This window comes from Rhizophagus irregularis, chromosome 18, assembly GCF_026210795.1.
Source record: "Rhizophagus irregularis chromosome 18, complete sequence".
In the NCBI taxonomy this organism is placed as follows: Eukaryota; Fungi; Glomeromycota; class Glomeromycetes; order Glomerales; family Glomeraceae; genus Rhizophagus; species Rhizophagus irregularis.
In genome coordinates, this window is record NC_089446.1 from 2,454,370 (window position 1) to 2,508,380 (window position 54,011).

General features: G+C 23.9%; 5 protein-coding genes across 5 annotated transcripts; 1 reads left to right on the forward strand and 4 right to left on the reverse strand.

The window, feature by feature from the left end:
• Positions 1-248: 248 nt before the first annotated feature.
• On the reverse strand, positions 249-554 carry OCT59_010183 (uncharacterized protein; the record flags this gene model as incomplete). The annotated part of the gene is made up of 1 exon (XM_025324777.1): positions 249-554. The coding sequence occupies one exon, from the start codon at positions 552-554 to the stop codon at positions 249-251; it is 306 nt and encodes a 101-aa protein (XP_025184403.1).
• A 2,337-nt stretch (positions 555-2,891) lies between these two features.
• On the forward strand, positions 2,892-3,249 carry OCT59_010184 (uncharacterized protein; the record flags this gene model as incomplete). The annotated part of the gene is made up of 2 exons (XM_066132861.1): positions 2,892-3,113; positions 3,202-3,249. 2 exons carry the CDS (start codon positions 2,892-2,894, stop codon positions 3,247-3,249), a joined length of 270 nt encoding a protein of 89 aa, XP_066000467.1.
• Positions 3,250-19,179: 15,930 nt separating this feature from the next.
• OCT59_010185 (uncharacterized protein) lies at positions 19,180-19,481 on the reverse strand (the record flags this gene model as incomplete). Its single annotated transcript, XM_025324776.1, has 2 exons — positions 19,180-19,357; positions 19,444-19,481. 2 exons carry the CDS (start codon positions 19,479-19,481, stop codon positions 19,180-19,182), a joined length of 216 nt encoding a protein of 71 aa, XP_025184402.1.
• A 2,892-nt stretch (positions 19,482-22,373) lies between these two features.
• Positions 22,374-23,760, reverse strand: OCT59_010186 (uncharacterized protein; the record flags this gene model as incomplete). Its single annotated transcript, XM_066132862.1, has 5 exons — positions 22,374-22,655; positions 22,950-23,102; positions 23,161-23,331; positions 23,389-23,561; positions 23,643-23,760. 5 exons carry the CDS (start codon positions 23,758-23,760, stop codon positions 22,374-22,376), a joined length of 897 nt encoding a protein of 298 aa, XP_066000468.1.
• Positions 23,761-40,887: 17,127 nt separating this feature from the next.
• OCT59_010187 (uncharacterized protein) lies at positions 40,888-42,583 on the reverse strand. The gene has a single exon (XM_066132863.1). It carries the CDS (start codon positions 42,421-42,423, stop codon positions 41,521-41,523), a length of 903 nt encoding a protein of 300 aa, XP_066000469.1. The 5' UTR covers positions 42,424-42,583; the 3' UTR covers positions 40,888-41,520.
• Positions 42,584-54,011: the final 11,428 nt, after the last annotated feature.

Sequence of the window (54,011 nt, forward strand, 5' to 3'; positions counted from 1 at the left end):
ATCACTGAATGCGGAGTTCGTTAACTTTGAATTTTAATATTATTGTTTACCATAAAATCATATAATTATAATGTAATTTTGATCATTTTGACTTTTGGAGAGGTCCAAGTCAAAATCATTTTGACCATTTTGACCATTTTGAAGGTTAAAATTAACCAATTTCAGTTTCATGTATAGTCAAAATATAGTTTACTTTTTTAAATGAAATTGTAAAATTATTATCTATGGTTAGTAATAAATTATGCATATTAAAATTCACCATTTTCTTGTAACCATGATATTCCCAAGGTTAAATCAGAAAAATTATCAGGCCAATCTGGTCCAACAACTATGAATTCACTAGGTATACTTTTATGCTTCTTGCCATCATTAAAAGTAATATACAGATTAACTTTTCCTAATGTGAAATAAGATCCATTTACTTTAGAATTACTATCATCTTTTTTGTATACCATTTTCATACCATCAATACTTTTTTCACTAATACAATTTACATTAGTGCTTGTATCAAGTACTGTCTGATTTTCTTTAACTGCACAATTTATGAGGATCATTTTATTATGGCATATAATATTTAAATATAAAAAATAGATATCTATTCACTGCTCCAGATTAGCTAGAACCACCATTCTGTTTGATCAGCTAGTATTCTATCACCAGCTCTCTCGACATTAAGGTGAAAATAATACCTTAAGTCAGAGATTGTCTAACTATAAATTTACTGGGTTTAAGTTGCTGACTCCACTGATCTAGCTTTGATAAGACTTAAATGTCAGCTTAATTCTTGCTCTAATTAAGTTCAAATTAAATTTTCTCAACTAATATATGAAATTTTACTGAAAGATTTCATCATCTACTGAAATATCTCATTTTGCGATCCTGGCTTCCTAGAGCAGTTTCCTAGCCTTATTAAGTTTCCATATTTACCAAAATGTCTTAAAATCGGAATCCTACTAATATAATCAGTGTTACTTATGAAATTCTCGATATGAATATTTGGATTAAGTGAAATGAGCTGATCAACAAGATATTTTAAATTAAGACATAGTCTAACAATTTCTTTGATAGTTATATCAGTAATTTCACAAAGGCTAAGGTTAAGATGCTAGAACCTTGGGTAAGAACGAATAACATTACAACTCGATATTTCAGAAAACTCTGTGCACTTAGAAATACTGTATTTAGATATTCTAATGTACGGCACAATTCTGCAAATGTACATAGAGCTTTATCAGTTATTTGACGAACAATAAGGCTACTGCATAAATTGAGATACTTCAGATTTGGATATGATTCCGCTATAAGAATTAGTCCTTCGTCGGTAAAACCTGTAGTACCATCAAAATCCAAATGAATTATATTTGGGAATAAGCGCACAATACCTTTGATTTTTTTATTCGTAAGTGAATGGTAGTGTGAAATTTTAAGGTGAGTTAGTTTCGAGCTATAATAAAGTAATATATTTAATTCGAGTCCGGAATACTGATCATCAACCCGGAGTCGGAAGATTTTTTTGCTGGGCCACAATGCATGTACTCCTGTCAATCCCGTGCGACAAAGTAACAGACAGGTCGACATATCAATTTCGCAATATAAGTTGTGTATACTAGTCTTTAGTCTTTTTTCCCAAACAAACATGAAGAAAAATGTGAAAGAGTGCCTAGTTGCAACACAGGGCCTACCTTATAAGTTAATAATGACAAAACCACATGTTATGAAGGGCTGAGAACTTTGCAATTTCGAGATCGCTAGGCTTTAGTCGATCCCCATGTGAAAAGTATGAAGATTCCGTACTCATATGCTTTCATAGAATTCTTGGCATCATACGACAATGCTAATCACTCTTCTTATCTCCTTATCTTTTTCCCAGCAAGATAAGTGCATATTCCGGAAGAAAAAGAAGGTGGTAGGAAAGCCATCGAGAAGTACGCCTTTTTCATGTCAAGGTTGTCTGATTGCAACAACATCGAAAAGTTGTGAGTAAATTTTTTTCTTTTTGGTTTTGAGACATACTAGTTTGTCTCCGCGCCGTGACACGTGTTCAAAATCTTTTATTAAGTGTTCTACGGTTATACTAGTTATGGACTCTTCTCATTAATTATACACTTTACGTTGTTACGGAATGGACAGAAGAGGGAGATCTCGAGGATTTTCTCCGAAACGATCGAGAACTTTTGTGGCCTCTTAGACTTAAGATAGCGGAACAGATTGCAAACGCCCTCGAGTTCATTAATCGTGTCGAAATTTATACATCGCCACTCTGCGCTGGTGATGAAAACGTCACGTGATTTTTCGACATTTTTTTCGTCTAGGATAGTAGGACAAGCACCTAGTCCCTGTTCGCATGATGGCGTGAACTCTATTATTAGAGAACGTTTTCGGAAATTATTTTTTTCAGTTCCTTATTAAAGAGCGGTATATGCTTCGCTTCGGATAATGATTAAAAAATGTGATAATTTACAATCGGGTGAACCTGGAGATTTGTTAGAAAAATTCTAACATAAATGACGAGGAAAAAGTGTCTGATGTTGACGGCTCAAGTGACAAAAGGGACGAAGATGCCGCAAAAATTCCGGATTTTTTCTCCAGGGCTGTTGGAGAGTTGATAGATTCTGACGGCAATGATCTGAGTGAATATCTTACCAATCTATTTAAATTAATTGAGAAGGACGAGACAGTTTCTGAGGACAAGAAATCGCTCTTATCGACTTATATGAGAAGCAGACGGAAATAATTCTTACGGGAACCCGACTGAAATCTGTCAAAGATATAAACAGGAAACTTATTCAAAAAAATGAAAATTGTATGCGGAATCTTCTGAAAGTAAATTTTGATAATTGGTCGAGCGGGCATGAAGTCTTTGACAAACTTATTCGGCGAATCTCAATTAAATGCCCCGACGCCATCGAATGGATCCCTTTCAAATCCATCAAGATTCAAGAATGTTGAGTATATTGCGCGAGGAGGGCACTATATATAAGGCCGTTTGGAACGATGGCTTGATCGTAGACTGGGATGACAACGTGCAAGAATACGTTCGAAGTAAATCACATACAATTGCGCTGAAGTGCATAGATAAAAACGAGAATATGAGTGACGCATATCTACAAGAGGTAAAATAAAGTGAATTGGTTTTACTGAAGTTATGTTGTGCACGGGTAATGTTTTAAATATCTCTTACTTTTATTCACCGGTCGTTAGGCGAAAACGCTCTTCAGCTTCAGAGTGCACGAAAGTTTCAAGCCTTAGCTGAATTGCAGGAGAATCATATTCTGACTTAATTAGTCGAACACAATGAAATCTCCTTTGCGCAGGTATCTATTGATGGTCTATTAATGACCATCGATTCATTCTTCATATCATTGGTAAATTAGCCATCCAGTGACCGCTGGAATGGTTCACTGGGATTTACATAGCGGGAACGTTTTTTTACGACGGAATTAGAGGTGATTTGGATTTTGCGGTTCGATTGAGCAGGTGGATTCTAATCGAATCGTTGGAGTGTTAGAATATCTCGCTCCGGAATTTCTCCGTCGTCGCCCGTATACGTCGAAATCAGATATATACAGTTTTGGAATGCTCATGTAGGAAGTTTTCAGTAGACATAACCTTGCACTCGAGTCTGCCGTGATCTACGACCTAAAATCGTTCGCAAAATCCCAACCGAGTTAAAGATTTTATGTTAAAATGTTAGGATGCATATCCCGAAAATCGACCAACTGCAGAGGAAGAGTTCAAAGCATATATGCTAAGGCGAAAATATATGTGAAAGAATTTGAAGAACAAGAACGGGATCTGCCAGAGCTAAGCCTATCAGTAAAATTACGAATGTGCACGGCTTGCCTGAACCGTGCAATGTCACAGGTACGTTTTCGATTATCCATGTGTAACGATACCAGCCAAACCGATTGTTTGATGAAGAAACGAACAAATCGTAGTTTCTGAGGATTACCTTTAATTGAAGCCAGGTATTGTTGATGTGTGGGGTGTTTAATAATTGTTTGACCACGTAATCTTTGTTACAAATAAGTGGCTATTTTTAAGAAAAGAACTGGAGTAAAAATTGCATTGCTAGTTATTGAGAAATCATGATAATAAAATGCATCAAAAAAGTAATGGCGTATCCAATGCATAATGTCATGCTCCATCATTGACAATGCGACTACACACAAATTATAATTTTACAGAAAGAGGTATTAAAATTGTTCCTCAAGACTTAGCACCATGTGGCTTTTTTCTTTTCCGAAAATCAAAAAAGAATTGGAGGGAAGACATTTTAACAGCATTGAAAACTTGGCATGAGCTATTCAGGATATAGTAGAAATATTCCAAGATGAAAACCGAAATCCGCAGTGAATTTGTACATACTTGAACTACACCATTGTCATTATATGATTATTAGAGGATATATTAATAAACTGGCCAATAAAAGATGTGTAATATTCGTCACATTTTTTATAAAAAAATTATCCCTATGATTCGTATGTCGTACATGATGTAAAGTAGAACGAATCAAAAAAACATATCCGTTTTTGAATATTGATACAAAAAATGGCGCGGATCAAATCTATTTCATCTTAAATCTAGGATTATGTAATTGCCGAAATCTTAAAGTAAAAGGTTTGATATAAATATACTTTGCTATTTCTTCTGCGCAATTTGATGAGCCAATTCTGGCCAAAATTTTCTTTTTTGGTACTTGAGTAACGTTGTATAATCCAAAATGCTGATAAAATTGATATGGGATGAAATTTTATCAATTTCAGATTTATGGGTTCTACCTCAAAACAATTCCTATTTAACATATGTTGACTTCATTAAAGGTTTTATTCCTTTATCACTTTCTTGATATCTTACTTCATTACGGCTTAAAAATTAGGTTGTTAATAATATAATACTAGAATTACATGATTTCATTTATAAAGAAATTATAAATAAAATATGGAAATCTAGATGTGAAGTTCAGATTGCACTTGAAAAAAGACTTTCCATTAACAAAAAGACAAAAAGAGAATATTGTTCTAATAATAGAAATAATTTTAATTTTACTAATAATCTTTTTTTTTTATCTAATTTTGATTATATAAAAAATAATTTAAAATCTTTATATAATAAAATATATTTTGGTAATAATATTTTGGATTTTATATAGAGATTGGATCTGTCTAAAAAAAATTCTATCCAGGTCACCTGGCAGATGGACCTGCAGGTTATCTGAATGAAAGTTAGGTCAATCCAACCCATCAATCCATCTACTACCCACCTATAATTCATATAAAAATTACTATTTATTTTAAAACTTGTAAAACATTTATATTATATATTGATTTCTTTTGTTATATAATAGCTTTATTATGATCAAAAAAGGCAAATTTATTATATTTCAAATATTATTATTAACTCCAAGCTTTATAATATAAACTATTTTTTTTAACAAATAACAATTGGCTAACTACTTTAAGTTAAATATCATATTTTGAAGATAAATGTAACTTCATCATTTTACTAATTTATTAATAATTAATATTAAACAGGAACTTTTAAATAATTTACATTGATCAATAAAAAAATTTAATTAACAACAGGCGATTAAACAGATAATCTGATAATTTGCCAGATTGACTAATGGATTGACTTATCTGCCTCCATCCAGATAGAAATTATTACCATCCAGATACCTATCCATCTACAGGTAACCTAGATAGTTCAACCCAGATTTAATCCCTAGTTTTATACTACATATTAACCATATATCTTTTATTAACTTTTATTTTCTTTCTAAATTATTCTTTTAATAAGTAGACTTATTAGCAAAAGTTAGTCTATAAATTAGTTTAGTTGGTTTTAGGTAATGTATTTTATTTTAAATTTATCATGTATTACTTTTTATTTATAATTAGTATATTGAATTTAATAAAGTTTAATAAATAAGATATAGCTTTAATTTAAAGCCTTTTTACCATAAAAAAAAAATAATAAATTTTTAATATAATTTCAGCTATTAAATAAATTGTTTAATATAATGAATTTCAGATTATATATATATATTTGGCAAAATATAACTTTATTATAAAATCAATTTTAAGGCTATTTATAGTTTGAATCTAAAGTAAAAGGTAAAATTTCCTATTAAACTGATATTAAATATATATATTACTACTCTAATATTTAAAAATAAACTTAAATTACAGGATCTAACACAAGTAGAAATACTAAAAATCAGCAAAAAAATAGCACGAAAAGCAGTGGCTATTCTTGGCTATTCTTGACTGTTTTTGGCTATTTGCAAATTAACCTATATTATTTGTAAATAGTTTATACAAATTTGTGAATATTTTATGCAATTTATGCCATTTTTTTTGCCTGTTTTTGGTCATTTGATATGTGTAAAAAGGTATATTTAAATTTTAAAGAATATATATTTAAAAATTTACACTACAGTTATTAATAATTTAAAAAAGAAATTTAATGATTGTTATATCATTTAAACAAAAATAATGGACCCTTTATTTTAAAAATTATATAATAATAATACTTGAAATTTTAATATGTAATAATATAAACTTTAAAGAATATAAAGTTAAATTTTCATACTTTTAATTTTCATACAGCTGTATTTATTAAAAAAATTTTAAATTTTTAATGATTGATTAAAAAAAAGTGAATAATTTTTATTTTTTAAAATACTAATTGTTAATTTTAAAAATAAAATATAAAAATTCATATAATATTTATTCTTCAGAACTGTAACTTTTAAATAATATATAAATTATATAAATTAAAGTATTTTATTATGTAAAATTTTAAAATGTAAAAATACAGTATTGTTATTTTAAAAATTAAATTTTTTTCTTAATTTTTTATATTAAAATTTCTATTATTATTATTATATATAATTTTAAATAAATAAGCAATAATAAACTATTTATTTAATTTTATAGATAATTATTAATATTTCCTTTTATAAGATTTTTTAATTCATAATTACATAAAAGCTAAAACTATGAAATTTTAAATATATATAAAATAAATAAAATTTATGATAAAACTTCTTTATTGAATCATCATGTAATTTTAATTTAGTTTTCTTTTCCCTATAAAAAATATATATACGGTTAGTATACTGTATTTTCGTATTTTGCGAACAGTATATTTATAGTATTATTACCGTATGATTACAGTATTTTCACATACTGTATATATTTGGTATTCTGCACACCGTATCATATATACGGTTTGCGTACAGTATATTTTTCCAGTTTTACCCGTATGTTTTATACTTGTAAACAGTATATTGTTTTATATTTTATATTGCGAACAGTATACTTTTCCAGGATAAACCGTATATTTTATACTGATAAGCAGTACTTTTTTCCAGTTTAAACTGCATATTTTGTACTGATAAATAGTATATATTATTCAATTAAATCGTATATTTTATATTTGCAAACAGAATTTAAAATGCATTTATAATCAATAAAATTTTTATTAAATAATATTAAATATACAAATATTTTTTATAAATAATATAAATAAAAAACTAGTATAAAATAATATACTATTTGTAAAAAAAATAATATTAGCAAAATATAAACAAAAAAAAAAGAAATTTAATTAGTAATATTATCATTATTTTAAATATAAAAAAGGAATAATAAAAGGTTAGTAAAAAAAAGAAACTTAATTAGTAATATTATCATTATTTTAAATATAAAAAAGAAATAATAAAAAGTTAGTAATATTATTAATATATTAGTTAGATATAAAAAAGTAATAAAACGATAGTAGTAATGTTAGTAATATATTAAAAAAATTAAATAAAATACATAAAAGTAAAAAAAAATATAATTAATATATGTTAACATATAATATTAATATAAAAATAAAAACATAAAAAGGTGTACATATAGTTGTTTAATTAATATTGTTAAAATTCACCATTACAATTCCAGAGAGATATTAGCGAAAGTAATTGTTAATTGATATACGTGCGTATCACTTTTTGTATAATTAGTAGTTTAAGTACAAATATATATATTGTATATTATCAAAATAAGTTTTTTATTTAATTTTTATTATTATATGTTAAAATAGTTTTGGTATTCATTTTTATTGTCTTTTTTTTTCTAAAAAAAAAGAAGAGAAAAGAATATTTTTGAAAAAATAAACAAAAAATAAACAATAACGTGTTATTAATGCATGTGATCAGGTGATCAGCTGAATTTTAATTGGTTAAATATAGAAATGCGAAAATTAAAAAGCAGAAGTATTTTTTTAAAATTTAAATCATACAGATTGTTTTTAAAGTTCAATTAGTAATTTAAAAGTTCTTTTTTTTAATAAGAAAATTTGTAAAAATTTTTTTTAATACTGCTTAATTTTTAAATTAAAGCCTTAATACTAAATTAGTTAAATTAGAATTAAGAAAAATTTGTAAGAATTTTCTTTGATACTGCTTAATTTTTAAATTAAAGCCTTAATATTAAATTAGTTAAATTAGAATTAAGCAGTATTAAGAAAAATTCGCAAGAATTTTCCTTAATACTGCTTAATAGTTAAATTAGAATTAGGGAGCTTACACATATTATGTAATTATTATAGGGGGGGAGGGGTAGTTAAAATTTTACGTTACACTTATTTAAATCATATGATTTATAAATATTATAATTTGATTGGTTATGAAATCTAACAGGAGGGGGGGGTAACGTTTATAATAAAATGAATATTACGTGATATGTGTAACTCCCCTTAACATATGGGCTGATTTATGGAATTAAGTTTTTATATTCAAAAAACTAACTTTATTAAGCAAATGCAAATACAAGTTACATGAAAATGATAGATTCACACCAGCTGACATAAATAAAATTGATTTGATTATATTATTTTTTGATTTTTTTTAATAATATCATTAAAATTAAAAAATTTAAATATAATTGTCATGACAAAATATTGAATAACTTAACGTGTATCTGTGCTAGATGAATGAATTTATATTCATTAGAAAGAGGTAATCAAGAGCTATCTATAAACCAAATATCACATGAATTGAATCACAAGTTGCTGAATAATTACGTTCAATGTATTTGTTTTTAACTTTTGACTTTGATCGTTAATATCTTCACATCTAGTAATTCAATTTGAATGATCTTTTTTCGTTCAGGTAGTTTAGGTTCTGGCCTTTCATATGAATATAAATATATGTGTTTAGCATGTATTTACGCTGATATATTAACGATTTTGTTAATTGAATAAAACTCTGATACAAAAATTTTTAAAATTATAATTCTTACCAAAAGATGATCTTTACAGGTATTATTGAGCTCTTTTTACTTTACTTAATAAGGTTTTATTTGCTATTTCTGTTTTAAATTGAATAAATTAATAAAATCAATTTTAAAAAGTAATTAACAAGTAGAATAAAATCAGTATAGTAAAAAACAAAAAAAAACATCTCAAAAACTCTAAAGCATAACTCACATTTTTATTTTGTATATTTTTACTAAAAAAAAGAAGGAACTAAGGTTAAAAATAAATGAAAAAAGATTTTTCTTATTAATATAAATTATTAATATTTGTTTTCTTAATTATTGATTAAAAAAAACCTGCTATATATGCCTATAAACTTTTCTAAGTCACCTAACAAAAATCTGATTGAAAAGTGATTGAAAAGTGATTGAAAAGTGATTAAAAAAGAAAGTAGTTGACATTGTTATTTTTGAATAAACGTTAAAAAATTTTTTTTTATTTTTTGATAGATTTAGATCATCTGATTATGTAACACATATAATTTAAGCTTGTGAAACATAATTCTTGTTAAAATGTGCAAATCTTTATGAAAATCTTAATTTTGGCTAATTCCACAAATTGGCGAATATAAGCAGTATTAAGAAAAATTCGCAAGAATTTTCCTTGATACTGCTTAATTTTTAAACTAAAGCCTTAATACTACTAAATTAGTTAAATTAGAATTAAGCAGTATTAAGAAAAATTCGCAAGAATTTTCCTCGATACTGCTTAATTTTTAAATTAAAGCTTTAATACTAAATTAGTTAAATTAGAATTAAGCAGTATTAAGAAAAATTCGCAAGAATTTTCCTTGATACTGCTTAATTTTTAAATTAAAGCTTTAATACTAAATTAGTTAAATTAGAATTAAGCAGTATTAAGAAAAATTCGCAAGAATTTTCCTTGATACTGCTTAATTTTTAAATTAAAGCTTTAATACTAAATTAGTTAAATTAGAATTAAAATCTTAATACTAATTTATAAAAATGATTTATAATTGAGTTTTAAATTTAGTATTATCAATCAGACTTTGAACTTAAAAATTAAACAGTATTAACAAAAATTCTTGCGAATTTTTAATAATTGTGATTTTACATCAGTGAGTTTTTGGGTAGTATATATTAGTGGATACTAGTATTGTTTGATGCTTTAAAGTGTAGAAAAACTTACGTCAAATAAATAAAAACTGGCAAAAAAATCAAATAGCCAATTTTTGGCTATATTTGTCCGATTTGTAACTTTTTGTAGCTGATTTTTTAGTACGAATTGACAAAAATTGAATATGCCAATTTTTAAATTGCATATTCAAATCGGATTGCTGATTTTAGCTATATTTGTCTGATTTGTGACTTTTTACAGCCGTATTACCAATTCTTAACTACATTTTTCAGTTTTTTCACTATACAAAAAAATTGTATATACTGTACATTATGAAATATATATTTTTATAAAAAATTATATTGTAATATTGAATTAAATTTTAAAAAATATTTTATTAAGCAATATTAAATAAAAAACTAATCTTAAATAATTAAATTTTAAACAAAATACATTTAAGAATATAAATTTACTTGTAATTCAATGTAATATGCACAATTATAAAAATTAATAATTCCACAAATATTAACTGTACCTTCATTAAAATAAATATTCAAGTAGATTCTAAGCTGCTGAACAATTTTCAATTAATAAATGAAGTCGATTTGCTTTGGCTAAAGTGCTCAAAATACGCTCTGAAGTGACAAAACGGAAAAAAATAAAATTCGTGAATGAGTACCGTTGTGAAAATCGCGAATAACTCATCGCATTAACTGTACCTTTTCGTGAAAATTAATATTCAAGTAGATTTTGACATGCTGAACAATATTCAATTAATAAATGAAGTCGATTTGCTTTGGCCAGTGCTCAAAATACGCTCTGAATTGACAAAATGGAAAAAATAAAATTCGTTAATGAGTACCGTGAAATCGTTAATAACTCATCGCATTAACTGTACCTTCGTAAAAATTAATATCCAAGTAGATTTTGATATGCTGAACAACTTTCAATTAATATAAGAAGTCGATTTATTTTGCCAAAGTGCTCAAAATACGTCTTGAAGTGACAAAATTCAAAAAAAATAAAATTCGTGAATTAGGCACTGCTAGAAAATCGCGAATAACTCATCAAGTATTAACTGTACCTTCGTGAAAATTAATATTCAAGTAGATTTTGACATGCTGAACAATATTCAATTAATAAATGAAGTCGATTTGCTTTGGCTAAAGTGCTCAAAATACGCTCTGAATTGACAAAATTAAAAAATAAAATTGCGACCAGTACCGTCAGAAAATCGCAATTAGCACGTTGTGAAAATCGTGAATAACTCATCAAGTATTAACTGCAACTCTCTCAAAAAAATTAATATCCAAGTAGATTTTGATATGCTGAACAACTTTCAATTAATATATGAAGAAGTCGATTTACTTGCCAAAGTGCTCAAAATACGCCCGCTGACAAAACGAAAATAAAATTCGTGAATGAGTACCGTTGTAAAAATCGTGAATAACTCATCAAGTATTAACTGCACTTTCGTGAAAATTAATATTCAAGTAGATTTTGACATGCTGAACAATATTCAATTAATAAATGAAGTCGATTTGCTTTGGCTAAAGTGCTCAAATATGCTCTGAATTGACAAAATGGAAAAATAAAATTCGGCAACGAGTACCGCGTAAAACGTAACACCTATCAAGTATTAACTGTACCTTCGTGAAAATTAATATCCAAGTAGATTTTGATATGCTGAACAACTTTCAATTAATATAAGAAGTCGATTTACTTTCGGCTAAAGTGCTCAAAATACGCTCTGAAGTGAGCACCAAAAAATAAAATTCGGACGAGTACCGCTGTGAAAATCGTGAATAACTCATCAAGTATTAAATCAATTTCGTGAAAATTAATATTCAAGTGGATTTTGGACATGCTGAACAATATTCAATTAATAAATGAAGTCGATTTGCTTTGGCTAAAGTGCTCAAAATACGCTCTGAATTGACAAAATGGAAAAAATAAAATTCGAATGAGCACCGTTGTGAAAATCGTGAATAACTCATCAAGTATTAACTGTATCTTCGTAAAAATTAATATCCAAGTAGATTTTGGATACGCTGAACAACTTTCAATTAATATAAGAAGTCGATTTATTTTGGCTAAAGTGCTCAAAATACGCTCTGAAGTGACAAAACGGAAAAAAATTCGCGGAATGAAAATTTTGTGAAAATCGAATAACTCACTGGCATTAACTGTACCGTGAAAATTAATATTCAAGTAGATTTTCACATGTCAACATTGTCATTCAATTAATAAATTCGTCGATTTGAGCGGCTAAAGTGCTCAAAAATATTTCCCTAATTGACAAAATTTAAAAAAAATAAAATTCGGCAATTTAAAGACGCGAAATCGCTAATGAGTACCGTTGTGAAAATCGCGGACAACTCATCAAGTATTAACTGTACCTTCGTAAAAATTAATATCCAAGTAGATTTTGATATTACTAACAACTTTCAATTAATATAAATTAAGTCGATTGTATTTTGGCTAAAGTGCTCAAAATACGCTCTGAAGACAAAAACTAAAAAATGTACTCGTGAATGAGTAACAAGCGTGAAATCTAATAACTCACTGCGTATTAACTGTACCTTCGTGAAAATTAATATTCAAGTAGATTTTACATTTAACAATATTCAATTAATAAATGAAGTCGATTTGCTTTGGCTAAAGTGCTCAAAATACGCTCTGAATTGACAAAATCGAAAAATAAAATTGGCCAGGAATGAGTACTGCTAGAAAAATCGTGAATAACTCATCAAGTATTAACTGTACCTTCGTAAAAATTAATATCCAAGTAGATTTTGGATATAAGAACAACTTTCAATTAATATAAGAAGTCGATTTACTTTGGCTAAAGTGCTCAAAATACGCTCTGAAGTGACAAAACGGAAAATAAAATTCGCACGAGTACCGTTGTGAAATCGTGAATAACTCATCAAGTATTAACTGTACCTTCGTGAAAATTAATATTCAAGTAGATTTTGATGCTGAACAATATTCAATTAATAAATGAAGTCGATTTGCTTTGGCTAAAGTGCTCAAAATACGCTCTGAATTGACAAATGAAAATAAAATTGAATGAGTACCGTTGTGAAAATCGTGAATAACTCATCAAGTATTAACTGTACCTTCGTAAAAATTAATATCCAAGCAGATTTTGATATGCTGAACAACTTTCAATTAATATAAGAAGTCGATTTACTTTGGCTAAAGTGCTCAAAATACGCTCTGAAGTGACAAAACGGAAAAATAAAATTCGTGAATGAGTACCGTTGTGAAAATCGTGAATAACTCATCAAGTATTAACTGTACCTTCGTGAAAATTAATATTCAAGTAGATTTTGACATGCTGAACAATATTCAATTAATAAATGAAGTCGATTTGCTTTGGCTAAAGTGCTCAAAATACGCTCTGAATTGACAAAATGGAAAAAATAAAATTCGTGAATGAGTACCGTTGTGAAAATCGTGAATAACTCATCAAGTATTAACTGTACCTTCGTAAAAATTAATATCCAAGTAGATTTTGATATGCTGAACAACTTTCAATTAATATAAGAAGTCGATTTACTTTGGCTAAAGTGCTCAAAATACGCTCTGAAGTGACAAAACGGAAAAAAATAAAATTCGTGGAATGAGAAAACGTTGTGAAAATCGTGAATAACTCATCAAGTATTAACTGTACCTTCGTAAAAATTAATATCCAAGTAGATTTTGACATGATGAACAATATTCAATTAATAAATGAAGTCGATTTGCTTTGGCGAAAGTGCTCAAAATACGCTCTGAATTGACAAAATGGAAAAAATAAAATTCGTGAATGAGTACCGTTGTGAAAATCGTGAATAACTCATCAAGTATTAACTGTACCTTCGTAAAAATTAATATCCAAGTAGATTTTGACATTCTGAACAACTTTCAATTAATATAAGAAGTCGATTTACTTTGGCTAAAGTGCTCAAAATACGCTCTGAAGTGACAAAATAGAAAAAATAAAATTCGTGAATGAGTACCGTTGTGAAAATCGTGAATAACTCATCAAGTATTAACTGTACCTTCGTAAAAATTAATATCCAAGTGAATTTTGACATGATGAACAACTTTCAATTAATATAAGAAGTCGATTTACTTTGGCTAAAGTGCTCAAAATACGCTCTGAAGTGACAATACGGAAAAAAATAAAATTTGTGAATGAGTACCGTTGTGAAAATCGTGAATAACTCATCAAGTATTAACTGTACCTTCGTAAAAATTAATATTCAAGTAGATTTTGACATGCTGAACAACATTCTATTAATATAAAAAGTTAGTTTACTTTGGATAAAGTGCTCAAAATACGCTCTGAAGTGACAAAACGGAAAAAAATAAAATTCGTGAATGAGTACCGTTGTGAAAATCGTGAATAACTCATCAAGTATTAACTGTACCTTCGTGAAAATTAATATTCAAGTAGATTTTGACATGCTAAACAACTTACAATTAATATAAGAAGTTGATTTACTTTGGCTAAAGATCTCAAAATACGTTCTGAAGGTAAAAAAATTTGTAACTTAATACTACTGTATTATATAAAAAATGTAAATAATTCCAAAAATATTAACTGTACTTTTATGAAGATTAATATCTTAACAGTTTTAAACTTACTGAACTACTTTTAATTAAAAGAATAAGATTTACTTTAACCAAAATGCTCAAACCATACTTTGAAATATGTGTAAAAAAAATATAATATTTGTTTATATTTTAAATTATGAGTTATTTAATTTAAATGTGTTTATATTTAAGAAAAAAAATATTTTAATTCTATTTTATAAAGTATTTAAAAAGTATTTTAGTAAAGTTTTTGAGGCAAAAAAATAATTATAACTGAAATAAAAAAAAAAATCAAAGTTAATAAATAAATATTAAACCGTAATACATAATCACATGTTATATAATTAAAATTAGAAATTTTTATATTAAAATCGAAAAATCCTACTACAAATAGCCAAAAATCGGCAATTTCATGTTAAAAATCAGAAATATTATATTAAAATCAAAAATATTTATTAAAATCGGAAATATTATATTAAAATTGCCAAAAAATCAGATAGCCATATTAAAAAGGGCAAAAATCTGATTTTTATTTATTTGACCTGTATATATTTGTAGAAAATACGTTATAAACGTATGAATTTTAATATACTGTAGAATAATACGTATACCGTATCCTTCATTTACAATATTTTTGTGAACCGTATACAAAATACTGATATACAGTAGAAATGGTATACGTTATAGACGTATGAATTTAATATACCGTATCACACAGTATGTTTACCGTATACTTTATTGTATTTTTTACTAAACACATTTTGCAAACAGTATATATTATACTAATATGCCGTATGTAAAAATGCGAACTGTATCAAAAATACGTATATACAGTGTAAAAACCGTATACATATTTTTTATAGGGTTTTAATATTTTCAATAATATAATAAATACATAACAAATGCTATGCTTGAAGATAAATAACACAATAACAGCAATTACTGCAGAATCACCATTTGTAAAAATTACTTTAGGTAAAACATTATCAACTGATTCTAACATATATTGAAAAATCCATTTATAAGCAACTTGAGTTTCATATTTAATTAAGGTTTGTTTAACAATTCTCGTTTTGAAATTATTATTAATACAGTCAACTCTGGATATAACGAATCCTTCATTCTAAGAGGTTTAGTTCAGTATATAGTGAATTCGTTATATAATATATAAAACTAGTTTTCTTTATAGGTAATTTAGGCCAAATTTGTAATGCTGGCCAAAATTATAATTTCTTTTAACATAAATTTTCAAAAAAATTACTAGTAATTCTAGCCAGCACTATAAAATTGGCCTGGACTACTATATAGTCACATGACTGTTCGTTATAGAAAGTATAAAGTTATTATATAGCTGATATATAGGGGCTGGTTAAGTTTAGTTTGGATGCGTTATATAGTGTTTTATTATAAAAGTTCGTTATATCCAGTGAAATTATTTATAAAAAATCAGTTTTGAAAATTATAATTCAGTATAGCGAGGTTTCAGTACAAACAGGTTCGTTATAATATAACCAGAGTCGACTGTACAAACAAATAAATTTAATACTATATCATAACAATTTGTCTTTACTGTATTATCATAAATAATCACATTATGATATTTTAGCTATAAATCATTATGTTACTTGTTAGCTAGTTATCTAGAAAAGGCCTGTAGTTCATTATTTGGACCTTCTAAACATGATATAACTATATAATTTTGATCTTTATCATACTACTTCAAAAAATATGATAACATTTCAGCAGCATCAAATTCATTATAGATTCATATATCTTTAAACTTACTAATTGCATTATATAAATTCTTCTTTTTAATATGATATTCTGAAAATTTTTTAGTTAGAAAATCATATTGCTGATCAGCTTCTAAATGACCAGAAACAGTATAATGCTCAATCTTACTCAAGATAACTTGTAAAAGTTTTAAATTTTTTGGGGCTAAGTCAATAATTTCTGAATTACATTGATGATTATGATTATCTGAAAGTTGGGTAAGTTTTATAATATATACTCATTTTCTAAAATAAAAATTAACATGCCATAGATAATTTGTTTCGACTGAAACAGTATCACGATGAGTATTAATGTCTTTAACTTTCTTAGTTTAATTTATTCCAAATTTTCAACAGACATATTCTTGGTGTTGAATAATGAACTTATCAATAGAATCAAGATTCTTGCGATATTTATTAGTGATAAAATCCTGCTATTTTGCATATGCTTCAACTGCAATATAAACAGAATTCTAATCATTAAATAAATTACTAACCTGAAGTTTTATTTCATATATATTATCTTGTTTAGTATTATTTAAAATAATTTCACTATTTATAATTTATATATTATGAGTTAAATTTAGAAAAAACAAAAAAAAAACAAATGAGTGTAATTATAATGTTACATGAAAAAAAAAGAGAGGAAAGATGGTTAAAAAGTTTAATGAAAGCTTAATTTATTATCAATATTATATCAGTATTATATCATATCATATAATTCTGCAGCTATATGTGATACTGCGTATCAATTTTATTAAATTAAAATTAGATTATAAAATAATTATTTTTAACTTTTTATTTTATTTTATTTTTTTTAAAAAATAATTATAACAAAATGAATTTATTTAATATATTTCAGAAAGAAATTTCAATTGTAAAAAGATTGTAAAATTTTTATAAATAATTATACTAAATAATAAAATTTTAGATTATTAAAAAGATTGTTGATAACTTTCTCTCTAGATGAAGATCATCTAGGATGATTTTATTTAGGTAATTTCATTTACAATTAATTTATTAAATTTATTAAATTTAATTAGTATAAATTTTAATATTTCTCATTTTGTAATTTGCATATAAATCCTCTGTAAATTTTTTAAACTTTTTTAATATTTTTGCATTAAAAATTTATTAATTATCTGAAGCGAAGCGAAGGACAATATATGTCTACGCACTATGAAAAAAAAATTAATCACATGAGTTTCTCTGTCTGCCACGTGATTGTCATCTAATGAAATCGGCAAATTTTAGTTTTTTGTTCCAGACTTACAATGGTTTCTGTTTCCTAGTTTTTAATAGATTACATAAATCATTGATTGAAAAAAAATAAACTTATACTATCCAAAATACTAAATTTTTTGATAGAAATAACAAAAAAAATAAGCTACAATGATAAAGAAAAGAGAATATGTATCAATTTAAATATAAAACTGCTAATGAATAATTATTTTTCGATTTTTTCTAATAAAAATTAAACTTTTCAATAATTAAACTGTTTTATGCTTGATAAAAATCTTTATGAAATTGAACAAAATTTGATTTAAAAATACTTTTTAATTTCTTTTGAATATTTTGAACAATATGATAAATACAAATAAAATACACTATTATATCAAAAACATTCTTAATAACTCGAAACATAGCAGATTTTCCATCAGTATATATTGAATATAGCATAATATTTCTAGTAGCAATTTTAATATTTTCATAAATCCATTTAAATGTTGTCTCAGTTTCATCATCAACTAGAGTATATACAACCAATCTAATATAATTATCATAGTTAATACAAATAATAATATTTAAGGTCAAATTATAGCAATTTTTTTAATATGTTGAATCATTAATTACAACATTATGATAACATAACTAGAATTGTTTTTATGTTGAAGACATCTAAAATATTGAAGTAAGTTTTTCATTTGTTTCATCAAAACAAGTTTGATAATACCATTCTGGATTTTAGTTTGATATTCTTTTAATAAATTAAGCAAATTTGTTACATTATATTGTAATACAATAGGTGTTAAAGTTTGCATTTTTGAATAAAATTATAAAGTGTTTCAAAATATATATACTGTTGTGAATTCTTTACTTGCAGCAAATTTTAAATAATTTTAGTACTAATTAAAGATTCACTATATGTTATATATAAAATTTTATATCAGCCTTTATTTCTTCAGAAAACTATCAGTATTTTGTTAAAGTTTTATATATTAATAAATTCAATGAATAATTATAATCATTATTATATGAAGTTACATAAATTGCAGAAGATATTTTATTTCAATTTAAACTAACTTTTTAGAGACATCTAATTGAATTTAAAGTATATTGACATTACTTTGATAAATTAGTCACTTTATTTGTTTATAATTATCTGAAAAAATACATAAATAAGTTCTTTTAATAAGGCATTATAAACTATTCTTTAAAGTAATATAATCTTCTCTGCATTTTCTATAGCAAAACTTTTTGATAGTGTATATTTATTAAAAAATCTATTAACTTTTTTCCATAAATCAAATTCTTTACTAATATTCAATACTTGTTTCTCATTTTCATTTTCTAATCCACTTTTATAATTTTCATAATTGTTATTACCAGAGCTATATATAATAAAAAAAACTTAAAACAATATATATATATAAATAAAATTTTCAGTTAGTATAATAATTGATAGTTATTTTCTAACCTTAATCTTAACCTTAATCCTAATCTTAATCTTAACATTAATTTTTTATTCTAACTTTAACTAACCCTAATTTTAACCTTAATTCTAACCTTAACCCTAATCTTAATTTATCCTAACTTTAATTAATTAAAACCAAAAAAAAATCTCTAAAATTAAACAAATAAGAAGCATATTTATATCAAATTTCTGATTAAATATTAAAGGATAGTAGTATAAAAATGAATAAAATAAGTAAAAAAAGTGTATTATATATTCTTTTTCATGTAATTTTATAAGAGTAAATAAAATAAATAAATCAATAATAAAAATAAATAAGTAATAGAATAAATGTGATAAATGAAATGGAAAATGTAAATGAAACAAATAAAATGAAAGAAAAAAAGTATGAGAAAGGTATGAGAAAAAGATTTTAAAAGCTAATATATTATAAAAATAATCTAAATATATGACATGTAATCATATTACATAAATTTTATTAAACAGATGATTATAATAACTAATGGTTAATTATAGTTATTACCTTTTTTAATACATATTCGCTGATTCACAGAATTTACCGATCATTAGTTATGTGGTGCAGTACCGATTAAAATCGATCAAAATCTGTTCTTACATAAGAAAAAATGTCAAAAAATATATAAAAAAACTTTTAAGACCTTTCCCAAAATATTTACCTCTTTAACCTGAAGCTAGTAAAAGAAGTTTCTAGAAAAAAAAGGAAAAAATATTATAAAGTTAGTTTATTAAAAAAATAAAAAGAAAAACTTTACAAAATTCAGAATATTTAATAATTTAACGAAAAAAAATTAACTGAAAAATAATTAATAATAAATATCAAATAAATTTTAATTAAACAACTAATCAATACATAATCTAAATTTGCTAAAATATTGTTATTAATATTTGAGTTATTTATTTATTAAAAGATTTTTTTTGAATAATTTTGCTTTCTAAATAAATTTTTTCTATAAACTATAAAAAAAAAATAAAAAACAGCTCTAAGTTATATCTAATATAATATAATTACTAATATACTTGCAAAAATTCTTAACTTACTTGATGTAAAAACTGGTTGAAAAGTTGATAGGGAAGTTGATGGGGAGTTTAATAGAAAGTTTACAAAAGAAAAAAATTTTTTAACGCTACTTTTTGTTGAAGTAATTTCTTGATATTTGTCATATGATCATGTAATACAAGTGTGATCATTTTTGCAAAACTTAATTTATCTAATTTTTATTAAATTATTGTCAAATTCCTTAATTTAGACAAATTTTCATCAGGAAATTATATAGTGCGAAAAGTTGTGCAAGTTTACACATCATAATATTTCGTAAGCTTCCAGACCCGCTGCAAGTTTGCATAAGCGTAATATTTTGTAACTTTTTAAAATATTTCGAAATATTACGATATGCAAAGCTTCATAATTTTACGATTTGTAATATTCTGTAATTTTGCAGTTCGCAATATTTCGTAATTTTACATAATATTTTGTAAGTTTTCAGACCCGCCGCAAGTTTGCGTAAGCGTAATATTTTGTAACTTTTTAAAATATTTCGAAATATTACTGTATGCAAAGCTTCATAATTTTACGATTCATAATATTCTGTAATTTTACTGCGTAATACTTCGCAACTTTTTAAAATATTTCGAAATTCTATGATGCGTAATGCTCCATAATTTGACGATTCGTAATATTCTGTGATTTTACACAACTTAATATTTTGTAATATTTCAAAATATTTTGATAAATAATACTTCATTTTCTGTACTATAAGTTTATATAATGTATGTTTTATTAGATATAATTTTATTAAACCATAAAAAATTACAAGTATTTATTAATATATACAGAATACATAAAAGTAAAAAAAAGAAAGAGTAGAGTAACAATATTATTAGACGTAAAAAGAAGAGAAACAGCTATAGTAACGTTAGTATTAGATATAAAAATAAAAGAAATATTGTTATTATTGTTAGTATTAAGGTAAAAAGAGTTAAAGAAACAGTAAAAGGAGTAAAAGAAACATGGATATTATCGTTAGTATTAAAGTACAAGTAAAAAGAAATAAAGGAAACGTAGATAGTATTGTTAGTATTACGACATAAAGTAACAAAGAGGTAAAAAAAAAAACGCGTTAATATTAAAATAATTAGTATTAATAAATAAATATTTCTATACCTGCAAAGTAATTGAACAAAGGAATAAAGAAATAAAGAGAAAGGAAAAAATAAACATGTTGTTAGTATTGTTAGTATCGTTAGTATTAAAGTACAAGTAAAAAGGAATAAAGGAAACATGGATATTATTGTTAGTATTACGATACAAAATAACAAAGAGGTAAAAAAAAATGAAAATAATTAGTATTAATAAACAAATATTTCTATACCTGCAAAGCAATAAATTATGAAATATATGTAAATATATTGTATATAATTAAAGAAATAATAGAAAGAAGAGACAAAAAAATTAAAAATATTGAACAAAAGAATAAAGAAATAAGAAACAAAAATAAATAAGACAAAAACGTGTGCATGATTAAATGATTAAATGATTAAATCACATGCAAGGATCAGCCTAATTTTGATTGGCCAGAAAATACGATATCGTAAAATTATGGAAATCCGCATTTTAAAAAATCACAGAAATTGTATATGCACAATTACTAAATATCATCTCCTCGTGATAAATTAAAAATTATCAACACAAATTCAACACAAATTTAACAAATTTAACGAAATTTGGCCAAAATTAACAAATTTTTACCAGAATTATCAACACAAATTGAACACAAATTGAACACAAATTTCAGCCACGATTTATTTATGTCACACCCGTGTTGTTAAGAATTAATAACCATTTTATTTATTAAAACTATATTAATTATGATAAAAAAAATGCTATTACGTGTGATATATATAAAAAATAATATTTATTTCTTATGCAACCCATAATTCTCTAATAAACTATTTACATACCGACCTTCCTCCTCCGTGTTATAAGAGTCAATAGAAAGTATATCATCGTCAGCTATGCAATCGTTAGCCGCACTATCGTTGGCCGCACCATCGTTAGGCCTACCATCGTTAGTCGCACCATCGTCAGCCGCACCTGCTCCATCGTCAGCTGCTCCATCACCACCATCATCTACATTATTACCATCATGAGAATCGTCATCCAAATGTGTAAATTTATCCCTATTTTCCAACTTTTGCTAAAAATCAATAAATAAATAAATAACTGTAATTCAAATAATTCACATTTTGCAAATTGTAAATTAAAAACTTACTAAGTTGTTGATTATCTTCGACTTCATTATACTTTCGCTCATTTGAATGTTTTAATTATTAGGATTTAAGTACGTTTCACATATGCTAATCGCATACGCTATTTGTGTTTTTGAGGGATTTTTATTTTCTTTTCGCAACTTATCAATTATCAGCGACATATATATCGTAGATTACCCATCTTTAACCTTTTTAAATAGGTTGTTGTAACATCTTTTCACCTCCGCTTTACTCTTCCATTCCTGAATCTTTGACGGACTAGCCTGAGTGTTAATAGACGGTAATTTATGCCCAGTCACTTCGAAAACAGAATACATAACGTCTTTGACTCTAGACGTGAACGTCCCTCGTATGCTTCTATGTTGTTGTACTAACTATTAAAAAAAAATGTTAGTATGAAATTTAATAAAATTCATAATTGCTTTAACTTACAGTCGGGGCAATTTTTTTTTCAAAAAAAATAATCCATTGATTTTTTTTGAACTGGCGCATAAATTCCAGATTTTCGTCTTTTAAATATTTTTCGGTAGCGAGTTTGTACTCGTCTTGCGAAGGATAAACAAAATTTTCAAATAAAATTTTCGACACCTTCTTAACGAGCTCCTAATCAAACGAGGTTAGCATTTCAGGTTTACATTAAATAATATTCATCTTTATTACCTTTACATACTCCGGATCTATTGTATTATTATTATTTTTGTTATTATCGTTGAGCTTTTTTTCTATGCTTGAGAGACGGGTTTCGAGATTTTTTTGTTTAGTGATAAGAACTTCAAGCTTAGAAATTATCTGCGAATTGGTTCTTAATAGTTTTTCTATTGCTTTTTTATTAACTTTAACAATAAAATATAATTTAACTATATATTATATAATTTCTTTTATAAAGAATATGATACATATCATGTCATATATACCATCAACGCTATCATCGGATATTCTCACTCGCTTCTCAGCTTCGCTACCCTCAGTACTATGTTTTGAAAATCTTTCATTATCGTCAATTCTTCGTTTCTCACCACGCTTTGTAGCCATTATGATAATAAATTTGAAATGAAAATATGAGAAACTGAAAAGGAGGAAATATATGAGAAAAAGGAGGAAATATATGAGAAAAAAGAGGAAATATATGAGAAAAAGGTGAACTAGAAAATTTGAAAAGGATGAGAAAAAAGGGGAAATACATGAATCAGAAATTCAGAAAAAGGAGGCAAGCTGTCATATAGTAATTTCCGCCATTCTATACTAAAAAAAAAAAACTTGCGAAATATTGCAAAAAATGGATGAACTAATGCGAAATATTACGAAAAATGAATGTACTAATGCAAAAATTTTGCATCGTGATATTACGAAAAAATATTGTAACACTTTCATAAGAGAACTTTAAAAAAAAACTCTCGTAAAAGCACATAGTACAATCGAAATATTAATCAAATCCAATTTATAAAAAAATAACATGTTACACATGTTGGGGCTTTTATGCATGGAAAAAAAAAGTTGCAGCCAGTGAACTCATTTGGCTGATCAGATTGATAGTGATCTTGAGCGCTTATAACTTGATTATCGCATAAATTTGTGGCTGATCATCCGTCCATTATTGTAAAAGTGATTTGCCGTGTTAAGCCAATAAATTTGCGGCTGATTATCAGATGATTAGCCGATTAAATAAGCCATCCGAATTCTTACAGCCCGTTACAGCAAATTCAAAATATGCGAAACACTCAGCACTTTAACTGTCAGATTCACTTGGCAGGTTGCCGGCAAATTGAAATAGTAAATAAAATAATAAACAATATTTATATGGTACATCATAGACTTGTTACATTTATTTTTAGATTTGCCAACCCACGAACTCGGCAAGTTCCTGACAGCAAAATTGCTGAGTGTTTCGCATATTTTAAATTTTGCTATAATGCGTAAAATTGCGAATGATTCCACGATATTAGCCACCAGATTCTTACAGCCAGTTCCATTCATTAATGCGTAAATTTGCGTAGTCGTGTTTATTCAAATAACTCAATCAATTGTAATCCATTCAATTAATTCATTAAATTTTTACAATGAATTTGCAATATAATTTTATTAGCACACATAATCTCATATAAATTAAATAGTGAATTGATACTTTTCAACAAATTTGACGCGTTAATTTAGTAACATGAGTTTCAAATGCCCCCTTTGTATGTGAATATTCAGTCAACGCTTTGCATATACTCAACACGCCCAAAAATGCTTAAAAAATGTAGAAGTAGAAGTAGAAGATGATGATGATAATAATGATAGTGAAAAATATAGCAGTAAAATGGATACAAGAAGTGATCTAAGTAGTGAATATGAAAATGATAAAGTTGAGGTAATTATGTTATTCCAGATTATTCTTTTTAAAGAAAAAGCTCAATAATTATGTTATTCCAGATTATTCTTTTTAAAGAAAAAGCTCAAATTATACTAACTCATTTTGGTTTATAATTTTAGGTGGATGATGATAATAATGTACAAAATATGTCATTTGACAGTATTGGAAGTGCAATATCAGTGATGAGCCTTGAAAATAGTAACTTTGAAAATATATTAGATTCATCTGAAGACCCTGAAATTTTTGAAGAACCCAAAAATCTCAATACCAAAACTTGCACAGAATTTCCTAATGATGCTTATAAAGATCTAATGTTATTAGTAACGAAATATAAAATAAACAATAAAGGTGGTAATGAAATAATACGTTTTTTTAATAAACATTCAAATCTTACAGAATCACCATTACCAAAAAATATTGAACAGGGACGAGCATTTATGAATAATATGAAGTTTTCTAATTTAGAATTTAGTAAAGTTCTTATAACAAAACATAAGGATAAAGATTATTTTCTTTATTATCAAAACTTAATACAGTGCATCAAAAATATCTTAACTGTTCCTGACATAACACAAAATTTTGCGCTATCTTACGAAAACTATGAGGTAAATAGTAAATATTAGTTAATTCAATAATTTAAATAATATTTATTTTAATTTATTTATATTATTTTATAGTATAATAGAGAAAGTATTTACAGTGAACAAAACACTGGAAAATGGTAGAAAACTACGCAAGAATCCTTACCTACTGGTTCCAAATTATTATCAATTATTTTATATTCAGATGCAACAACTACAGATACATTAGGAAAAAGTCAATTGCATCCAATATATATTTCATTAGGCAATAACCCAATATGGCGTCGTAATAAACAGGATGCAAAGCAACTTTTGGGATATTTACCAATTTTAGAAGCTGCAAATAAAGATCTGATTCGTAATACCTTTCATAAATCTTTACGTCATTTACTAGAACCAATTATTTTATTAAAAAATGGTATAGACCTTTTTATAAATAATGAAAATACCTGGTTTTATCCTAGAGTTTCAACTATTATTGCAGATTGGCCAGAAGCCGCAAGTTTTTGTTTAGTTTATAAATCCTCCAATTCAAGCCTTCCATGTCACTCCTGTTTAATTAAAAGGGACAATCTTGCAAATATAAACTTATCGGTTAATGATGTAATACTAAGAACTCATGATGAAATGCGTAAATATTTTGAAAATGATACACAAAAATCTGTTTGCATAGAATTTGTACCTAATTTTTTTTGGGATTTGCCGTAAGTATGCAAAAGTAGAAATAATTATAATAACATATATATATATTAATTATAAATATTTATATTATCAAGGAATATAAATATCTACTTGGCTACTGTTCCTGACAGAATGCATCATTTAGATTTGGGTTTATTTCGTTATCAAATTATCTTCACGTGCGATATCTTAAAATTGCAACATGTTAATGGTAATAAATTAGTTGAAGAAGTAGATCGCTGTCTAGCAGCAATTCCACGTTTTCCCGCCATTAAAATTTTTTCCAATGGATTGCAGTCAATTGCAAGATTAACTGCTAATGAATATCGAAGTTTGATGAAAGTCATGATATTTGTTATTGATAATTTATATGATGAAAATAATAACGAAGTAGATAATTTTGTAAATAATAATGATCTTGCGAAATTGTACGAATATTGGAATGAAATGTATATTTTAAGTAGATATGAAGAATTTAGTGAAAGTGACTTGGAGAAATTTAATGTATGTATTAAAATTTTAGTAAAATCGAAAATTTAAATTAAATAAATTAAATTAACATTTAAATTTTAGGATGCAATACATAGATGGGCGCGGATATTTGTCAAGGCTTTTAAATTTGTTTCTCCTTCCAATTTGAAGTTGCCTAAATTGCATTCATGAGTTTATCACATTATTGACTCAATACGATCTTATGGCGCAATAAATGGCTATACCACAGAAACTTACGAAAGTCTTCACAAATATTTCGTTAAAATACCCTACCGAATTAGCAATAAAAAAGATGTCGAACCTCAGCTTTTACGAACTGTAAGTATTTGGAAATTTATTTATTGTATATATTTATTATATAACTTAAGATGGAAATTAAATTAATAGATAAAACGTCAAGCAATATCTATTAGAATGTCTCAACATTCCGTGAATCCGGCAAAAATACCTCGCACTTGTAAATTTTCTGCAAAACTCTTTGATTTCTCTTTACAAGATGCAAATACATTTTTTAATGAAAAAAAAGATTCCGTAGACAATAAAATGCAGACCGGTTTTGCTAGATTTATAAGTTGTCTGGATTCATATCTAGATTTACTTGATGGTTTCACAATTATTGGTGAAACCCGAATAAACATATACGGATCGGTAATACTGGAAAATGGTGCCATAATGCATGCCACAAACAGGTATCATAATAAAGTATGGTTTAGCGACATAGCTATTTCAATGGATTCTGAAGAATCAAATGATTATATATCAGACAAAGGACTTTGTTATGGACAGGTATTTTTCCAATTTATGTAATAATTTATTATAAAGTATTAATAAATATTTATTATTTATAGGCCTTATTGTTAGCAGAAGTATTAACAGACCCACCGCTAAATCTCGCATTAATTCAATGGTACGATTTTAAATCTAAAAGGAACCCATATTTATATGGATGTCTACTCACTTAAAATTGATAGAATTATATAACTTTGTAGCTATAGAGTCTATACATGGTGTCGTTCACATAGTACCCCGATTTGATAAACAAAATGAATATTTCGTAAATAAATATATTTTTTAGTCACTTGATATAGGAGTTTTGATTTATTTTAATAAAATTATATCCTTAAAGAATTTATGGTCACGTTTCCCATATCATAAATAAAATGCAGATTTATTTATTTAATTATTAACAACACGGGTGTGATATAAATAAATCGTGACTGAAATTTGTGTTCAATTTGTGTTCAATTTGTGTTGATAATTCTGGTAAAAAATTATTAATTTTAGCCAAATTTCGTTAAATTTGTTAAATTTGTGTTGAGTTTGTGTTGAATTTGTGTTGCGTAATTTTTTATTTATCACAAGGGGATGATATTTAGTAATTGCATGTATAACGTACAAGATTTTTTTTTATGATTTTTTTAAGAAATGTATGCAAAATATTTAATCAGAATATAATTGTTTTATTTTTAAATATGATATATTGATGATTTTTTTTAAAAAAAAAATTGATTTTTTTAAAATTCAATAGAATGTGCTAATAATAAATTGGTTTATTTTTAAATATAATATATTGATATTTATATTTAAATAACCAAAACATGTACATGATTTTTAATTATTTTTAATTGAAATCAAACTAAGATTTTTTTTTAAAAAAAAATTAAAATAAATTAAGTGATTTATATTTATATTTAGAATCATGATATTTATATTTAGATAATCCATATCCGCATGAGATTTAATTAATATGTTTAATGATGAAAAGTCTAATAAATTAAATTTTAATTGAAACGAGAAATAAAATCAAACCAAAGAGGTATTGTTCAAATTTTATTTAAAGTGACATTTTACGACTTTCTTTCAAATTTTTACTCATCCCAAAATCAAATTATAAAAATCAAATCTAATCTAATAATGCCTCGCCACACACGTCGTCATTCCCACTATAACGTCCATTGGAACTGGGCTATGATGGACGAACTTGTTGACATACGCGAGACAGAAACCGCGCCTATCACAATATTAATGGTAGAAGCCGCCAAGATTTTTGGAACTCTGTTGCCAATAGGTTTATATAACTAATATCTATAATTTCTTTAAGAAAGAATTTAAATTCAAATTAACCAATCCATTTAATTGAATCAGAATAAATAGAATATTTCGAACGAGGGTTTCCGGGTAACAGTGCAGCCAAAGTGGAGGAACCTCGTCAGGGATTACCATGTAAGTAAATAAATAAAATTACATTCATATAAATTAAATGTATTTACCGAATATTCAAACTGATTTTGATATTTAGAACTATGTCCTTTATCGTAATGGTAACCCTGGGCGGCGGCTGTGAACGCGTACTGGCGCAAGATATTATCGCGAATTTAGAACGAGATTTTGGGAAAGGCCGGGTAATTATACTATAATAAAATTTATAATTAATATTTACGTTCATGTTTTAAATTTGATAAATTTGATCAATTTTAGTTACGCGTGATGATTGTAGGGCAAGGAGAAACTTACCTACGTATCGTAGAAGAAGATAATTATTTTTATTTTTTTATTATTTATTAAATGAGTAGCTAGGCCCAGTCCGTACCAAATATCGGCTGGAGACTCACGTTTTTTTGGGCTGTGACTGATACTGACGTCCACGCCGTACAGCCTGGGTACTATTTTATAAAATAGTAGCGAACAAGTATCAAATGTGTATTTTTTTATTAAGTTATAATAAAAATTAGAATTTACTTTAATTTTTAACATAAAAATTGTAAATAATAAAAAATTCGTAAATAAAAATAAATTTGCTTTCTCAAACTTAAAAAAAAAGGTGTTTATATAAAAGAAAAGGTGTTTATATTATTTTTGATTATTCAATAGTATCACATACCCCTTGTATACGTTCTACTGCATATGCAGTTTACAATCTCATAAATTTTCGAAATATTTCAACCGTAATATTACGCAGGTTTACAGTTTTGTAAATTTTCGAAATATTTTAACCGTAATATTACGCAGGTTTACAGTTTTGTAAATTTTCGAAATATTTCAACCGTAATATTACGCAGGTTTACAGTTTTGTAAATTTTCGAAATATTTCAACCGTAATATTACGCAGGTTTACAGTTTTGTAAATTTTCGAAATATTTCAACCGTAATATTACGCAGGTTTACAGTTTTGTAAATTTTCGAAATATTTCAACCGTAATATTACGCAGGTTTACAGTTTCGTAAATTTTTGAAATATTTCAACCGTAATATTATGCAGGTTTACAGTTTCGTAAATTTTCGAAATATTTCAACCATAATATTACGCAGGTTTACAGTTTCGTAAATTTGCAGAATATTTTGACCGTAATATTGCATAAATCTTACGATATTGAAAACTTACGTAATATTTTAACCGTAATATCACATAAATCTTACGAAATTGTAAGCTTGAGTAATATTTTGAAATTTTTCGAAATATTATGCCATAAACTTTTGTAAACTTACAAAATCGTAAACTTACGCAATTTTTCGCGCTATAAAATTTCCTGATGTTGTTAATTTCACAGATCGGTGGATATGATATTATTTTTAACTTTTAAATTTAATAAAAGGGTTTTATTTTTTATTATATTTATTTACAATATATTGCATCTTTATATAAAAGTCAAAAACAGCAATTTAATTCTTTTTTAATATATTAAGTAAATTGTAAAATGTAAAGTAAATATATATATATACAGTCAACTCTTTTTATAGTCACACATTTGGGACAGTCCATATTTGGTGATTATAAAGAAATGTGACTATATAAAAAATTTCTTATATTAGTATATCATAATTCCGGCCAAAAATTAACATAATTTTGGTCAAATTATACTCAAAACTTTATTGTATTGTAACTCCGCCAATATTAATCGTAGAGAGATGATCTTACCGCCATTCGATTCGTCTCGATGAGACGGTTCTAATGGTATAAAATACATCGAAATCCAATCACTAGATTAATTTCCGAAATTAAAAAATATTAATGGTTTTTGTGTAATAACTCTGCCAATATTGATCCTAGAGAGACAATCTTACTACCATTCGATTCGTCTTGATGCGACAAATCTAATGGTATAAAATACATCGAAATCCAATCACTAAATCAATTTCCGAAATTAAAAAATATTAAATAGTTTTTAAGTGGTAACTCCCGTCAATACGATCCATGGTAGATGAGCTTACCACCATTCGATTCGTCTTGATGAGGCGATTCTACCGAGCTATTAATCGTCTTTTTACAATCACTAGGTACTGAGAAATTTAGTAAAATGTTAAACGGCGCAGTAAATGTAAATCAAGAAATATAATAATGCCAATGCTTACCGTTTTGTTGAATAACTCATCAGCCAGTGATTGTAAAAGGATAAAACTACTACCATTTGATTCATCTCAGTGAGACGATTCTAACAAGCTATGGTACATCTTTGTACAATTATTAGATGCCAAGTTATTTAATATATTCTTTATATAACTGTGATTATAAACGGTTTTTTTTAATATAAGATTTTTGAGGATAGGTGTGATAGTGACTATAGATAGATTGTAACTATATAGGATAGATTTTAATAATAAAGTGTTTTGAACATTCGACTAGTATGACTATATAGTAGAATGTGACTATAACAGGAGTAACTATAAAAGGAGTTGACTGTATATAATATATAATTTTAAAAGCAATATAATATATATATATAAATTTACATAAATAATGTGAAAAAAATAGAAAATTAAAAAATTTAGCAAAAATCAGAAAAGGTTAGCATATTTATTATATAAAAAATCTCAAAAAAAGAAAAAGCAATATATCACATATAAAAAATTATTAAGTCTTTAATAAATAATATTATTTTTTAATTAATAATATATTAGTTTATATTATTTCAATTATATTAAATAAATTCAAGTCAAATTAAATAATATAAATATAAAATTTCTTTTATAAATGAATTTATTTTTTATTTTAAGTGAAATTTGATATTTTTTATGTTCAAGTTATAAATTATTTTAAATAGAGTGAATTTATTCCTCATCTTAGATGAAATTCTATATTTCATTTTCAAGTTATAAACTGTTAAAAATATCAAAAATGGTATTTATAACTTTTCTTATTAAAGTATTAAATAAATTTGTAAAATAGACAAAATTACTTACAAATTTTAATTTTAAAGATTATACAAAACTTATATTAAATTTTTTTTTTGAAAAAATTATATTGTTTTTTTTTTTGGAAATGATTAGTAAATAATTGGTATAACATTATTTTTATATATTAAATCTAAGAGTAAAAAATTATCTAAATGAAAAATAAATTTTTTTTTTAAATATATTAAAAATAATATTTATAACTTTTTTTTAAGATATTAAGTAAATTTGTAAAGTAAGTAAAATTACTTGTAAATTATAATTTTAAAAGTTATATAAGTTTATATTAGATTTATTCTAATAGATTAATAGTATTAATACAAATAGATAATACAATATGCATAATTTATTAAGTTAACATAATATTAGTTGCCTTTTTAAAAATAGTAAAATTTCTTTAAATTTATATTTAAATTATCATATAATATTAAAAATGAAATATATAGTTAGACTTTTCAATATAAAAGTAAATTATATATTAAAACTAAAATTAAATAGATACAATTAAAGATTATATTCAAAGATTTTTAATATTTTTAATAAGATTTAGAATCTTTATCAATTAAATTTATTTACCAATTATACTAATACTTAATTACCTTATTATTTTTTTTGGAACTTAAATTTATAGCTTATTAGAAACATTTGTTGGTTGAACAAGTATTTTAGAAGTTAATGTTTATAATTACATAAAAAAATAAAAAAAGAAACTTAAATTTATTAGTAAAAAAAAACTATTTTTTTTTACTAAAAATTACATTATTTTTTTTTAAAAAATAATTAGTAAAATAATCTGTATAATATTTATTATTCAAAAAAAATGAAAAATTACTTGAACAAAAAATAAAATTTTCAGTTTTTTGATTTTAACTTTATATAAATAAAATATAGAGTATTGCTAATCTTAACTGGGAAAATAATTCCTCCTCCCCTTAAAAATTTAAAAAAAATAAACTTTTTTTATGAAATATATAAAATAAATATAATTGGATATTAATCGCATAAAAATTTAGCAATTCTTGGTTTTAAAAAGAATTTTTATCATGAAAAATACAATTTAACTATAAAATCAAAATTATGTATTTTTCTCAAAAACCATCTGAACAACTACCTTTTTTAATTTAATAAAACCTTTTCTTCTCATAAATTTACATATAATTTTATTTTTAGATTACTATGCAAGTCAATATTTTAATTAAAAATTGAAATAAAGGGAGAGGGGAGGAAAATTCCTTCAGGTTAAGTTTAGTAATTCTCTAAAATATATATATTATTTAAAGGAATATGTTTTTTTTCGCACCTGCGATATGTCGCATCTCCCTTTTTTGGTAATTTTTATATATTAATTATGTCGATCATTTTTATCACATGACTTCATTAAGATTTCCCATTTTTTAAAAAATCCTTGCATGAGATCTTATACACTTACTATGTACTATAAGAAACCTTATACTATACATATTTTTGACCGTTCTACAAGTTTTCTTAATATATCAAAAAGGATTTAGAATGTCATTTTTGACTTTTATATGTAACATATTATAGGGATGCGACATAACGCAGGTGCGATAAAAAACAAAACCCTTATTTAAATTATTTTAATTATTACAAATTTCAAATTTAATTATAATATTTCAAATTATTTTAGCATTTTATATAGTAAATTATACATAAATTAAATGATAAATTATAGCATTTCAAATTATAATTATAATATAAAATATATATATATATATTCTTTTTTTTAGCTACAGTACATTTGAATTTTATTAAATAATAAATTTTACAATATAAAAGAGATATAATAAAAGAAAAAGAAATCTAATATTTGTAAAAATTGAACTACCCATTGATTTATAACTGAACAGTCATGTATGTACTATCAAAGAAAACTTTGGACTGGTAAAGTAAGTTTAATATGTAATTGACCTTTCTTAAAGAGAGTTTTCTTTTTCAGATCTATATCTAAGTGCTCCTAAAACTTATTATAATTGCAACATAAAATCTGAGACCTTTATGTAAAAAAAAAGAAAAAAAAAAGTAACAAAATAAAAGTCAAGGTAAAAAATAATAAAGTAAAAAAAGGGGTTAGTAAAGAATTTGAGGTAAGTAACCACTATAGTATCCTATTTATCCTGCTTATAGCTTATCTTAGTTTGCCCAATCATTCTGTCAGTTGGCAAATCTACTTAGTAGATTTCTAATTTTTACTAATAACATTAGCTTAAAAGTACTATAAAGATTTTTTTTCATAATTTTTAGTATTTTTAAGTTTGTCATTTATTAAAAGACTTTCCCTTCTGCTTCTTATTTTCTAAATCATTTAATGCTACTTTTAAATTTACTTCTTAGTTCTGCTTATAAGATGAACTATGATTCTTTAATGACATACATGATCAGTTCAAGGTAGACACAAAATATCTTATCTATACATATTTAAATTTTTCAAAATTAAATTCCATATTGGTAACTTTCAGTTATCCAAATCTGCTTAAAAATTATAATATATATTAATTAATTTGAAGTGTCCTTTTTTTTTAAATAATCTTGAAAGCTTTACATTTATCTAGTGAAAGAAGACAATAAATGGCAAGATTATCAGCAAAATAAATAATTTGATTTGAAAATATTTTTTAAGACTGCTTGAAATTTTTCATGCTTTTTGTATTATTTCAGATCCTAAACTGCTAAAAACCATCATATAGGCAAACTTCTAAGAGTAGCAGTTCAAATTTCTTTATTTTATTGATTCAAAACCATTTATTAAAATTAATGGATATTGTAAGTATCAGATATTTCTTTTGCATCTTGAACTTCATAGCCAAAACATTATCTTAAGCTTTAAGGTAATTAAATATCTTTATCTGAGTCCATTTGAAAGAAATATTATATATAATTATTTTCTGAATATTATCCTTAAATATAAACTCATATTCAGTTATAATTATAAAAATCATTTTTTCTGATGCATATTATTAATTTTTTTTAGACTTTCTAGACTTTTTTCTATTACTATTAGGATTTTTTGAAGTAGTATTAGTATTTGATTTTTTATATCCAATAAAAGTAGATAAACTAAACTGACTATTGTCAGGCGTTTTTTTCACAATATTGGCAAATATTATCATATAGTTCTTTTCTCTTGAGGTAAATGGTATAGCTTTAGTATTTAGAGGTTTTGTTTATGTATCAACAATTATGTCTTCTGATTGGTATACAGTATTTTTAAAAATTTCTAAATCAGCATTAAATGACTTCTAAGGTAACCTTTTTATTAGATGATTTTATTGATATGTTAAAGTCAAATGACTTTTTTTCAAATTCCAAAAAGATTACTCATAATCACTCCAAAAATTTGTTTAAAAGTTGCTATTTTGTAGCCAAATTTGCTTGCAATTTTGTTTTTTAATTAAAGATACTTTTAAATATCTTAAAATATTTTATTATAACAAATAGTAGCTAAATTTTTCAAATTAGAATATTTTTTTATCTATTAACCCTAAAAATATAAAATTATCACTATTTAATGCGTTTTAATGAAAAGAATCTGATAGAAATAAAATTATTCTTTTACAAATATTATATAATAGAATAATTTATAAAATCTAAAAATTTATAAATTGATATAACTTTTTATCTATCATTTTTAGAGTTATGATTTTATTATTATTAAATATGCCTTAATAAGAAGAATCTATAAACAAATATAATTTCATCTTTTTATAATCACTAGATCTTAAGATATTTTAAAAATTCAAAAATTTTTAAAATTAATTTTAATCTCTACAGTTTAAGGGATAATATATATGAAGTTCTTATATGTTTCATTATCAACTAATCCTAAATATATTCATTCATCTTTAAATTAATTATAAAAGGTATTATTAATAAAAAGGTCATGTGTATCAGATTTCAAAAGACTTTAAAGTGTTTAAAATATCTTTATAGCACTACTTTTACAAAGATTTTTGAAAACCTACTCTACTTGATCAGTGAACTTTCTATCTACAAATAGCTGTACAGCTTCTTGAATTTTTTTTAAGCTTATATAAATATTGTTATTATGCCATAATTTAAAAAAAAATAAAAATTTTTTCTTTTCAAAAAAAATAGTCTATGCGATTATTAGAAAAAATTCATCTTACAAAATAATTTAAATATATATTACAAATATTTTTTTTTTTAAAATTAGGTTAATATATAATAATATATAAGATAATATTGTAAAAAAATTTGCAAATTATATTATTTATAATATTTTTTAATATTAAATTAAATAATTAATTATATATAAAAAAATTTAAAAGTAGAAATAATTTATTTAAAAAAATTATTTTTAAGAAAAATGCAAAATTTTAACTTTTTAATTTTTTTTTACTTTACTAAAATTTTTTTTCAAAATTTTTATTATGATTAACATTAAATTAATACTACTTTATTATTCAAATTTAAATTTATAATTGATATTGTTTAATTTTATTTAAAATTATAAACTGGAATTTTAAATTCTGACTAAATTATAATTTTTGGTTAAAACAGGATTCTGCTTACTTATATAAAGATTACTGTAAAAAATTGGCCCTTTACTAATATTTTTACCTTACTTTTTTCATAAATTCTATTTATAGTTAATTAGCTAAAAAGGAAAAAATCATAACAATGTAATATAAAATTTTTTATAATAAAATCTGCAAATAATTTTATATATGATAATTTTTATCTTAAGCCTGAGGGTGCCCTATCTTATAAGTAAGTGAAATTCTGTTAGAACCTTTAATAAAATTAAGTAGTAATAATTATCAGTAATAATATTATTACTATAATGCTAAAAGTTTATATGTGATTTTATTTTAATTTTTTAAGCTGATTCTATATCATGTGATCCAGAATTCAGTTAATAATTATATAAAGTATTAATAAAATGTGATTTTTGAAAATTTTTTATTACAAAAAAGATAAAACATAAGAAAAAGTAAATTTTAGCAATAAAATCAACAACTATTATTTTATAAAAGTCATACATTGATAAAAAATTTTTTAAAAATATTACATTTGATTTATATTATAATAATTTAAGCTGGTATTATCACAATAATACATGAAGTTAACCCAAATTATCATAAGTTCTAACTAACATACTTTGTTTCAAATTATATGAAATCATACAATTTCAAATGTTTATAACTTTTTATATAAATCTTTTTTTAAAAATTTGATCAGTAATTTAATAGAGTTTACTTTAAAAAAATAAAATTACCATATATCGCAGGCTATAGTAATCCCTATATATAGTATCCTTTTTGAAAATTTCATAGAATTGTATAGTACTTAGAAGAGTATTTTACATTTATCTTGTGGTCCAGTGATCAGATTTATCGCCATTTTCAAAATGATGTATGCAGTTAAATTTGAATAAAAAAAAAGAAAACTGTAAACTGGACGAAAATTGGATGTAATATAAACAAAAAATAGATGAAAACTGCAAATATTGGTATTCAAATATATAATCACAAATAAACTGCATACACCATTTTGAAAACGATGATAAACTATCTTTTTTTGTTTGGTAGCTCTTATTGAGCTCTTTAAAATAAAAAAAAAACCACTTAAATTATTCACAAAAAATGAAATTTTTAAGTTTTATTTAGTACCTGAGTGTACAGATACTCAGAATATTATGGCCTGAAATATACAGTACCAGTTTATTTTTTTTTAATTGTATTTTTTTAAGATGTAATTCATCTAAAAATTACAGAAAATTACTATATAAATTCAAAAAAAAAATTAAAACCAAAAAAAGGCATTAGATTTTAATAACCCTTTTTCAAGTTTATAGTTTTTGATGCATTTTTTAAAACAAAAAAAAAGATATTAAAAATTGGACTGGTATATTATAATATGAGTATCCTTAACTTACACATCATATGTATGATATTAACGTACATACTGGCCAGAAGTTAAGTTTAACATTATTATGTGTATAACTCCCAATTTTGGGCTAGTGCATATGTTAATATCATATACATGATGTGTACGTTAAGGAACCTCTTATAATATAATTACAAAAAATATTTTTTTTCAGGTAAATCTTCTGAAATTCTAGATAAATTTTCTGCTACCCTAATTAAAAGGTTGAGAATTTTGCCACTTTAAAAATTAACTATATCTGTAAATTTTACTATTAATTGCATAAAAAAAACACTTCTAAATAGTGTTTTGCACTTTAAACATTAAAATAGTTATAACTTTTATTATCAAAAATCTGATAATTTTATTTTTTTTATTAATTTTTAAGGTGGTCCAATACTTTTGGCAGTTGTACAATGTAAATTCCTTTTATAATAGTAAATATGCAATTTTATTAGTTTAGTTTTTACAATTATATAGTATTTATATAATAATTATTGCTAATTCTATGCAAAATATTAAATTTCATCCATTATTAATCTTAGATAAATTAGTAATTAATTAAAATGCCTTTACTTGTAATTACTGATTATATGTTAATTTTTGTTTAATAAGTTCATTAACAAATATCAGGGTTTAATATTATTGCAAAATTTCAACAGAATTTAAATGAAGTTTATACAATTTCAGAAATCTTAACAAATAATCTTAGTTTTTTTTAAAGAAAATTTTATAGCATTAATTTGAAATATCTTAATATATAGAAGTACGATTATGCAATTCTATGTTGCTAATGCTTTTTGTGAAACAAAATCTAAAAAAAAAGACTTTAAACACGTGTTATGACCGACCTAAAGATTATAAAAACGAAGGACGTGATATCAAATCTTATTATGGTCGCACGCGTATCAAAATTTCCCTAAGATTCATTTAAAGAATTCTTGAAAGACATACGAAGAAAAGTCTCGGGAATACTTATAATGGTTATATAGTAAAAATATGATAATGGTTAGTGAAAAATTTCATTGTTGTTTTTTCGGAGATATTTATAAAGTTATCAAGATGAATACACATGAACATGGGATTAGTGATAAACATGCGTGCGGGGAGGGGAGGGATAGATAAAGTTAGAATTTGAAAATTGATTGGCAATTAAAAAGCTGACGATATAATTTTTAAAGATCACTAATTACATGTGTTAAATGTTCCATTCGAGCATATTGCAAATAAAAAAGAATCCATGTTTAGGATATTTCAGATAAGTACCCGCTTTATAGACCTAAATACATTCCAGGTTTAGATAAATTATACATTTGATCGTGTAACATAATAACGAAAGATATATTCAACGTCACCTCAATAAAGGAAGTCTTTTCTAAATCGAAAAGTAGAAAGCTCTCATTATTTATCACGATATACAATATGCAGGGACGATCATCCTCTCTTTTATCCAGAGTAGGGTTCGCTATTGTTAAAAGTAATTTTTGTCAGCTTGAATTGCGTTCTTTTTATTAACTTTAAATTTCCAATATTTTTAATTGTTTTTCTATCTTTCTTTATCGTGCATGTTTTTTTTTTCATCTTATTTTTTATCTTAACTTTTTTCCTTATTATTTTTATTTTTATCTTATCTTTTATTCTAATCCTTCGTAATTATGTATAATGATGATAAGATAAAAACAATGTTTACAATGTTTCTTTTTTTCTTCTGTTATTTAACTAAAACGGAAACAAACAAAAATGTGAGTCAACATTTCTTCGAAATTTATATGCGTTATTTTTAAAAAAAAGCAGGTTTTTACAATTGATTATATTATATTGTATTTATTGTATTTGTAATTATTATAAATTAATTATTTAATATATTTAAAATACAGTGAACTATATTAAATATACAAGTAAATATACAATAAATATTTAAATATACAATAAATATCTAAATATACAATAAATGACTAAATATACAGTGAATATCTAATTATACAGTGAATATTTATATGTAGTTATGTAGTTGAATATTTTATATGCAGTAGATTTAATATACAAGTGAATATTTAATATTTAATTGATTTATTTCAATTGTCATAGTAATGTAATATATTTATAAAATAAGTAAAATGAATAAAGTAAATAATTTAATATGATATAATATATTACTTATTATATAGTTAGTAGTAGATATTATTCATATTATTATATTGTACATTATAATATATTATACTGTATAAATTATTTAAATCAGAACCTTATTTTATTATATATAATTGATTTTATTATTAACGATTAAATGTATAAATATATAAATATATAGTACTTTATATTACAATATAATTTTATAATATTCACTTATAAATAAATAAGTAGACATATATTTTTATTTAGAAAATTTAATAAAGTGAAAACCTCAAGAACTTTATGCATGTTAATAGATTTTTTTGAAGGATACGAAAACATATTTGATTTATATGATTGAAAAATCAAATTTTAGTGGATAACGTGTTAAAAAAAAAAATTTTCCTTCCTCCACGAAAGATGTTTTCATTGGTTATAAGTCTGGTAGGTTACACGAATTTTAAAACGGGTTGACAAATGACATAGTCTCTTAACTCTCTATGTCATGTGATGTCCTATATCCTTTACCGTTCAGTCCGTTCACCCTCTCTACAACGAATTTTTATATAGTGAATAACTTGCTATAATGAAGAAAAGTTCAGGTACAGATTTTTTTTATGATAATAAAATGACCCTCAGTATAGGGAATTTCTCATTATAACGAATTTTAATCTCCAGCCCATGGGATTCTCTCCTACTTTTATCAACGGATGATTCGAAACTCCCTATGGCCCAATCCCGTATGTCGTACAGTGAGTGCCACATTATTTTTTTTGAATTTAATGATGCAATATCGATAAAAAAGGGAATGGAGTTTCTTGGCAGAAAAGATAAAATTGAAATTATAAGTTCGAAAAAAAATATAAATTGGAACGAATTCTTCACCATCTTCAATTCTAGTAAATATTTAATATTCAACAAACTACACATTGATTCAACAAAAAAAAGGATGCAAAGTTTTTAAATTGTTTACAAAAAATTTTACTTGTTTTTTTATTTTTTTTATTATTAATAAATTAACTACTACTATATAAACGTATATTGGAAGGTTTGGAAGGTTAATTGAATTTTTTTTTTTTTCGAATTATTTGAAATATTGCATATTTTGGAAATCGTAAAAAATATCTATATATATGCCATATTGTTTATAACGAAATCTATATAACATAAATCGCATAGACCATAGAGATCTTAAAAAGAGAATAAAAAAAAGCCCAGAAAAAAAAAAATTATGCTTTTCTAAAAATACACTATATATATATATATATATCATAATTCCTCTTTTTTTCAGAGAATTAATACGAATTTAGAAAATATAATACAAATTAAATGTCTCGTGATTGACAAAAAAGTTAAAAGAAAATGTCTTTGATTTCCCACAAAAAGAAATTCACTGCATGATAAATTGTACACCGAAATGTTCAGAAAAAATCCCAAAAAAAAAGAAATAAAAAGAAAATTTTTCTTTCTCCAAAAATAAAAAAGAAAAAAAAAAAATTAAAGATAATAAATAGTGCCAACTGTGCCATCATCTTGCCTACTATTATCTAACCCCTCGAAAATTGATGGATTTATACCAACGTCAGAACTTCCATAGTAAAACGAATCAAATTCCCATGTAGGGGTAGAGGTAAGTGGCGGTTGCTGAAATATAAATAAATCTTGCATATGTGGCTGTCGTGTTAAAGCATTTTCTGTATAATTTGTTGACGTTACCGTTTGTAATAATTGAGGAATGAGCTCATCGCTTAATGCTTGAGGAATTTGCTCACAGTAATTTTCCGAAGAGTAACAATCATTATCATAAAAGTAAAGACTGTTATCGACTTGGGAAGGGTTAAACCAATTTCTATTTTCTTGTTCTTGTAAAATTGTTGAAGTAGGAACACTTTTCTGTTCTTCCGAAACGTGTTGAACAACAGCTCTAGATTCAGGTGAAGCTTTTCTTTTCTTTTTGCTCTTATTTTGTGTTATTAAACCAGCATCGTAGACAATGAAATCTTCTTCTGCAGTTTTTCTTTTTCGTCTTTCATAAGTGTAATTTGGGTATTTCTCGCGATGTCTCCTCTTAAGTTCTTCAGCGATAAGAGAATAACTCCTTTTTTCATTTTTACTTGCACCATTCCAGATAAATGACGCTGCCGTTGAAATAACCCTACCATCATCAGATGTTTTATGCAATTTTGCAACGTGAGCCAGTTGGCGCCTAAATACAATGAAACTGTTCATTTCTCGTGGAACTGTTCCTTTCTCTGGCATTTGTAATTCATCAGCCGAGCGAGGGCAAGGAAGCAAATTCTTTTTGTCTAACTTTTTTATGAATTCAACAATATTGGGAGGCGGTGGGTTTCCATTTTTGTCTTTCAATGACCATTGTTCTGATAATTGAGATAAACTCATTTTTATATAAAGCGTTCGTTTATATTTATGTTTAGAAGAGAGTATGAAAGAGATGAAAGCAATGAAAGCGATGAAAGGAAATAATTCTTTTTATATAAAAGAGAATTTCAGTATGATTCTTGTTAGATTCTTTTGCAAATCAAGTAATGAAAAAATGGGTGAGGAGAAAATTTGTGATCGAAATATTCGTGTCTTTTTATAAAAAAAAAATTTGATTAATCCCTCGTTTTAAAGTTATTTTATATGTATGTATGTATATATATATATACACATATATAAATGAGGTAAATAAACGATATATTTTAAAATATTTTTTTTATATTAATTAAAATAAATAAATCAACTTAAAAAAAATTATACAATAAATTTTTGAATAAATATATATAAAAAAAAATAATTAAAAAAAAAAAAAAAATGGTTAATAAGTATATTATATTTTGAACACAAATAATAAATAATAAATAAACACTATCACATAATAGTAAAAATAATAAAAATATAAAAAAAAAAGGCTTGAAAAGTAACAATTTTTTTTTTTTACTTACTCAATTGTGCAACTAGCGTCAATAATATATATATACAAATATAGTAGTATATAAAAATGTATATATATGTATATATAAAATTATATTACTTTTATTTCAATATTTCAATTTTATGTGATAATACGTTATATGCGAGATAAGAAATTCGTTAACCAAAAAATAATCTCTCGCTTTGTTAAAACTTCTACTTTAATCGACCGCCGTGGGCTGATGAAAATTTGCTACTAAATTATCTGCGTGTCATTAAATGTGTAAAATAATTATCAAATTATTTAGTGTAATATATTGAAAATATATTAAATATATTGAATGATCCTTCTATAAATAACAGATAATATAACAGATAATATATGAAATATATGTGAAAAAAAATTATCAGATATATTTAAAAAACAGATAAATAATATTACAACAGATATTTTTAATATTGTACTAACCTTATTTTGGTAATCGTTGAATGAGTAGCTGCGGTAATCCTTTTTTTTTTGTGAAATTCAACTGATAATCCTCCCACATAAGGACAAAAAAAAAAAAATTGATATTCTTTAATTTTACGATCGTAAAACCAATAAAATAACAATATATATTAAATTATCGGAAAATCAATATAATATGAGTGCATTTATAGCATTTATATCTGATACGACATGTACCGAAGAATCTATTGAATCTATTGAGAATGATTATTCCTTAGTCCTTGGACAATCTGGTTTTTTGGAAATTTTTTTTTATAGCATATATACGTTACATTAAATGACATAATAATTTGAAATTTACTGTGTATATTATAGGGATTGAACGTAAACGTTTACACATATATTAATAAAAATGCGCTTAGTCCAAATATATAATCAATATAATCAACCACATGATTTTATTAAAAAAGTATCGAAATGTTTTGATAAATAATGTTTGATCATGGGGTTCAATTACTTTTTTATTGATTTAATATTTCGGTCATCTGATACTTTGAGAAACCTTTTTAGTAACGTACGCGTGATTTATTTTTCATTATTTGAATGATGATATAGTACATTAAAAATCGTTAAATTTACATTTCAAGGAACGATTTTTTTTTTTTTAAGCGTTTCAGATAATGCATATTGTTTTTACGATTGTGATTATTTTTAATCTATTTTTTTTGTTTTTTTTTCTCCCGATGTTCTTATCTTTTACTTATGATTATGCGCAGTATAAAATTTCACAATAACTAAAAAAAAAAAAATTAAAAAAAATATTAGGTAATATAGAGATTTTATTGATAGGCTCTTTTTACGTACATAAAATTGTACAGACATACTATACTATACATAAATAGGAATTTTTATGTTTCTGATTGGCTACTTTTTCTTATAAATGATTCCGGATAACGGAGATTCAATGGGGGGAGTTTTTTTTAAAAAAAAATAAATTCATCTTATAATAAAAACAAGAAGCTACTTTATTTACTAATCCGGACCGGAGCATTAAAAAATGCTTATCACGTGTTATCATCAAACTGATTATTTTATAATCTCGTAATTTCGGCCGGAGTTAACAGAAATCACCTGACTTATACACGATTTAACGAAAAAATAATTAAAAATTTCACACTTTTTGTAGGAATGTAGGTTAAATCGCTTTTATTTTATTTTATTTTATTTTTGCTCTTTCTTCTATCTCAACAGAATTAATTTTATTTTTTGGATAGCTTTATACATGTAATTAATTAAATTAATTATTGTATTGAGATAGTAATTTGCGGAATTGTGTGGTGACTATAAAATGAATCATGATATAAAATTATAGAACGTATCAAAAAAGTAAGTTGAAATATTACTATATAATTTGAGGAAGTTATAATTTGAAAAATTAATCATCTATTATTATTTAATATCACAGTGATAAATTTGCTACCTCATTGCATAATTCGAAGAATCAATATATAAATATACAATAAATCCAAGAATTATACCAATAATATATTGACTAAACGAATGGAACTTCAGTGAAAATTTGACGTTTAATCATGAAGTCTCAATATTATTCATGGTAAACAAATTTATTGCCATAATTTATTAAATATGTTAAGATTTTTTTTTGTTTTATTTTTGAAGAAACAAGCAATTGTTCGAATTTTGAACACCTCAAATATATAATTTTATAATTTCAGCCAAAAATATGCGGCTAATTCGGGCCAAATTTATTCAAATATTCGAACGGTCCCAAAAGTCACGTGCAAATTCCTTACCAATAATAAAACTAAATCAATAAGATTTATGGAATTAATGAATAATAATACTAAATTATTACATGATTGGAGTAATAATTTTTGTCTAATATAATAATTAACTTATTACAGTAGCTACTGAATATTATTTAATATAAGAACTTAATTGTAAATATTTTAACTTTGAAAAATAATTTTGAACTTTATATATTAATTTATTTATTTACAATAATATAAATAATTTTAGGTTTAATTAAGAAATTTTTTTATTAAAATCAAATAATTTTAATATTAATTAAAAACTTAAATCTTAAATTATACTTATAAATAAATTAAAAAACTAAATTCTAAACTTTTATTTTAATATATAAATTATTACTTATTAAATATAAATAATAACTTTTATTATTATTTTAATTAAAATTATTTTGATATATAAATATTATTATTTTATTTAACTACATTTATAATTATTATATTTTAATAAATAATTAAATATAATTGATAAAATTTGTTAAATTTAACAAAATGTAAACACTTTATAGTAATTTTATATAATTAACCTATAAACTACTTGCCATTTACTAGAAAATTTATATATGTATTACTAGATAGTTATTATAGTTTTATAGGTATTCTGCATGTGAAATAGGCAATTTTAGCATTAATATGTTATGCTCTACACCTGGTAAATTACAAATTCACTAAATTTAATTTGGTAAATTTTATTAATTATACTATTTATTATAAATTAATTAATTAATTAAATAAAAATTAATGTATGATGTATTTTGAATTTTTTTTTCTAATAAAGAAACTAAATATGCTGCAGTATAAAAAAAAAATAAAAATTAAAAAATTATAAATATCAGTAATATTTTAATTGCAGATCTGCCTAAAATCGGCACTGCGTTACTAATAAAATTCAGGGTTAAATTTGCCGATTTTGTGCTAGAACACAAACTTCAAAAAAGGATATTTCATAGATGATATATTGACTATAAAAAAATCATATGATATACTGAAAAAATACTTGAAAAACCCAAATTTGCAAAAAAAAGTTATACATTTGTATGCAAAATAATGAGTTTACTATGTGCGCGCGTCAGATTTACACCTTAAAATATACAAAATTTCAATATTTCATTTTACTATATTGCATTATTATACTTGAAAAACCCAAATTTGCAAAAAAAAGTTATACATTTGTATGCAAAATAATGAGTTTACTATGTGCGCGCGTCAGATTTACACCTTAAAATATACGAAATTTCAATATTTCATTTTACTATATTGCATTATTTACATTAAAAACCTATAATTTTTAGCTTCTAAAGTTGTTTTTAAAAGTTTTTTTGAAATATTTTTATTATTAAAAACAAGTGAAAGTTGAAAAAAACCAGTTACAGAAATATAATTATAAAATTTTTTGGTAAATATGACTTGTCATAAAATGAAAGAAAATATTGTATTTATGATATTTTTGTTTGTAAAATGGTTGAAACTTATTTTGTGCGCGAGATGCAAAAAATGCTTTTTTTTATTATCACTATTATTCCCAAATTTTATTAGTAACGCAGTGCTGATTTTAGGCGGATCGGCAATTAAAAATTAAGATCTTTAAAAATTTTCTTAATTAAATTTATAAAGAATTTTAAGAAATTATTTCTATCTTTATAAAAATTTTATAAAATATTTTTAAGAATTTATAAATTTTTAAAAATCCTTAAAAAATTTTATAACTAATTTAAAGATTTTTAAAAAATTTTTCCATTTATAAAGAATTTTAATTTTTAAAATATTACTAATAAAATTAAAATTCTTTAAAGTAAATATTAGTTTTTAATAATTTTTTATATAATAAAAAAAAAAATATTAAAATTTATAATTATTTATTTTATAATTTTTTACTTCAAATCACTAAAGATGTATTACTATTAGCTAGAATTATCAATTTTTACTGGCACTATATTTTTTTAATACTAGTTGATCATCATAATTTTAATCATCAGTGATCATCACCCCTGATAATAGTTAGAAAAAAATAAAAATCAACTTTAATTTAATTTTATATAATAAAAAGGAAAAAATATTTTACACAGATATATAGCAATACACCTTCTTTTTGGTAATTTTCTTATAGTAAATATATTGATCATTTCTTATTACATAAATATGTGACATCGTTAAATTTTCTGATTTTTGAATAAATGTCACATAAATTTTATGTACATATTATAAAGTTTTTAAAAAATATATACTATGCATATTTTTGCTTGTCCTACAACTTTATATATGAAATATTATAAAGGATATATTGTAACGTATCTGTGTATAAAATTTAAACTCTAATAAAAATTTTTGTTTAAATACTATATTATATTTTTTATTTTTTTTGCAGCATATTTAAATCTTTATTAGAATAAATGTGTTTATAATATATCATACAAATAAAAATAAACTAAATAAACTAATTTAATAAGAAACTAAACTACTTGTTATCCTAAAAAGGATCTTACATATACACTAATACTATATTATAATAATATTATAATTATATATTAGTATTAATTAAAAAATCTTTTTTTAATATATTTTTATTATAATTAAAGTGTAATTTTTAAATTTAAATCTGTAAAAATTTACTAATTATATATAAATATATATAGAAAAATTGTACATTATACCGAAGGATACCAGTATTCTATTTCAAAACACATGATTGTATATTAATTTTGTAATACTAAATCATTGTATGATACTATAATTTAGATTTTTTAATTTATATTACATAGTACATACAATAAACTTTTTTTATACTTGAATGAAACTTTTTTTTATATAAAAACTGTTTTTTTTTGAACTTTTTGACAAATATTCTTTCTTATTTAATAAATATTTCACTTAAACACAATTTCATAAACTTTTCTTAAAGGTAAAAATTTCACTTAAATACAATTTCATAAACAACTTTTTCTAAATGTAAAAATTTAATAATCTTTATACATAATGAGTAAGAGTTACGTTGACTATAAAATTGCTTAAAATTAGGGTTAGAAGAATTACTTAAGATTAGGATTAGGGATTAAGATTAGAGTTAGAGGTAGAGTTAGAATTAGGATATGTTAATTATATGATTATTTAAGGTTAGAGTTAGATATATTTACTATAGAATTGTTTACTAATTGTTTATATTTTAATTTTTAAATGTTTAAAGAAAATAATATTAACTTTAAAAATCTATCAATTGATTTATCATCTGAAGATAAGATCAATTTATTTAAATATAATAGTTTTGAAAATAAAGTTGTAGTTTTTTAAAAGAATTATATAGTAAATAAACTTTTACTTCATTTGACATTTTTGAGCAATATTTAAAATAATATATAACTTAAATGGGATTTGAATCATTCATATTGAAAAAGAAGATAATGTATATGCTTAAAAAATTTACAAATGTCATCATAGAGGTAAGTATGAATACTTGATTCTATAGAAAATTAAGAGTGAAAATCAGTTTGTGTAAGATGTGGTTTTTTGTTAAATATTTTATATTAAAAACATTCAAATTTAGTTTTTATTAACAAATTTGTTGAAAAACATAATCATACGTTAAATAGTCAAAAATTATTTCATCAATTTACTTTATCTTTGCATAAAATACCTGTTGATGTAAAAAAAGAGATTTGTTTTTTAGTTTAAGATAGTCAGTTAGGTACTACAATTTTAAAACAAATTTTAAGAAAGAAATTTTCAGATTAAAAAATTTATTATCAAAATCTTTATAATATGATACATAAATTTAAAATTGATGCTCAGATTAAAAATAATACTGTAATTTTATATGAATATCATCTTATGAAATTACAACAGAAGGATTCTGATTGGTATTTTAATGTTAATTTTAAGGGTATAAAGGTTGAAAAAAAAGAACAAGCAATAATGTGACATATGCAAATCTTGGTATCAGGACTCCTATAAAAAACAATAAAAAAGGTAATGCTTGTTTTGATTAAGAAAATTTAATAGTTGAATTGAATATATAATTAGTACAATCTAAAAATTTATGTTTCATTATTTTTTCATTTATTACTTTATTAATTTGCATTTTTATTTTTAATTAATATTTATTTAAAAAGTTAATAAATAAAAAGTATTTGTAAAGAAAATTTTTAAATCAGAATTTAAATATTTTACTAATAAATTTTTAAAAAAATTTTATTGTACTAATATTACCATACCATTTCGAAATTAAACAACTCCTGAAAATAAGCAACCCTGGCCTGCATTATGGCGATTTTAACCAGAATTATGACTACGTTGGTCAGAATTAAATTCAAAAAATGGTTGTTTAATTTTGAAATAGTACAGTATATATAGTTTTATAATGTAATATGTACTGATACTTTCTTTGTCCTTTTATAATTAATATATAGTAGTAAAATATATTGATATTTTAGATTATACTACTAATATTAATTCAAATAATATTATAATAAATTTGGCTAAAATTAATATAAAGGTTCCATCTAAATCACATGATATTTTAATATATTAGCTATCCAGAATTTGCATAATGCTAGCAAGAATTGAATTTGATCTGCATTATAATTCACTGATAATAGTATATGTAATAATAATTTAATATACCAATATATTTTTCTAAAATAACAATATCAATATATAAAGGTCTGACTATATACCAAAATTTGAGATATATTATTTGTAAAAAAAAAGTTTAAAATAAAATTAATTTTCCAAGAATATTAATCAATAAATATAAATGGCATTTTATAATTGTCTATATATTCTTAGGATTGGAGAAGTGTGTAATTAAGAATACTATTAAGCAAAAAGATATAAAGTTTATTGTAATTTTAAATAAGATCTTTGCAAAAAAATGCGGTAAATTGATAATAAGCATGCAAAAAATATAAAGTAAAGGAATAGTACTATTAGAAAAAGCTGGCTAAATTAGTTAAGTTAGTCTTAGCATAATTATTAGCAGTAAATGAAAATCTATAAATTTCTTAAGTACAACTGAAAGTACCTATGAAAATACAGCTCTTAAGTATACTTTTATATAGCTTTTTTGCATTTTAAAAATTTTAAAATAAAATCTAAATAGGTGTATTCATATACCTAATTATATCTATAAAAATTGAACTTCTTATATTTTTTCTAAGAATATAGCATATATATTATATGCATTTATATATATATAGTATATCATATACATTATATATAAATACCATAAATAAGATATGATTTTTTTCTTCTAAAAGTCTTAATTTTTATAAGTACAAATAGGTATATAAGTACAAATAATAAGGAATATAATCAATCAGCTCAAAAAGTTAAAAATGTTATTATATAAAAATATACTTAAGAGTGTCTTTATAAATGTATCCAAAAAATTCTATAGAATACTTAAAAATCAGTATACTCATTGCTTTGATTTGGGATCCTCCCGAAATCCTGGCAACCATAATCCCGATATGATAAAATCTTGACACTCCTATTCCCAACTAAGACAATATCCTGAATGATTAAAATACTGAAAGAATTATATTTTAAATAGTCCAAAATCTGGAATTCAAAATTCCCGAAAGTTCAAGTTACTGATGAGTCAAAATCCTGACACAATAAAGAAAAGAATTTTTTTTCATGTGATCATTTATGTAATAATATCGTAGTGATTGCACAATTGTTAATAATTTGCATAATTTGCCAAGGAGTTATTATGTCAATTACTACTGCGTGATCTCACTATATATTATACTGTAACATGTAAGTCATAAATCAAAATTGCAATCTTTATCATTTAAATTGGAAAATTGGAAATAGTGCATATGTATTGTATATATGATTGTATTAATTATCGCAAATTATATAATCAGTAGGAAATGATCTTTCTAGTAAACAAAAATCAAAGAGATACTCAAAATTATAATATTATGTCGGGATTTTGACTCATCAGTAACTTAAACTTTCAGGAAATTTAAATTCTGGATTTTAGACCATTCGGGATATGATACTTTCAGATTTGATCATTCAGTATATTGTCTCTGTCAGGAATACGTGCCTCGGAATTTTATCATATCGGGATTGTGCTTGTCGGGATTTTGTGGTAAACCCTTTGATTTAGTTTAAACCATAATCAGATTTTAAAAGTGTTTACAACATTCTGCAAATATATTTTAAAAATCTTAGAAGTATACCTTGCTCTTGATGATAAATAAATAGTTGAAAGTAAAATTAATAATAATGTGTAAATAAAAGTATTACTACCTAATGTGATTCACTATCCATTTTAGAATTGGTTATAATTATTTCAGTTATTGAGATATTTTTTTGGATATTGAGACACTTGAAAGTTGTGAGAAAATTGCAAAAAAGTAATAAGAAAGTATTTGGAATTAACAAAAAATTGAATCATATGATTAATACAGTAAGGTGCAGTAAATTTTTAATTAATTTTAGCTAACACTATTCCATAATTTTAGCTAAATTTAGAATATAATAATTTAGCATTTTAGCATTTAAGTTGGCCTGAAACTGGTAAATTAATCAAAACATTTTGACTCTTTACTAGTTTCCTGCTAATACCATGATAGTTTTAAAATACTATTATGTTATTATTATAATACTAACTTGAATTTCTCAAATTATATGTTTTAAAAATCAGCTAGAATTATAATATAGTATCAGTTAAAATTAAACACAAATTTACTGTGCTATCTGATATAATATTTTTTTTATATTTAATAAGCAATCAAATAAGTACAAAAAGGCAAACATTTTAATATAAAATCTGGTATTCAAATAAATACAGAGAGTTAACAACTTTAATATAGAACTAAGTATTTAAATAGGTATAAAGGTCAGAACCACCAATATAGAATTTAATGTATATAGTTCATATGGTGGCAATTAGATTATATTATTAGATTATATGGCTATAGTCTTATAGAGTGATATTATAATTTAGTCTTAGTGGAATACCACCATATAATATAATTTATTATATAGTGATATTCCATTTAATTACTAATTTTATTATTAAAATGAACCTAATAATTATATAAAAAATAATTGTAATTTGTAATTTATATTTATTTAATAGATTTTAGCTATTTTAGTTATAAATTTCATTTAAATTTTAAATTCCAAATTTATTCTCATAGCCAAATCTTAAATTTTAATTCCTATACTAAACCAAATTTCAAATTATTTTGGATTTATAGTATTTATAATATATATAAGAAAAAAATATTACAGATACTTGTTTTTTTAATACATAGTAATTAGTACATTATAATTACATTATAACTGTATACAATCAATTCTTTTTAAGTACATTTCCATTGAAATCATAATAAAATTTAAAAAAATGTGTATTTAGAAAGGGCATATATTTAAAAAAAAATTATATATATTTTTTATACACTTGAAATTGAGTAAAAGAATGCATTTAAAGAAAAATATATAATGTATGCATATAAAAAGTATACATTTAGAAAGAATTGACCATAGTATAATAGTATCCATATAGTGAAAATATATATACAGTTACTATAATAAAAAATTAAATTTCTGTAATAGAGAAATTTATAAAATTTAATATTACAAAGTATTATAAAAAACAAAAAGAGGAAATTACAATTAAAATTACAAAATAAAAGTAAATTATTGACATTTAAAAAAAAATCTAATATTAATATTTATTTTTATTTGGTATTAAAATTTTGAGAGTTAAATTTTTGATTTAAATCAGTAAATCACTGTAAACTTAAATTATAAATTACTACTGAAGATTATGTCTTTATTTGATCATAAAATTAAAAAAATAATAATAATTTAGTATTAATTGATATTACATTGTATTAGGCTTATTTGTACAACATAAATTCAGGGCCAAGTTGTAATGCCAATTGATATTAATAAGGGAATTATATAATGCATCAAATAATCAAATAAACCCTAATTTGAGTTTTTCTTTTTGATAGGAATTTTTTTTTATTTATAGAAGGCTGAGAAGAAATTACTAATCAGCAGCTTTTCAATGGGATAACTATTTTTGATTATCCTAATTTGGATGTAAGGCTGCAATATAATCAACGTTTCAGCCACTTCATATCAGATATAAGCAAATAGATAACTTTAACTTTTAGCAAGAGAATATTTTCAATTTTATTTTAAAAAATTTTGGACGTTTGTCTTATATTTTTTGGATATTCAATTTTAAGTACATTCTGACCTTTATACCGATATATATATATATATATATTACTTGCCCACTAAGATTTAAACTTGAATTTTTTTTGCATCCGACATGTAAATATTGGTATAATTTGACATACCGACATATTAAAGATTTTCTCATGGATTCCAATATATCGTTAAATTCGTTTCCTCAAGTTTGACTGTACCTTTATAACGATATGTGAAGAAACGCGTCGTTAAAAAAGAAAGTTTTACGATATATGCAGATTATATGCTAACAAACATAATTAATATTACGATGATTAATAAAAATATTAATTGACTTGTAAAAAAAATTTGATTATCTTTTATTAAGAAAATATTTAATAACTGGGAGAAGAAGAGGAAGGGGGAAGGGGAATAATACGTAATACGAAACCGATTTTACTATCGATTTTGTTTATATTAACAGCTTCATTAATCGTAAGTTCTCAGTAAAATCACTAAAACCCAACGATAAAAAAAAAAAAAAAAAACTTAATTTATTTTTCGGTATAACAATATTGCCGAAACTCCGATGAAGAAAAAATACTGCGAAATTTTCAGCTAGATATGTTTATATAATATGA

Bases quoted from the DNA above. Each gene is read 5' to 3' on its own strand.
- OCT59_010187 (XM_066132863.1), bottom strand. From the start codon at position 42,423: ATGAGTTTATCTCAATTATCAGAACAATGGTCATTGAAAGACAAAAAT.